The sequence below is a fragment of the Solanum lycopersicum genome, chromosome 7 (genome assembly GCF_036512215.1).
Source record: "Solanum lycopersicum chromosome 7, SLM_r2.1".
Taxonomy (NCBI): Eukaryota; Viridiplantae; Streptophyta; class Magnoliopsida; order Solanales; family Solanaceae; genus Solanum; species Solanum lycopersicum.
This window is the reverse complement of record NC_090806.1, coordinates 11937167-12009255: the sequence shown is the minus strand read 5'-3', so window position 1 is coordinate 12009255 and position 72089 is coordinate 11937167. Positions and strand designations below refer to the sequence as shown.

General features: G+C 33.1%; 4 protein-coding genes and 1 pseudogene across 4 annotated transcripts; 1 reads left to right on the top strand and 4 right to left on the bottom strand.

The window, feature by feature from the left end:
• Positions 1 to 12002: 12002 nt before the first annotated feature.
• On the bottom strand, positions 12003 to 13292 carry LOC101268197 (beta-1,3-galactosyltransferase pvg3). Its single transcript, XM_004242874.5, has one exon. It carries the CDS (start codon positions 13248 to 13250, stop codon positions 12204 to 12206), a length of 1047 nt encoding a protein of 348 aa, XP_004242922.2. The 5' UTR covers positions 13251 to 13292; the 3' UTR covers positions 12003 to 12203.
• An 18950-nt stretch (positions 13293 to 32242) lies between these two features.
• Positions 32243 to 36288, top strand: LOC101261723 (probable LRR receptor-like serine/threonine-protein kinase At3g47570). Its single transcript, XM_026031909.2, has 3 exons — positions 32243 to 32399; positions 32942 to 35128; positions 35567 to 36288. The coding sequence occupies exons 2-3, from the start codon at positions 33373 to 33375 to the stop codon at positions 36061 to 36063; spliced, it is 2253 nt and encodes a 750-aa protein (XP_025887694.1). The 5' UTR covers positions 32243 to 32399; positions 32942 to 33372; the 3' UTR covers positions 36064 to 36288.
• A 4593-nt stretch (positions 36289 to 40881) lies between these two features.
• On the bottom strand, positions 40882 to 43282 carry LOC138337299 (golgin IMH1-like). The gene is made up of 2 exons (XM_069287205.1): positions 41669 to 43282; positions 40882 to 41400 (listed from the first exon to the last, which is right to left on the bottom strand). The coding sequence occupies exons 1-2, from the start codon at positions 43280 to 43282 to the stop codon at positions 40882 to 40884; spliced, it is 2133 nt and encodes a 710-aa protein (XP_069143306.1).
• Positions 43283 to 64882: 21600 nt separating this feature from the next.
• On the bottom strand, positions 64883 to 69438 carry LOC109118730 (putative receptor-like protein kinase At3g47110; annotated as a pseudogene).
• LOC101261427 (putative receptor-like protein kinase At3g47110) lies at positions 65101 to 65694 on the bottom strand. Its single transcript, XM_019214692.1, has 2 exons — positions 65354 to 65694; positions 65101 to 65179 (listed from the first exon to the last, which is right to left on the bottom strand). Exons 1-2 carry the CDS (start codon positions 65692 to 65694, stop codon positions 65101 to 65103), a joined length of 420 nt encoding a protein of 139 aa, XP_019070237.1.
• Positions 69439 to 72089: the final 2651 nt, after the last annotated feature.

Sequence of the window (72089 nt, the reverse complement as noted above, 5' to 3'; positions counted from 1 at the left end):
TGAAATAGTTTTTTTCTTATATTAGATGGATAAACAATGTGACAAGGGGAAAAACCAAACAAATGAGAAGCATAGGACACTAATTTATGAAGAAGATTTTGAGTATCCAGCATCTATTCAAGATTGTGGAGGACTTCCCCTTGACAGCGCTGCAACCTACTCAATATTCTGCAACAAATGAAGATGAAGATTTTTCAGAGTTGAAGTCTAGAATCCAACAAAAACAGAAACAAGCATAACATACTAGATCAAGAACAATCAACTTTGATTGTGATGGTCTGACTTTACCAGAATACTATGCACCGAAAAGGCCTACATGAAAGGCGAATGCATCTGAAACTGGATCAAGAGGAAGATGAAGATTTGGGTCTTGATGATGAGGATGACATGCCATGGAAGCCAGGAGATTTTTCAGGGTTGAGTTATAGAATCCAACAAAGAAAGAAACAGGCACAACCTACATGATCATGAATAATCAACTTCCTTGGAGATAGTTCGAGTGTACCAAATGACTTGTATGAACCAAAGGGACTTACATGGAAGGACAATGCATACATTACTGGAAGAATGATGGACTAATCAGAAGTGAAAAAACATAAGACAAAAAAGGGTAATGGCAAGGCACAACAATAATAAGTTCAGTGTTAAAGACAATATTTTGTTATTTTATTGTATGTTTAAGATACATGTTTATGTGTTTAAAAGTTTTTTGTATTTTCACTAACTTCATTTGGGGTATGTACTAAACTAACTTCTCTATGATCAAATCAGTTTTTTCAATATATGAAGTGTTCATCAATTTTTTTATCAAATTAGTTTTTTTGTCAATACGATATGAGATTAAAGGGATGTGAAATTTTAATTTTCTTGTATCGTTTTCAATTTATTCAATGCATGTTCATTGTGATGCAAAAATTGCATTTTCCATATTTGCAGCTGAGACATTTGCAACTACATGGACTAAAATGTAGCCCTTTTGCAATGTATGAGAAGTTCATATAGTGCAATGGAAATGGGGATGTTGGAGTTCTTTCTCTTGTTAGCTTTTTGCCTAAGTTGATATATTTAGACTTGAGTATGTGACAAGGTTAGTTATGAAGCACTTAGAGCAAATCAAAGTATTTGCATCAGCTAAACCAAAAACTATTTGCCATGTCTTGTTAATGTATCAATCTTGGTACAATTATGTTAACAATATTTGCATAAGATAATTCGAAAACTATGTCAAATCATGATATGACTTGTTAACTGATCATCAATCTCATTTAATTGATCAATATGGCAATTAATGTGATCGAGTTCTAGCATGGAAAGAATTTCTGTCGGAAAAGTAGGGTAAATATTGCATAATGTAGAGACTAACAAATTGTAGATAGAGCAAAATGATAATAGGAAATAGGCATCAAGAGTTGTGCATAATCTAGATATTAACACGGTACCACAATCATTTACTTGCTTACTGCTTCTTCAATAGCAGGGTTCAAACATTATCTCTGATTTCTTTATTGTGCTTCACGTGACTTCCATCACATAGAGAAAAAGTCCCAGACCTCCAACACCTAAACACAAAAATCTCTAACTTACTAAAATTACCAACTAAATTCAGTTCGAAATGTTATTATAGTAAGAGTTTCAGAATCAAGAAGGAATTATACACAATAATAAGTAGGGAGATATCAGTTACTCTGTTCTCCAATTCAACAGTCAGTAAATGTAGATAACATATGGTCCTCTTCCGAACCAATTAAAAAGAGGGGAAGGAAAATCTTCTGTCACGATCGGAATCTAGACCCCAGACGAGACCGGCGTCGTTGACCTATTAGAGGTCGCAAACAAGCCTACTTACGTCGTTCTTACTTCACGTAGGTTAATTTTAGCAGAAAATTTGAAATTTTTTATTCTTTAAATATACTTGCTAAACATTTTCTTTATATTTCATAATCGTTCATCATCAACCATCTAACATTTAAGAGATAAGCAACTGAAAGAGATAATTCATTAAGTATTCATTGTATATCGGTCAAAATAGCACCAATACAACGTCTGAACCAAAACAGGAAAGAAACGCTACGCTAGAATGTAAAACACTAGCATCCTCGAAAGCGTGAGGACCTACCAAACTTCGGATGAATGCTAACGTCCGGATAGCTGCAACAACGAACCTGTAGCTCTACCGTCCACCTATGTCTGCACCTAAAAGTAGATGTTTATATGGAACTAGTACACACTTGTAATAAGTATGGGTATATGCAAGCACACACTAGGGACATGCATGAGAAAGAATAGCTCTTTCCTAACAACATGATTTTTGGAAGTCAAGTCAGTGAACTTGCCAAATTGAGATTAGGAAAGTTATTCCATGAGAGTGACATGTATCATTATAGTTATCGAATGGCACACGACACATAATATCTTCATATAGCACATAACATACAACACATAATTTCTTTCATATTATTCATTCATATGCCATGAGACCTTGTTATCACGGACTTGACCTTAAGACTTTCCAAAATGATGGCTCAACATATGGGACATTAACTAGGGAGCCTTCTTTAGCAAACACAGAGTCTGCTTCATTCATTCATAGTACCTCGTTTTAGTTCATTCATAGGCCGATGTGAACACCAGTTATACCTAGGATGTAGTTTAAGACTTTCATCGGGTTTACTGTGCAATGATCAAGAATAACCTAATGTCATTACCTGATGTAGCTCACCTCTTGATTATTCTAACCTAACACCTTCGGTATCATTCATTTCTTTATATGATTCATTTGAGGTTGGCCTCATTCATTCACTGGGACCTTTAACTTTAACCGACATGATCATGTGAGAATCATGAAATCCAGTGTCTCCCCCACACCGAAAAGAGGTGAAATCACAGGCCAAAGTGACTCAATAACATGCTAGCGTATATGAGAATTTAACCATGCCAGATCCCTATAGTGGCAATATAGGTTCAAAGACTAGGAGATGTATGAAGACTCATACCCGGCAAGCCGGACAGTCTCATCTCATGAGAGTTACGTGAACCTCCGCCCTTCCCGAAAGAAGGCATCACCGCTCATAGCTAGCCTATCGGTGCTCAGTATAAAGTTCCAATGCATTCAACTCATACATCATGGAAGCTGACTTCTAGTATGAGGACATCATAGCTCAATAGATGACTTCTCATCTCATCATTAGTATTAAGTGTTTTAAACTCAATATTTTCATTAGAGTGTTCATAGAGACTGGTCTCTTCATTATCTTACACTCTCATTGGTGAGTACGTATTGGTAACATTTACTTAGGCTCATTTGAGATTGCCCTCATCATATACATTAGCCTCACATCATGATTGTCACCACATTCTTCATTATTAGCACCTTTATTTTTCATAGTTACTCACTTCTTATTTCGTGAAATGTTCATTTCTTCATTTCATTGCGTATATCTTACATTCACTTATTTTTGAACGTATCTTAGACTTATGTGTCTATACATACAAGCAATGGGATTTCATTTATAGTTCGTTAAGTGATTTTTTTACTTTCCTAAGATTATACATTACAAGACTTATGTATCTTGTATATATGCCAAGATCTTGATTTTTTTAATCTAAGTAGATGGCATTATTCTTGAATATTTTACTCACGTATGACTTATGTATCAATACGGAGTTTTGAGCATGGGAACCCAAATCTTGAATCACTTGGATATCATTTATATTTTCATTGATTTTATTTCTAATATTCATAACATTAGAACTCTAAATTAAATCTCAATATTTTCATGAGATAATTAATTTTCTATTTTAATTAGAATTCTAAATTAAATCTCAATATTTACATGAAGGAATTAATTTTCTATTTTTAATTAGAATTCTAAATTAAATCTCAATATTTACGTGAAAGAATTAATTTTTTATTTTAATTAGAATTCTAAATTAAATCTCCATATTTACATGAAAGAATTAATTTTCTATTTTAATTAGAAATCTAAATTAAATCTCCATATTTACATGAAAGAATTAATTTTCTTTTTTAATTAGAATTTTAAATTAAATCTCAACATGAAAGAATTAATTTTTTATTTTAATTAGAACTCTTAGGTTGGTCGAAGGGTTGTGGGTTCGAACCCCCACAACTTCTTCTATTTTATTCTAAAAAAAATTTTGTTCTTTTTTTTGCCTTGAATTTGTCTGGGAGGTCGTGGATTCGACTCCCACGCCTCACAATCATTTTTCTTTCATTTTCCTTTATCCTTTGAGCCTGTTTCAGCTTACTAAGGGGCGTGGGATCGATTCCCCACAACCCCACAGTCTTTTTTTTTCAGGCGCGAGGGGCTGGGGATCAATTCTCCACAACCCCTCCCCTTTTTCTCAACTGCTGCACTCACTAAGGGTCTTCCGCGTCGTGGGATCGAAACCCCCCGCCTGGCACGTTCTTTTTATTTATTTATTTAGGCATACTTTGGTGAGGTCTTGGGTTCGATCCCTGCAGACTTCACCTATTTTTATTTATTTATTTTTTGTTCAAAATTTCCAGAATTCATCGACAACTTTTTTCCAGGTTCTGGAAATTTATTCCATGATTTTTCTGCACCTTTTTTTTTTAATCAATTTTCACATTATTTCTTGGAGAAATTTCATGGTTCATTTATAATGTTTTAGGTACATTTTCATAGATTCGTTTAACCAAGAATTTATCCCTTGATCAAGCCACCTAACATTTCATATGAACTTCACGCCTTACCCCATTTCATTCATGAAAAATAGATAATCATATTACATTAAACTTTTGGAACATTACATAGAGAGCCTCATTCACCGTAACATTCTTACACACACACACTTGCACATAATTTCAAAAAAAAAAATATGATTGCCTTACATATAATTCCAAGTACACCAACATAATAATATTCATCGCGAAAACATATATACACCTAAATCTGTCAGCAATCATACCCAACCTAAAATTCATCGGGAGCTAGTGACAAGGACATACAAAGGAAACAACCCTAGTTATCGAAATGAATATCTTGAACCTTAAGGGGTCTCTTGGGAAAGGGACCAAGAGAGAAGAAACTCATACCTTAATCGATGTTCAAACGTTGATGTTGCTGCTGGAGAAACTCCTCCAAGCCACTCCCAATTTACTTCAACGTACACCTCACTCAACGAACCTCTCTTAGCCTTGACGTTTTGATTACTTTTTCTTTTACTTAAAAAATTCTTGTGAGTTCTTCAAGTGTGATTAACTCTTGATGTATTTTCAGTTCTTGAATTTATTTTTGGAAGAAACCAACGTGAGAGAGATATGGAGAACGTGAGAGATAGATAGAGTGTTAATAGGATTAGGAGACTAAATTCAAGACTAAATTAGATTAATACAAATATGATTTATTTTATTAATACGTAAAAGGACCATTATGCCCTTAAAATTTTAGATTTTTAATTAATAATTAAATCGCCTTTAGTACTTATTATTTAATTTTATTTTATTTTTTTCAAATCGTTACATCTTCGTTCAACATCGAGCCCCTCAAGTCACTCGCTTGAGACTCTTTGACTTACAAGAAGTTTTATATTTGTCTCAAAATGTCTCTTTGATGTAGAAAATGTTATTCATTTTACTTTGGTTAAATGATGTAACTTTTTACAATATCTTATGTCCTTCCATTACAACACCAAAATGAAGAACACAAAGGTTCTTCCATTACAACACCAAATTGAATAAAGAAAAGGTCCTTACATTATAATATCAAAATGAAGAGCGAAGAGGGAACCAACACCACAAAAGACACTAACACTAAAAACTAATGCTAATTCACTAAACACTAATAACTGATGCTGAAAGTAAACACTAACATAGGAAGAAGTCACTTAGTCATTAATGCAACTCAAATTCAACAAAAAAGAAAACATGAAATTACTTTATCTTGTGATATTTGTCTTTAAATGTCCTAACTTTTTGCAATACCAAATCATCAATGTTTTCAACGTAGCAATTGTTTCCGACAAATTATCATCAAATTTTCCACAACAATCTTCAATTTCTCCATTTCAATCTTTAAATTATCCACTTCAATTTTTGAATTATTCATTTTCATCTTGACATCTTTCGACGACGATTCAAAATTACGTAGGTAAGCTACTTCAGGAAAAACTTGGTCTTCCCATTCCTAATATCCACATGAAGAAAATTGTCATAAGAATACTCGAAAACAGTTGATACGAATAAATACGAAATTAGCTCATATGAAGAATACCAAATCAGTTCAACAAAAGGAATATATCAATTTATACACTTACATTCGGACGAGGACATCAAAAAAAATCTTTTTTCCGGTTTAGAGATAATACTTGAAATAAATATTTTGAACACCAAACCACAATAATATTTTCTTTGAGACCAATAACTATTTTGTGACATTTTCTAGAGAAGAAAAATAGAGGTGAACAAAAGAGAGATGTTGAAAGAACAATTGATAGAAAGAAAGGGAGATGCAAAAAGAACGAAAGAGAGATGTTGAGAAAAACAACTTAAAATCCAAAAATCATACCTTTCGTTGGCGAAAAATTGATTTGTTGAGTAAGATAGATGTAGTAAAGGAGATTAGAGAGAATGGTAAAATGAGCATTGGGTTAATGAGATATGAGTTATTCTAGAGGGGTCGGGTCATTAGGTTAAAAAGAGGGAATAAGAATTTTTTTAAAAATTAGAATAATTGGGTTAATTTAGATTGATTTTGGAGATCTCGTATCATGAGGGATAATTTTGGTGAAATTACACGAGAGATAAATTTAACTTCATTTTTTATGGCGAGGATAAAGTCAAACAATAAACCAAATTTGAAAGATATTTTTAATCCTTTTTCCTTTTTTTTTTGTTTTTCTTATGGTTTATTTCTTCTAAAATCGTCCACAAATTAAGATTCAATATATAGAATAGGTTTCCACAAATTAAGATTCAATATATAGAATAGGTTTTTGGATTTCACAGTTACTATTCTATTTTTTCAAAATTAGAAAGATTTAAAGATTTTAATATTTATATTGGTAGCTTAATTTTGAGAGGTCTCTTTAATTTATTTTTTTGTTTTTATTTTCAAATTATTCATATTTGTTAATTTTAATGGTAATTTACAAACTTTGTATTTTTAATTAGACACTGAGTTCAATTTTCAAATTTTAAGTATGAAATGGTTTGATTTGGTTTTTGGCGTATTTAATAATGGCATTTGATGGTTACTAAAATTCTAGTCCTTTCCGGATCTGAGACATATTGATTGCATTTGAGACATTTGGATTCACATTTACTAAAATACTTTTCTAAAACTTTAAAAGTAAACAAAATACTCTAGAAAAATTTTGAATCAAACAAATGTTTATTTTATTTTGAGTTGATCTGTCAGCAAAACTTAATTACGTGTGCTAGCCCACGTATACAAAATCTATACACTAATTATGTTATTATTACTAGTAAACAAATGTTATATTGTTGATACTAATCTTACCTCTTTGACTAGAATATTACAAGTACTATATGAGGAACTTAATTATTTAATAGAGTAGTAATTAGTACATTGTCCTCCTAATGTTTTTTTAAACTAACGGATGATTCTTTTACAGGTAATTTTGGTAAATATATATTTTGATGTGTATTATATATCTTGTAGGACGAATGAATTTTGCAACCAATCGTCAGGAATATAAACAGGTTTATTCTCGAATGTTCGATACATATCTTCCTAAAATTCATCACTTTTAATATCATCAACTTTGTGGCCTCTTCTACTTTCAACGTTGCGTCTCTCCTCTCCATTGTAGTGTTGTTTTGAACATCAGATTTGGAAGTTGTATTCTCAACTGCATCGCAAACCCTAACTTGGTCTTACGTCCGTTGTGGTGTAGTCGTTATCATGATTAGGTTCAAGCAGCATAGGATCAATAATCCCCGCGACATCTCCATCTTGTGCCTCCATAACATGATCCACATTTATCCATCTTCTTCTTGATTCGACATACTATAAAATCTTCTTTTAAGAATATGATGGTTTTTCTTAAAGATATTATCCGCGACATGATACTCTACCATCAATCAAGTTTTATTTTGGTCACACTCGCTTGTTTCAAACTTGAAATTTCTCTTAAACCCTACCATATGCCCCATACAATTCCTCCTTATAAGTTCTTCCCCAGTTTGCCCTTTCCACGTCCCTTTGCTCATGTTCAACAAACCTTTTGTATATAATTTTTTGCTTCTTTAAAGGAGTAATAAAGTAATGAAACATCTCTTTAGAATTAACTCCAAATATCTTTCATGGTGGTTGATCTCCGTATATATCCACAAACTGAATCGGACATTGTTTATTCAAACATAATTCGCCCTTGAAAACCCTCTTAAAATAGTTGATTAGCTAGTATCAGTAGGATGAAAACCTATTCCCATTTGCTTCCACATTGAATTCTAATTAATTATGTGAATTATAAACTCTAAACGAAGATACTTATCTATTTATAAACATCTTATTACCCTAATGGAAAAAACTCAAATTACTTTAACAAACTCAAGTTACTTTGTTTTCGTAATTACTACTATAACTGAATTAATTTTTTAAAAGATCACTCAACTTTAGGAATTGATCTAGCAAAGTCATTAAAGTTTATTTTGTACCAAAAAAATCACTTAACTTAGATTTTTATATTAATAAAATCACTCAACTTTAGGAATTGATCTAACAAAGTCATTAAAGTTTGTTGGATATTAAAAAAATCACTCAACTTAGACTTTTATATCAATAAAATCACTCAACTTAGACATTTGTGTTAGTAATATCATTAAACAAAATTTATCATTATATTTGTTTGTTTCATATAAAATATATTCTACAAATAAATAAAATTAAGAAAACTAATTTAATTTTTTTTATGGGAAACCAAATTATTTGTTAAAATTGACTAGTTAATCAATAAAATTATTCAACTAAATTTATCACTAAAAAACATTTGATATAACCAAAAAAAATTATTTTTTATGTCATATAAATATGAACCCTATAAATGAATAAAAAAAATTAAAATTGTTATTTAACTTTTACGAACAAGCTTAATTAATGAAATACATACTTTTATTAAAGTATGTAAGCATTATGATATTATTATTATTATCATTTCAAAAAAAAAAACTATTTACACAAAATTGACTAGTTAAAGCAAAAAATTAAGTTGAAAAATTAAAGTTATAAAAAAAGATCAAGATTAACAGCACCAAAATAACTTTAACTTTCAATGAAGAAGTACAATAATATATAACATTATTTTTTTATTTTTTTTAAAAAAAATTACAAAGCAAAATAGACAAATTTTATTAGAGCCCTGTTGTTTAATTTTTGCATTGTTAAAAAAAAAGTTGTCAGATATAACAAATAGAAAGTAAATTGAGGTTACAATTTTAAATATTATTTTAGTACTCTTATTCTCTAATGAGTCCTAATTAGATTTGTGAATACAAGTTTCATCGATAATATATTTGTGCTAATTTTCAAAAACATACACTACTGGACCAATAAATAGAACTCCTAATTATTTCTTTTTATTTAGTAATTAATATATTAAGATAAAAGTATTTGTTTCACTATTCCCATAAAAAAAATTAGTTTTCTTAATTTTATTTATTTGTAGGGTCTATATGAAACAAACAATAATAATGATAAATTTTGTTTAATGATTTTACTAACACATGTCTAAGTTGAGTGATTTTATCGATATAAAAATCTAAGTTGAGTGATATTTTGATATCCAACAAAATTTAATGACTTTATGAGATCAATTCCTAAAGTTGAGTGATTTTATTGATATAAAAATCTAAATTGAATAATTTTTTTAATACAAAATAAACTTTAATGAGTTTACTAGATCAATTCGTAAAGTTGAGTGATCTTTTAAGATATTAACTCAACTATAACTCTTAACAAAACAAACTAAAGTTACTTATTACTACTTTCTCAAGTTACTTTATTTTCTTAATTACGTATTTATAATATCTAATTTTTATAGGATGCAAGTGCTTAAATTTGGCTAACACGTGCCCCACTCTAGTATCTACATAAAAGCTATTTTATACAAAAATTTCAGAAGTACAATTACTTAATTTACATTATAAATATATAGTTTAAAATTTACATTACACAACATTTAGTGTCAAGTACAATTCGATATACAATAATATACATTTGATATATAATCATATAAAAAGCTCTTATATATTTTTTTTAAAAAAAACATGAAAAATTGGTACACAATAGTATACACCAGAATATAATATTAAATGAAACTTGGGCTAGTATATATATACACAAAACAAATACATTTGCCGGTTATTTTATTATATATAAGCGAGTTCACTTAAGTCACTGATTGTAATTATCTCACCAATAACTACATTTTAGATTTCTTACCAATAATTTTATAGGTGACAAAATAATTTCAACAAAAATGTTTGCACGTATATGTAATATATCGGTATTATATTAATAGATATGTAATAAATCGTATAATTGGTATGCATAATATATGACTATGTATGAGAGATGTTATACATCCACATACACTAGTTATACATTGCAACCGTTCATATTGATTCCTCAAGGATTGAGATAACTTTTTTATCACAATTAACTCAAATCTCCTCTAAACAGTTACAAATTTTAAATATATTCTCTTTTTGATATTTCAAGTTTTTGAATATATTATCTACTCTAAACTATTCATATTTATGCCATATCAAATTTTTAAATTTGAGCATGACGAATCTTCCATTTTCATTTCTCATGCTATTTGTTTTTTTGCCAATGTTTTTTCTAAAGCAAAACGAAATTGCCCCAAAAAAAAATTGTGCAAACTTTTACTTGAGCAATAACAACTAAATGGACAAGTCAAATTTCAGCAACTTCGAAAGAAAAGAAAACAAAAACACTAACCAATAATAAAATAAACAATTCAGTTGCAAATCCATGAATTTAGTGAAACATGGGAAATATGACAATTTTGCCCTTATATTGTTTCTTCCCTCATTGCACAAGGGGAAGAAGAAGAGAAGTTTTGTGAAAATGGAGTAGGTTAGACGTCTAAAAAATAATGACATTTATATATGAATAATAATTTAATTTTAAAATATTTATTTTATTTTTAGTGAAATAATTTTGAACTGCACAAATATTATTGATTTATTTTTGCCCATAAATTATAAAAATCTTTCTTTCTTTGTTAAACTCAGTTCAAGTCAAACTAACTCATATTCCCCACGTTCCTATTTATATTTATGTCACAAATTTTAGATTTGACGAGCATTAAGAAACTAAGTAAGTTTACTATTCTATCTTTATTTATTTTTGGGAAAATGCGCAACACTCCCTCAACCTATGCCCGAAATCCCAAAGATACACTTCTATTATACTAAGGTTCTATTACCCCTGAACTTATTTTATAAGTAATTTTCTACCACTTTCGCCCCACATGGCACGAGATTGCAAAAAAAAATTCAACCAGCGTTGGACCCACAAGATAGTGTCACGTAGGCCGAAAAGGGATAGAATATTATTAATAAAATAAGTTCAGGGAAATAATAGGACCTTAGTATAGTATAAGTGTGTCTCTGAGATTTCGGGCATAGGTTGAGGGGTTACTTGTGCATTGTCCCTTTATTATTTTAAAGTCAAATTTTCAATCAATGAACATGAATTGATTCATTTTGATTAATTAATTTGAACAATGAAATGAATTATTTACTTAATTTTTTTATGTTAGCCTAATGTATTTTCAAGGCCAATAACTCACAATGATAAAATATGAAGAATAGTCTCATTTATGCATTGATTTTTGTGAAGTCACAAATATTAAAAACCATCTATTTTTAGCAAAGACAATATATAAATAAGAATGTATTAGAGAATATAAATTGAGATGGAGAGAGTAATAAATAATAATTAAATATTTTGAGTAAGAAAGAAACATTGATCCAATGAAAATTTGTCTAATTTTCCCTTTCAAAATTGCAACAAGAGTACTACTCCTTAACTAATTACAAAAACAAACACAATTAGAAAAAAAAAACAATGTTCTTATTCATTTCCCATCTAGCAATAACTCTATAAAAGAAATATTAAATTGATAAACAATAGTAAAAAGGGAAGAAAACATGTCCATCAATTTTCCTAAGGTATATGATACAACTTAGATGGTTGAAGTCCCTTAGTAACATTGAAATAATTTAGTGTATTAATCCACTTCTGTTGATTCTTTAGAAGATGAACCGCAATTGTGTCTGGCCATAGTTCATGCGTGCATCGCGTAGGCGGCTCAGGATAATTGTACATTGACCATTTAGCATTGTACCTATGTCTAGCTCGATGTCCATCTCGTAACCACTCTCCAAATACCTTATCTTCTGGTCCTTCTAAATGAGTTTTTGGAATATCAGATCGTTTAATCCATTCAACAATATCCCAACTCACTAAATAACCCATTCCTGACATGTAATGTACAAAAGGATCCATACTAGGACATGGTATAACATAACCATAATACAAATCTTCTCTAGGTAATGGCCTTAAAGATTGTACGAAATTTTCAAGACGTATATATGTATCATCATCCGCTTTCATAACGTAATGATAAGGTGGATAATAATTAGAGGTTGAAAACATTTCTGGTAAGCTTGAAAAATATGTATATGTCTTACCTTTGTTCATATTTTCTTGACAATTGAGGATGATAATATCATGATAACGCATTATTTCAAGTGCTACTAATACTTTTTGATCTTCTTTGGTTAGGTTGCAAAAAACAAACTTTACGTCAATTTTTGCACCTACTATTATTGGAGATTGTGTACCATAGATTAGACGTAAGAAGTGTCTCTTTTGGTATTGATCGGGAAGGGTTAAGATTCCAATGAGAATTCGGATTTCGTCGTTGCTGGTTGACAACGTAGATGAATTTATATCGAAAAAGTTTTCTGTATGAGTAATATTCGTTTCAGAAAAAGCACATTTACTGAACTTAAAAAAACTATCAAATCGAATTTGGTTGATTGAAGCTATAATACAAAGGAAAGTAATGAAGAAAAATGAGGAAATGACGAAACGTTGACTATTTGGTTTGTATGTTTTCATGATAACATGTAAAGCAAAAATTTGTGAAGAAAAGAAGTTGAAGAGGGAAGATTTGAGAGAATGAGTTGGGAGATTAATGGAAGACATTATTTCAATTAATTAGTTATCATAAAGTGTACAATATTTGCTTGAGTTTTAAGATTTTAGTTGGCTATATCGTGTTACTCAGTCTACCACTTTTGACTTTTCATCACGTGGACAAAATAAATAAATAAAAATTAGGGTGCAATCCATTATATCTCTCTCTTCCCACTACGATACTCAGTGCTTAGAAAATAAAATATTCCATCTGTCTTATTATACGTGCCATTTTATTTTTTATTATATGTTAAAAATTTTTTATGTTATTGTAATAAAAAACATTTTTTTCAGCCTGATGAAATTATATACGATCATTTAACTACATAAATAATTATTGAGGGGTCAGTTGTCACTCTAAGTGTAAAATAAATTTATTTTCATTTTAGTTTATTATAGTTCTGTTTTATTTGCAAGACATTTTGGATTATTTTATATTAGTAATTTGATTAGTAGTTCTTTACACATTTTTTTGATAAAGGGATTAAATTTGTGGTGTTGTTAGAATTTTCGTTAAAGGGTTTATAATATAAAAAAATAAATCTACGGAAAAAGCTCGAGGTGGTCAATTCAATGCCCATTATATATATATATATATATATATATATATATATATATATATATATATATATATATATATATATAAAAATTTAATCAGGTTTAAAATGTATAATTTTCTGTTAAAGTAGGATCAGTGTATTTAGGGATGTCTATTTTATATGCTTTGTGCGTGGGGGTGGGGTTTGCCTTTCCGTGGGTTGTAATTTAGAGGTGGCTGTACTTAGCAGTCACATGCATGCATGTATTCTATATTGGCGGAAGGTGCTATTGAAGTTGGCCTAACTTTAGCCTCACTTCACATTTGGCTTGCTTGCATTTTTAGTCAAATTGTCAAATGTATTTGTACTACTTAGTTTGGTATTTTTGCATGACATGTTACTACTCTTCACCATACTTTAATTAATTTGAAGACGTTTACTATTTCAAAGCAATGCACGTCAAAATAAGAAAAAAAGAGGATTTGTGCAACACTTTTTAATTGTTTATGTTATTTGCAATTTTGATGATTTGACAAACTTAGGGACCTTGAAAGGGTACCAGGTTCTTACTTGAGTGTTGAAGATGAAACAAACCCAGAGACCTTGTAGAGGTATCAGGCTCTCATTATGACGAGCCAGTTGACTGCCAACTGGAGACGGTACAGAAAGTAGGTGCACACTTCCCAATGATGTCACAAAAGTGAGACTTCTCCAACCAATGGCAAAGAGTTTAAGGAAAGTGACTTGTTCATATAAAAGGCACTTTCCTAAACATCTTTGGTAGTTTTTGCAACTTCACATACCACTTTTCAAGAACATTTGCAAAAGCTGCTAGCAAACAAAAGGTAGAATTATTCCAAGAACAGCAACAATCTCTGTAGATTTTAGTGTGGCTGTTTAAGAATATATTCTCGTGTTCTTATATTGTAAACTACTCCTGAAACTATAAAGGAATCAGAGGGTAGTGTTAAAATTCTAGGTTGTCCAAGTGGGATAGCTTCGTGGGTAGATTGGTTTCTACTTAGGCTTGTTAAGCAATAGAGACTATTGCTTGAACGTGAGATTAAAAACTTCTTCTCTCATTTGTTGTAATCGTGTTTTACTTTTGCTTTTGAAGATTAGTGAAAACGATTGAAAATCCTTTGAGACAGGTCGTGGTTTTACTCCCTTAAACAAGGAGGTTTCCACGTAAAATCATTGTGTTGATTTTAATTGCATTTAACTTTCTGTTTATACTCATCAGTTTAGTAAGGGATCTGGTCCATTATTCTGTTAAGTGAAGACATATATTCTATCAAGTGGTATCAGAGCAGGCACTCTCTATATGGTTAACACCAAGGAAGTGATATTTGTTCTAGAATGGCTGCTCCACTTAATCTCGAAGAAGGTTAGTCGTCAACAAGACCTCCTCGTTTCAATGGACATTTCTACAGTTGGTGGAAAGTTAGAATGCATGATTTTCTCATGGCTGAAGATAGTGAGTTATTGGATATCGTGCTGATGAACCATTTATTCCAATGATAGAAGAAAAGGATGGAGAGAAAATCAGTCTTGTTCCAAAGCCTAGACAGAAATACGATGAAACTGACAGAAAAAAATAGAAAAGGGCTACAAGGCAAAAAGTCTTCTGGTCTGTGGGATAGGACCTAATGAGTTCAACAGGGTTTCAGCTTGTGAGTCTGCTAAGGAAATTTGGGACTGTTTAAAGACTGCTCATGAAGGAACTGAACAAGTCAAAGAATCAAAGATTGATATGCTTACCTCACGGTATGAAAACTTTAAAATGAAGGAAGGAGAAACAATTCATGACATGTTCACAAAGTTGTCTTCCATTACAAATGAGTTGTGAAGTCTTGGTGAACCTATAAGCATGAGCAAACAAGTCAGAAAAGTACTTCGAATTCTTCCAAAATCTTGGGAAAGCAAGGTTGATGCCATCACATAAGCCAAAGATTTGAAGGTGCTGACTATGGATGCTTTGATTGAAAATCTGAAGACACATGAGATGAATCGAAATCACGATTCATCAAAGAAGGAAGTTAAAAAGGATAAGTCATTGATGCTGAAATACAAATCAGATGAAGATTTCAATGATGATGATATGACATATCTCATCAACAGATTACAAAAAATTGTGAGAAAAAACAAAGTTTTTAAAAAAAGGAACAAATGGTCCTCGAAATGCTACTCAAGGTGATACATGATACAAGTGTGGAAAAGTTGGGCACTTTATCATAGAGTGTCCTCTGCTCAAGAATGAAAACAAGGAACATCAAAAAACAAGAAGTGACAAAGAGAAGAGAAGGGACCTCGTACTCAGTAAGAGAGATCGAAAAGCTGCTGCAGACTTGGTGGTCAAAAAGGCTCTTGCTGCGTGGGGTGATTCGTCAAGTGATTCAGAAAATCCTGATGAACCAAATGATGTGTCTATGGTGACTGTACATGAGGAGGAAACCATTTTCAATGAAATGTTTGCTCTCATGGCTCATACAGAAAATGAAGAAGAGGACGACAAGATAACTCTTCTTGGTATGAAAAATGACTTGGATAATTATTCTCTTAAAAAATTGAGAACGTTGGCAAAAGTTATGATTGATTCTGTAATTGAGTTTACATCTAAAAGAGACACCATGAATGCTGAACTTGACAGTTTAACTGAAAACAAAGTTAAACTGGAGGAGAAAATGTCAAAAATGGTGTCTCTACAGTCTGATAATTCTGAACGTTAGAACCAGTTGAATCAGATAACTGAAGAAGCTGAAAAGCTAAATGGAATGTCAAATGGTTTACAAGTTGAAATTCAAGAAAAATTGAATAATTCTGAGGAAAAGCTGGGATTGTCGTTGGAGAAGAGCAACAAATTAGAAAAGGATATTGTCAAACTTAAGGAAGAACTTGAAAAATATCTTAAGTGGACAAAATCCTCAAAGTTATTGTCAAATGCAACAAATCAGAGTAATTTCAATAAGAAAGGACTAGGAAGTTTGAACATCACTCCTCTTTATAATCCTCATTGTAAGTATGTGTTTGTGTCTGACAATCTGCTTTGTCTTCATTGTGGTAAGAATGGGCATTTAAAGGGAGAGTGTGTTGGCTGGAGAAACTCCTATGAAAGACTCTCTAATTATGCTAAAAGGCAAAATTTACCAAAAGAGAGACCTGGTCCTTCAAAGCATGTTTCAACTCACAGATTTTCAAAGAAAAAATCTGTCACTGCTCCAATGTCTTTTGTTAGAAAGCTTCAAAATTTACCCTATTGGTTTAAATACAATCTGATTACTCCTTTGTCTGCCTTCTGGGAACTCAAATTGAAATAGGTTCCCAAGCTAAACAAGTGATTCTTGGTACAGGTGAGTGAGACGAGCAACAGTCAATGTTGGTATATGGATAGTGGATGCTCTAAACATATGACTGGTGATGTAAAAAATTTCCTCTCACTCGAGACACTTCAAGGAGGAGGTGTCTCTTTTGGTGATGGAAAGAAGGGGTACATTTTGGGAGTTGGCAAAGTGGGAAGATCTCTTGAAGATTCAATTGACAATGTGTATCATGTGGATGGGTTGAAGTACAGTTTGTTGAGCGTGTATCAAATCTGTGACAAAGGAAATGAAGTCAAATTTACTTCTGAGAAGTGCATTGTGGTGAATCTAACTACAAAGAAGGTAATTCTCACTGCTTACAGAAGTAAAAACATGTATGTGGCCAACTTAGAAACGTCTCATGGAGATGACCTAACATGTCTTAGTGCTCAGAATGAGAATGTTGATCTTTGGAATACTAGGCTAGGGCATGTGAGCTCATCTTTATTGAATAAACTGATTTCTAAGGACCTGGTCCGGGGTCTGCCAAAGTTGAAGTTTTCTGAAAATAAAATTTATGAAGCTTGTGTTAAAGGAAAACAAATCAGATCATCCTTTAAGCCTAAAAAGCAAGTAACATCATCAAGAACACTAGAGCTGCTTCACATGGACTTGTGTGGACCCTTGAAGGTTCAAAGCAGAAATGGCAAGAAATACATTTTGGTAATAGTTGCTGATTACGCGAGATATACATGGACAAGATTCTTGAAATCAAAGGCAGAAATAGCTGAAGAATTAGTGGTGTTTTTCAAAATGATTCAAACCAAATTGAATCAAGTAATTTGCAGCATTCGATCTGATCATGGTACTGAGTTTGAGAACTCAAAACTGGACAAATTCTGCATGGAGAATGGTACGAGTCATAATTTTTTTGCTCCTAGAACTCCTCAACAAAATGGAGTAGTGGAAAGAAAAAACAGAACCTTGGTGAACAAAGCCAGAACTATGATTATTGAATCAAATCTCCCTCAAAATTTTTGGGCTGAAGCTATCAACACAGCATGTCATGTTACCAACAGGTGTCTGATAAGAGCTGTTTTGAATAAGACCCCCTATGAGCTCAACAACAGAAAGCCTATGCTGAGCTATCTTAGAGCATTTGGATGCACGTGTTTTGTGCTGAACAATGGAAAGGATGATCTGGGAAAATTTGATCCTAGGAGTGATGAAAGAGTATTTGTTGGATATTTTTCATCGAGTAAGGCTTACAGAATATTCAACAAACGAACTCAATGCATTGAAGAAAGCATTCATGTTGTATTTGATGAAGATGGAAGCTTGAAAAATAATGGATCAAACGATGAAGATGATGTGATCAAACTGTCCAATTTACAGAAAATTGAAGGAAGTGAAGCTGATGTAGAACAACAACTGAAAAATGACTGTGATGATCAAAATCATAGTTTACCTGAAGAGGGTGATGAGGTTGAAAATTGTGATGAGGTACCTGGTACTACTCAGAATTCCAGCCAGAGTACATCAAACTCCCCAAAAAATGATGTCGCTCTTGATGAAGAAGAACATGTTGATCAGCTCAACCAGTCCGCTCCAAGATCAGGATGGAAGCATAGTTCATGACATCCTCTTGATAATCTTATTTCTCCTTTGAATTCTGGAATTCATACTAGATCAAAAACAAGAAATCTAGTTGCATTTTCAGCATTCATATCGTCTATTGAGCCCAAGAATGTGAAAGAAGCATTAAGTGATGCAGATTGGATCAACTTTTTGCATGAGTAACTTCATCAGTTTGAAAGAAGCAAGGTATGGTACCTGGTTCCTCGACCAGGAGGCAAAACAGTAATAGGAACCAGATGGGTTTTCAGAAACAAGCTTGATGAAAATGGAGTGATTACTAGAAATAAATCCAGGTTGGTGGTTCAAGGATATAATCAAGAAGAGGGAATAGACTATGATGAGACTTTTGCACCTGTTGCCAGAATGGAAGCTATTAGAATATTAATAGCTTTTGCTGCATTCATGGGGTTCAAGCTGTATCAAATGGATGTGAAAAGTGCATTTCTGAATGGAGATCTCAAAGAGGAGGTATTTGTCAAACAACCTCCTGGTTTTGAAGATACGGAGCTACCAAATCATGTGTTCAGATTGAATAAGGCCCTGTATGGTCTGAAGCAGGCTCCAAGAGCATGGTATGAAAGGCTGTCAAAGTTTCTGCTGAAGAATGGTTTCAAAAGAGGCAAGATAGAAAATACTTTGTTCTTATTAAAAAGAGAACAAGAATTGCTTATCATTCAATTTTATGTGGATGACATAATCTTTGGAGCTACTTCAGAACATTTCTATGAAAAATTCTCATCATTAATGGGAAAGAAATTTGAAATGAGCATGATGGGTGAACTGACATTCTTCCTTGGTTTGCAAATCAAGCAATCATCAAATGAGATTTCAATCTGTCAGGAAAAGTACATTAAGGAGCTACTCAAGAAATTCAATATGTTTGACTCTAAACCTATTGATACTCCTATGGGAACAAATTCCATGCTTGTAGTAGAGGAATCTGATCCTCTTGTGAATCAAACTATGTACAGGAAAATCATTGGATCCTTGTTATATCTGACTGCTAGCAGGCCTGATATTTTTTATAGTGTTGGAATGTGTACTAGGTTTCAAGCATGTCCTCGTGACTCACACTTGAAGGCTGCAAAACTTATTCTTAGATACCTGAAGAAAACGGGGGACCTGGCTCTCTTCTATCCAGTAGGTGATACTTTTGATCTAGTTGGTTTTGCAGATGCTATTTTGCTGGTTATCAAGTTGACAGGAAGAGTACTTCTGGAATGGCTCATTTCCTTGGATCATCACTCATCTCTTGGGGAACCAAGAAGAAAAATTATGTGGCTATTTTAACTGCTGAAGCTGAGTATGTAGCTGCTGCAGCCTGGTGTTCACAGTTGTTGTGGATCAGGCAACACTTGGAAGATTTTGGGATACACATCAAAGCAATTCCTCATATGTGTGACAATACTAGTGCTGTTAGTATGGGAAATAATCCAGTCCATCATAAGAGAACAAAGCATATTGATGTTAGACATCACTTTTTGAGAGATAATGTTGAGAAGGGAAATATTGTGCTTACATATTGTCCAGCGGAGGAGCAAATTGCAGACATCTTCACCAAGGCTCTCAGTAAAGATAAATTTGAGAGAAATAGGCTGAACTTGGGCATGTTGATCTCTAAGTGATGTTCTTAGCTTCCAACAGTTGAATTCCTTTGATGGCTAAAATTGTAGTGCATGTATCCTTTGTGTGAATATTTAAATATCTGAATAAAGATCCTTTTTGTACCTTTTGTAGGTATACTTTCAGGAAGGACTGGCCTAGCAAAGAAAATGACTAGAACAACTGGGGAATGAGGATGTAACTGTGTTATGGTACATGGTGCCTGTCCAGGTTAGCATTTATACATTAATTTGAAACTGAAAATTATGACCGTTGATAATGCCACATGTCAGTCATCAGTCATTCTGACCGTTAGTCCCATCGTTTCTCTCTCAAACAACACATCCAATCACGGACCTGGCACCTTTTCACGTCTTTTTAAAAACCCTCATTACTTCTTTTTGAAATCCTCATCCGTCCTTTAACATTCTTTTTGCTTCAAAAAGGGTTTAAGTAAAAGTTAAAAAGGTAAACTTTGTTTCTTCTTCTTCCTTTCTCTGTTCGAAAATCCATTTTTTTCTAGTCAAACATGTCTTCTCCTTCTTCTACCTCCAAATAGATGCTAAATGCTCTTAGCGAAATAGAGCCCATTGCTTTCTACTCTCCGTCTATTGTGAAGTCCAGATCCAATGCCCCTTCTAGTTCTCAGCAAGATCCACCCTACAATCCGTTCTATTCCATAGATTTAAACAGCACATTCTTGCCTACTGGACCTGGTCCTTTGCAAGAAATGTTGCCTGATACTCTTTTTGAAGGAGATCTGCCTAAGCTTAAAGCATCTGAGTCCAATATCTTGGCAGCAAGTGAAGAGTTGGTTATTGAGAGTTTGGCTATGATTCGGGAAGAAGAAAGGGCTGAGCAAACTGAAGTTTTGCAGAGGTAAGAAATACTCAACCCATTTTTGATAAAACTCCTGACATTGGAAGGTATCCTTCTTACTCCTCCTCTGACTCTTAAAGTGGAAGGTTGAGCGAAGAGTGGGTGAGATGTTTAGGAAAGGGAAGGAGAAGGTTGTACGAGAGGCCTCTAGGAGAGGACCTACCACTAGGTCTTCTTCTAAAAAATTGATGGCCGATGCCTTGAAGGCCAGTGCACGTTCTACTGCTGCAATTAGAAGTGCCAGAACCTTCAAGGTATGAAATTTCACAATGCCTGAGACTGGTGTTTTTGAGTTGTCTGATGAGGAAGTTGAAAAGAAGGGTAAGAAGAAAAGGTCAGGGAAGAAAAAGGGAAAGGTTTCGAAGAAGGTTGAAAACACAAAGTCCAAAAAGAAAAGTTCTGTAGGAAAAAGGAAGAGATCACAGGGACCTGGTGCCCAAGACAGGAGGGATGAGAGTGTCAACATGCAGGAAGTTGTTGACAGCCTGAGAAAGCAAGCCGTCTTGGCTGGGAGAGTCTTTGATATGGGAACCATAAATCTTCCCGGCATGGACTCTCTTCATGATATGGTAGAAATTCAATCATGGCTACATTTGTTCAATAGAAAATCCCCCATCCTCTATGAAGAAGAAGTGCGAGAATTCTATTATAATGTTCAATTCAAAGAAGATGAGAGTATCCTCACACGGGTCAATGACATTGCTGTACATCTAGATGAGGATTTGTTGAGCAAAATTTTCAGGGTGCCAAGAGAAGGGACCTGGTCTGTGCTGGGAAGAACTTGCTCTACTGAGTTTGCTTCCTTGATTTCTAAGATACCCACAACCAAGGTTGCTGGGATTTATAAGAAGATCATGAAGAGCGAGTACCAGTTAGTCTTCGAGTTCATCAACAAAGTTCTCCTTCCTCGCACTGAAAAGAGGACCTCAGCAACTGCTGCTGACTTGTTTGTGATGGAGATGTTGTGTAGCTTCGAAGCCCTGAATCTCCCAGGTCTTATGCTTGAGCATATCTACAAAACCGTCATCGAGAGCAAAGGTGTTCATGGAATGGGATACATATACTTTCTCACGAAAGTATTCAAGCATTTTCAAATTCCTCTAAGTGTTGGAAAGGTTGGGGCGGTTAAACAAAAACTATCTCACACAGTACCCTGGTCGAGTGTGAGTTTATTGAAGGAAGAGGCAATCCCAAGAGAAAGATGTCTCAACTCATCGAAGATCAGGATCAACTCAAGCATGAGGTTGAGGAGCTCACTGTGCGTTTGAGTGGTAAAGAGGCCGAAATTGCCATACTCAAAGCAGAACTACTTACTGCACAGAATGAGGGACCTGGTTCTTCCGTGGTACAAGCTCTAGAGAGAGAGAATACAGAGTTGAAGGCTAAGATCACTGCCTTACAGGAGAAGGCAATTAAAGATAATGATGTTGCCAATGCACGTCTCACTCTTATCATCCAGTCCATGTCTCATCCACCTCCCTCTCTCTAACCTGTTAAAAAAACCTCCCTTGTGTCTTTCTTTTTGTGGCTTATCTTTGTGTTATTGGATTATCAGTTTGATTTTAATGTATTAATGTTATTGTGGAATGCTGGTTAACTTATTCCTCTGTTATTCTGATTATAGTCCTTTGTGAATGTTTTTCCCTTCCTGATTGATTGCTTTTTAATCTTTGATCTTATTCAGTATTGTTGTTGACATCACTAGTTTATTGCATATCTCTTTTATGATGCCAAAAGGGGGAAGTAAAATTGGTAAATAGCTAAATAAATATACATGTGGGGGAATAGAGTGAGGGGGAATATACATATGGGGGAACAAAGTGAGGGGGAATATAGTAAGGGGGAACAAAGTTGGATGGGATCTGAGACTATTGTTTGTCATCATCAAAAAGGGGGAAAATGTTATTTGCAGTTTTGATGATTTGACAAACTTAGGGACCTTGAAATGGTACCAGGTTCTTACTTGAGTGTTGAAGATGAAACAAACCCAGGGACCTTGTAGAGGTACCACACTCTCATTGTGACGAGCCAGTTGACTGCCAGTTGGAGACAGTACAGAAAGTAGGTGCACACTTCCCAATGGCATCATAAAGTGAGACTTCTCCAACAAATGGCAAAGAGTTTAAGGAAAGTGACTTGTCCATATAAAAGGCACTTTCCTAAACATCTTTGGTAGTTTTTGCAACTTGATATACAACTTTTTCAAGAACATTTGCAAAAGCTGTTAGCAAACAAAAGGTAGAATTATTCCAAGAACAGCAACAATCTCTGGAGCTTTAGTGTGGCTGTTTAAGAATGTATTCTCGTGTTCTTATATTGTAAACTACTCCTGAAACTATAAAGGAATCAGAGGGTAGTGTTAAAATTCTAGGTTGTCCAAGTGGGATAGCTTAGTGGGTAGATTGGTTTCTACTTAGGCTTGTTAAGCAATAGAGACTATTGCTTGAACATGAGATTAAAAACTTCTTCTCACATTTATTGTAATCGTGTTTTACTTTTGCTTTTGAAGATTAGTGAAAACGATTGAAAATCATGTGAGACAGGTCATGGTTTTACTCCTTTAAGCAAGGAGGTTTCACGTAAAATCATTCTGTTGATTTTAACTGCATTTAACTTTCTGTTTATACTCATCAGTTTAGTAAGGGACCTGGTTCAATATTCTGTTAAGTGAAGGCATATATTCTATCAGTTTATATAAACTGGATCTCATATAAATGGAATCCCTAATAAGACATAAGCAGAGGAAGAATTATTTTGTATAGAGCTAATCTAGTTTGCCCATTATGCTAGACTAGTAAATTTGTGCAAAACTTGTATAATTTTTGTCAGAACCTTAGTTTTTTGCGAAGCAGCTATTGAAACAATGGGTCGAGCTTAAACTCCCTTAGATTTCCAATTTTATTCATAAATTCTCATTTACGCACTGTCAAACCCTGATTGGTCATTCTTGGAAAGTTCGTGGTCTTACTGTTTTGCCCACCCCCCACCCCCGATACGATCACGAGTCTTTTGTGATTGAGTTTTGTAAGTTTGTTTTGAATTTTGAGTTTAAAGTTGATAATTTTGTTAAGTTTGAAAGACTAATTTGATACTCGGAGTCTTTTTGAGGATTTGAAGTTGTAAAAAATGAAAATTTAGCCTTTGGATTGACTTTGGTCAACGTTTGGGGTTTGGATGCTCAAATTTGATTTCGAGAGTTTTGTAGGATTTAGAGGATGATTTTAGGCTTAGGTGAGGCCTTGGTTTATATATTTTTGAAAGGTCCCGAACTTGTTTCAACCTTTTTGGGTGGTGTTAGTTTCTTGTGGTTTTCACGGATGTCGAGTTAAAGAGATCTCAGATTCAAGTTTCGACAGTTTCATTGAGTTCAGAACGTCTACTATGATTGATTTGCATATGTGGTTTATGTGCACGGGATTCCAAGCAATTTTTTAGAGTCCTTTTGGTGCTTTGAGAGTTGATTGGATTTTTTGAAGCTGGTGTGTTTCGCTTTCAGGAAAGGTGCCTCACAATCGTGATGTTCACAAAAGTGAGACCCTATTCGCGAAAGCGAAGGGTCTCAATTAGGCGGGGTTCGCTTAAGCAAACCATGGGTAGCGACCACGATATTTGGAAAAGTGAACCCTGGTTCGTGAAGGCGGGGTCCCCACTTCGTGTTGTTCGCATTTGCGACCCCAAGGTCACTTTAGCGTCATCATAGAAGGTTATTTCTGAAAATTTTGGGGTGTAATCCTTATTCTCATTTTTGAGATTGGCAAAATCTTTTGAGGCAATTTTGAAAGGATTTCTTGTGCTAAATCATTTAGGTAAGCTTTTGTAATCCAAAAACATCATTTCCCTTTGATTATTTATGGATTTCAACATCAAAATTTGAAATTTTGATTGGTAAATGACAAGTTTTTTCAAGAACTCAATTCTAAACTAAAATATAGATTGTGAACTGATTCCGAGTCCTTCAAAATGGTTTTCACCAATAAGTTCCCGAGGCTTTGAGTAACATTTTCAAGTATTGAATTTTGGATTCAAGCATTCTTTTTGAAATCGAGTTTTGAGTTGATTGACACATTTTTCAAGCAAATTGATGTGGATAATGTTGTTTAAAAAATTTACTATTAATACTCGATTGATATAGATTGTACAGTTGTAGACATTGGTCGTAAGGAGAAGATTCAACTCTTATAGTGACTAATTGATCGATAAAAGTCAAGTGATCTCCTAAACCTTGTATTCCAATAGAATTTATGTATTTCCTTCGACGTTTGTGTTTTCGGAGTAATGAAAATGAGGTGCATGGCTAATTGTCCACTTGATAAATCATAATGAATGAAAAGAAATTTGAATAAAAAGGCTATGTGATGATCATAATGTTTGTGAATTGTCTTATTGTAACCCTTAGTGATTGAGTGATGAAATGATTGACTACATCAAAATGGACTTGAATTGCATGAATTATTGTCTCTTATGCATGGTGTGATATTGCATGAATTTTAGTACCAAGATCACTCTTGCATTATGGGCGGCTTACGCCCATGAGAATGAACTCTGAGCGACCTTGATACTTGAGATCCTCTTCGGATTTGACACGCCCCCGGTCACTCTTGCTAGATGGGCTTGGAATGGACTGGCTAAGTAGACGACCTAAATCGATGGTCACTCGTGCTAGCCTGGCTGCGAGTTGATTGGACTTGATGGTTACTTGGGCTAGGAGTCGTACTTTCAGTTCGTGTTACTCTTCTGTAGTAGACTTAGCTATTTTGTGTGCGTATCAGGATTGTGGGGTACCCTTCAAATTTTACTTTAACTCGCGCATGAGTGTACATTCTCAGCTTATGGGTCCACTTAGGTTTAGTTAGTTATACTTTTAGATTTATTTTTTGGTATCCTCGTGTGCTTTCTTTTTATACCTGTTTTGACCTCTTGTGTGTCTAGATTCCATCTTTTCATCAAATTGTTTTTACCTTTTTTTGTTAGTCGTCCTTTGATGCCTATTGAGTACCTTTGTTTTGACACTTACGCTACACTCTATATCTATTTCGTGATGTAGGTCTTAGTACTAGCTTCCAGGGTGATGATCATGCCATCTTTTGCAGGTTGTGGATATCGGAGACGAGGGTGAGTACTTGGCGTCTTGGATCAATTTGTCTTTGTTTGTTTATACGGTAGCTAGTAGTTTGCCTTTGAGACGACTTGTAATGGTCAACTTTTGGGACTTGTATATATTCATATTTGACAACTTTGTACTCGGGACTTCCACATTCGGGGAAGGTTTCTATTTGTATATAGTTTTTGGTTTGCTTTCATTTATGTCTTTTCTTATTGCTAGTGCACTATTAGTTATTCTATCCGTATATTCATTACTTGTTCTTCCGGGTACAAGTTCACTTAATACTGATAAATTATAGTAGATTTATCATGACTAAGGAAGTCAGATCGTGACATTTCTCATGGAAAAGTAAAAAAAATAATTTCTTCCTAATACCTTTAATCCAAACATCTAATCTTATATATTATAAAGTGTTTTCTTTATACATTTTTGTCAAAGTTAAGAAATAATAAATGATTCAGCAACATAATGCTAACAAAAAATGAGAACCAAGAAAAAACTTAGTGCTAACCTACAATGCACAACAACACCCAGATGCCCAGCATGGGGTATGTCAAAATAGCACATCAAAGATATTTTACTTCACCATTGTAGGATCAAATTCCACCTGATATATAAAACTTAATTTTCATGCGAACGAATGTCTCTTGAAAGCCCTCGGGGAAAATGTAGCTCCACCCTTGCTTTCAACTTGCTTAAAGTAAAGACATGAATATTTTGGCAACTATAAAATAGTTATTGAGTAAGAAAGAGTATATCAATCAAATGGACACACTTTTACGATATTGCTTTAGACAAGCTAAGTACCTTTATAAACTATAACCAAAATTTCAGTGACACATCAAAATTTAAATAGACTCCCATTACCCCCTAAATTATTTCTAAATCGAATTAGCACACCCCAAAAGATGACGTGTTAGAGAGAGTGTGTACATTTAGAGCTAAACTCGCCTTAAATGAATGATTTGATGATTCTAAATAGGGGTGTCAAATGAGCGGGTTGGGTTGAAATTGAGGATATTAAAATGGATTGAAATAGAAGTTGAGTTGTTTCTTGTCCCGCCCAAGTTTACTTTGGCCTCAAATGAGCTAAAAAACGGGTTGGGTCTTGACTCGCCCAATTTGACCCGATTAATCTCAATAATTTAACATATTCATATTTAACTTTTGTAATCACAATTTGAATTTGAGCTCAAGATTTTTTTAAAAAAAAATAACAAATGGATAGAAAAACCCTAAACATGTTAAATAGATAATAATTCGTACCTTAAATATAGGAACATATCTTAATAAATAATTTTAAAACAGGTTAAATTGGAGATTAAATTAGGCTCAATTGAGGATTCACTTCAAATGAGTTATGTTTGAATGGGTTGAGATTGAACCATATTCAAACTATCTTGAGTTCAACCCTTAAAATTCTGGACTGATTACCTACGCATTCATTTTTTACACCCCTAATTCTAACATATCTGAAATGCATTTTATGATCAAATTTCCCTCTTGATTTGCATTAGGGAGGTTCCATATGAGTTTCAATGCTTGTTTGAAAATTGATATTTTATTATCATCAAGCTTTAACGGTACCACCTAATTCAAATGATCTCCATCTAGTGTTTGTATCGAAACATTAGATTGTACCGTAATTTCATAATCATAGCAAACATAATCGCCACATTTGAAGTTCGTATGAGAAAGTTATGGTTTTTATAGTGAAGTTAGTTTTTGATGGTGCTGGTGTTTTGCCAAAGATAGTCGTGTAAGATTTTTCATTGTTGCTTAGGATTATTGAAAGAAGTTAGTGACAATTAATTAAAGAGAAATAACTTAATTGTCATTAAATATGTTATTAGAGACAGTTAATACTCTTTGTAAGTGTCTCTAAAGTCTACATGAATATTAGATCCAAAGACACAATTAACTAACAACGATAAAATTTTAGCAATCTTTGTTAATGTACATATTTATTACCAATAAAAATTATTTTTACTATAGTGTATCTTGATCGAAGAAAAAATTACCAAACAGCTAGCATTATCTCTCGCTTGGCACCATTAGGTTTCTATTTGAGAGAAACATTCTATCAAAAATAGAATTAATTACCAAGGAATTTGCAAGTATTTATTGTTTATAATCATAAATTCTGAGATTTATCTAGTTATGCTGAAATACATGCTTGCATGTGGTGGAGTCTTAGTAGCTCAGTTGATGGACATTTTAAACTCCCACCTTGTTGGTGAGAGTTTGATTCCCCACATGGTAGTTCCATCCCTATTTCCCCTTCCCCTTCCCCTACCAAGAAAAAAAAGCAAAACAAATAAATTATTTTAGTGCATTCATATTCAATACGGTTGGAAGGCATATAGGACATGTAGAGTACATTTGGGGTTGACTAATCCAAATTCTCAGCTGGAAATTAAGTACTATATGTTAAAAATGATTTCATACTCAGGCCAGAACATTAGACCATTGATTAAAGATAAATATATAGTTTACCACTCTATGTTTATATCAAAACATTTGATGGTATGAACTATGAAGATTGGATCCATTATTTAAAAAAAAACTTAGTATCTCGAAAATCATTTTCTTAGGGGTTGTTTGGTTACTGTATAAGAAATATTTTATACATGTATTAATAATTGTGTTAACTTTACTATGTTTGGTAGAAATTTCGCGTTAGATACAAAAGTCAACATAACTTATACCATGTTTAGTTGGCAAGAATTTAAATGTTGTATAAAAGTTATTCATGTATTAATTTATACGGTGTTTGGTTGTATTTTTTGTACTCATACATAACTAATACCAACATAACTTATGAGGGAATCTATGTATTGAGTTATGCAGGGTAGAATGAGGAATAAGTTATGTGGATATTAGTTATACATGTATTAAAATGATAAATTACAGATTTACCCTATTAATTTATTTTATTTATTTTTAATTGACAACTTTATTATTTTTGTCTTTTTATATATAGACTATTTTCATTTCTTTTATTTTTTTTAATTGGAAACTTTATTGTTTTCCCATTATTTATAAACTATTTTCATTTCTTTATATATAAAGAAAATGGGTTAAAACCCTTCCAATCTATACCAGAAATTTCAACTACACACTCTAACTTTGCGGGTGTCCTATCATCCTTCTGAACTATTTTAAAATGTTATAAATAACCCCTTAAAACGCAATAATCACTCACGAGTCTTGTGGTGAAAAACACGCACCTGACACGTGTTTTCACCAATCGTTATTTTTTAATTATTTTTTCTCCTTGTTCTTTTTACTTTCTTCCCCAATTATAATCCTAATTTTTTGTGAAAGTTTTGATTTTAAAAAATATTGAGGGATTTGAATATAACTTGGGTTATAGAAGTATTTCGAAGTTACTTCTGCTTTGTAAAAATGTGTGGAAGCTCATTCCAATTACTATGCTCCAATTTTACGGGTAGAGAAAGTTGTAGAAGCAAAGATTATTATTGAATTTGAGAAGAACAGAGAATAAATTGAGCAGAAATACAAATTGTAATTTTGCTTTTTTTTTTTGAGAATTGAAAAGACAAAATGGAGAGTTTTTTTACTAATTTATTTCCAAGAAATAATTGTAATAAAAGTTCTACAGATTATCAGTTCATAGAACTGCAATTTTTTTTATATATAAAAAATCTCCCCTTCCACCTTCACGATCCTAAAATATTTAACTAGGAATAAGCTACCATCAAATGGTTTTATGTTAACTTCCACATTATCTCTTAGTCTAGGAACTTTCTCTTTCGAAAATAGACCATCTTCCATGTCTTTAACATTAACTCTTTCACTTCCTTTACTTGTTTAAAGTTGCATCTATAAAAAAATTATATTTGACTTCGCAACAACACCCACCAAAAAATTGATCAACAAAATATAACCCAAAAAATATTTGTTGTCTTATCGATAATTTGAATACAAAGTTTAGTCTTCTATAACAAAAATTTAATCAGAACCTTCTTTAATTTGAAAAAGAAGCATCTTACTTCAAAAAGTTAAGAACAATTTTATGTGAAGATACAAAATCATATCCAGAAAGAAAAGATTTGATGAATCAATATAAATTGAAGACTAATTTATTTACGAAGATTAAGAATTAATTCGGAGATAGAACTTCAAAAAGGGTTGCCTGAAATCTTCAAGATCATGGTAGAATTTAAAATAGAAAATAGTTAGAAAGTAAGAAAGAGAGAGAAAACAATAAAAGAAGAAAGAAAGAACGATGAAAAAGAAAATAAAAAGGAAAAAATAGTCAGTTCACTCTCCTTAAGAGAGAATGAATGCACTCTCTGTGCCAACTTAGCATTTAAGAGTGTATTTATTTTATATTAAATAAGTTCAAGGGGGTAATGTGACTCCTATAAAATAAAAATATGTAATTGGAAATTCGGTGATAGATTAGGGAGTGATTTGATTATTTTCTCTTATATATACTTGCCGTTTTTATTTATTTATGCAAATATAAACATTTTTCAATATAAAAAATTTGATTGTATATTTTTTGACGGTACATATGCTAATCAAATATTAGCAGTATATATTATTCAATATGTTTCACATTTTATTAGCATGTATTATTATTTTGTTAATAATATATGTTAATAATTTACAGCCAGTTTAATATGTAATTGTTAATAATTCATGTATTGTAATCTCTACATAACAAAATAATACCTACATAACTAATATCCGCATAGCTAATTCTCGTATAATTAAACTCAACATAACTAAACTCTACATCTAATACATGCATAACTAATACCTAAATAAGTAAACCTTGCATAACTAATACCTACATAACTAATATTTGCATAACTAAACACTGCATATTTGATATTTGCATAACTCTAACCAATAACCAAAGGATTCCTTAGTATTTTCTTATGCATGATATATAGAGGCACTTAAGCGTTTTTCAGTTATTATATTACAACCTCTCTCTTATTCTTATGAATTTATTCATTACTAGCCACTTTTTTGGTTTCAAATCAAGATTAATTATTTCTCAATGAAAACTTAATGAATGTGTTATAATTGAAGTTGAAAATGCTTTACTATACTTTATTTTTGTCCACCAGTATATGTAAACTAACTGAGCTTTTATTTAGTTGAACTGGAATGTACACTAATTGACTACGAATATGTTATTTATTAATTCGGGTCACAACCATTTAATGTGGTATTGGGCTGCTCTTCTATAACTGATCTTGGCCCATTAAAGTCCGACTCAACAACAATAGGGACGGGCATCTCCTCAGCCATGACTAGAGGATGCAACCGTGCTCCCAAACATCTGGAGTATGGGACACTTGAGCCCGGTATCACCCTCGTGGACCTGCCTGTCTCCAAAGCAACTTGCGTATTCTTGGGCCACATCTATAAATTTAACTGTATTGTTTTAAGGGTAAACAATTTTTTTTTTTTAACATGGACATAAATACATCCTTAGATATGGATTTAATGGTGAAAACTATGTATCTTATCTTCTGAAAAGGATATGTAAACCACCCATGACTTAATTACTCTGGCAAATAAATGCAAGCCTACCAAATTGGAAAAACATACCAAGTATGCACTCCAGAGGAAAATTTTCATATTTCTTATCAAAGGGTACTGAAAAAATAAATTCACCCACACCCTTATTAGAGGAAAAATAAAAAAAGATTGAGAGAATTTGTTCTCTAGCATAATTGGTTCGAAATTTTTTTCTAAAAAACAGTACAAAAAACAAAATCATGTTTTTTTTTGTTTTCGATCTGTTGAAACGTGTGATCATCTGACCTAAAATCTTAAGCTACTAGACACCTCACACTTTCTATTATTTAATTGTATTCGCAATACGTACCCTCCCTGAATTTTATTTTCATGACCCAAGCACGTGAGAATTCATTTTGATATGGGTGGTGATGAAATCAAATCTTAGGACCTCTGCATGCTCTGGTACCATATAAGAGTTGGAAAAGATATTGTCAACAATGTCCACGATCAATTTCACGGGGTACTTGCTATATACTGCTCAAACAAGAATTCAAACAAAGAGAAGTCTCACTATTCAGAACAAGAACAGGTAAGTGATACACCCAAACAAAATGGAACAAGCTTTTATGAATTTCAAGTGGTTAGTATCATACATCTATTGCTTAATTCTTGTTATGTCTATGAAAGTCTCAACCTTTGATGAACAAGTTTTACTAGACTTCAAAAGTAGAATCACTGATGATCCATTCCAAGTCATGTCTTCATGGAACAATTCTCTCCATTACTGCAATTGGACAGGCATAACATGCAACCCCTCCTTCCAAAGAGTCATCATTCTTCACTTGAGATCACTAAAGCTCGTTGGATCCATACCGCCTTCTATTGGGAACCTCACGTTCCTAACAGCGATAAATCTTAGGAATAATAGCTTCCATGGTGAAGTCCCTATGGAAATAGGCAACCTCTTGCAACTTCAACATCTTAATCTCACTTGGAATTCATTTACTGGAACCATTCCTGCTAATCTGAGCAGCTGTAAAGAACTTAGATCACTTGCTCTAGAATATAACAGTCTGGTTGGTAAAGTATTACCTGATCAGTTCAGTTCACTTACTAAGTTGAATTATTTAGGCCTTGGAAACAACAATCTCACAGGAGGTATCCCATCTTGGATAGGAAATTTTTCGACTCTTCGAGGTCTTTCCCTTGCAGTGAACAATCTACAAGGACCAATACCTCGAGATATTGGACGTTTGTCAAACTTGCAAATATTTCAAGTTTATGGAAATCAGTTGAATGGTACAATTCCTCAATCTCTTTTCAATATATCCTCTGTTTACTATTTCTCTGTTACTCAAAACTTGTTGTATGGAGAGCTTCCATCAGATATAGGCCTTACTCTTCCAAATCTTGAGGTTTTTGCTGGTGCAGTGAACGATTTCACCGGACCAATTCCTGTTTCATTATCAAATGCATCAAAACTTGGTGTACTTGAGTTGTCTCAAAATAAGCTCACGGGAAATGTCCCTACCAGTTTAGGACAATTGCAACGGTTGTATAGGATGAACTTTGAGATCAATAATCTTGGAAGAAACACAAGCGGGGATTTGAGGTTTCTTGATTTTCTAGTTAACTGCACAAGTTTACAAGTTCTTAGCTTTGAGGACAATATTTTGGGAGGTGAATTGCCTAAAACAATCGGTAACCTTTCCACGAGGCTAGAAATATTGGCTCTTGGTGATAATATCATAGTTGGTTCTCTTCCTACAGGACTAGAAAACCTTGTTAATTTGACCCTTCTATCTCTGGATAATAGCTACTTGAGAGGTAGTGTTCCTGAGTCTTTAGGTAAACTTCGACGCCTGCAAGGACTGCTGTTGAATGGTAACAAGTTATCAGGTAGGATTCCATCTTCTATCGGTAACTTAACATCTCTGTCTACTTTACACATTGAGGACAATGAATTAGAAGGAAACATACCTCCAGAACTCGGGCAGTGCATCCGCTTATCAAGGCTAAACCTTACAGGAAATAATCTTGTTGGTTCCATACCAAAGGAGCTTGCAGGTCTTTCTTCTCTTTCGATTTCCTTAGCCTTAGCGAACAATTCGTTGACTGGTTCCTTGCCTGCTGAATTTGGAAAGTTGATAAATCTCAAGGAAATGGATATTTCACATAACAAATTATCAGGTGAAATTCCAAGTACCCTAAGTAGCTGTGTCAGCTTAGAGCGCTTCATAGCGAATAACAACCTGTTTCGAGGAGAAATTCCTGAATCCTTGAAAGGTTTAAGAGGTTTAGAAGAAATTGATTTGTCACACAATAACATCTCAGGAGAAATACCTGAGTTTCTTGGGAAACTTCCATATCTTAGGAGGCTTGATCTTTCATTCAACGAACTTGAAGGCGAAGTACTAACTGAAGGGATCTTTGCAAATGAAACCGCCGTCTCAATTTTAGGGAATGATAAACTATGTGGAGGTCCTCCAAACTACAATTTTCCTACATGCCCTAAACAAAAAGATGCATCATCAAAGAAACACATTAGTTCAAGGATAAAAGTAGCAATTATTATTTCCGTTACATTTCTATTTTTACTTTTGTGTTCCTTTGCAGCTTGCTATATAGTAACTAGGAAGTCGAGAAAGAGAGATCTTACTGGACGGTCCTCAAGACAAAGGCAGTCCGATCATTTTGATGATGAAGAACCAACTTTATTTAATGATCCAATTTTGACAGCAAAGATAACTTACCAAGATATATTCAAGTCAACCAATGGATTTTCTGAGGATAATCTAGTCGGTACAGGAAGTTTTGGTTCTGTTTACAGAGGAAAGTTTCAGGTTTTTGATAAAGTTATGGCAGTGAAAGTATTGAACCTTCAACAAAGAGGTGCTTTGAAAAGCTTTTCGGATGAATGCAGAGCTTTGAAAAGCATAAGGCATCGAAATCTCCTTAAGATAATAGCTGTTTGTTCAAGCATCGATTACCAAGGTAATGATTTCAAATGCATAGTCTTTGAGTTCATGGAAAACGGAAGCTTAGATGACTGGCTGCACTCGAAAGGTGATGAGCAACACCTCAATATTATCCAAAGACTAAACATCGCAATAGATGCTGCTTCAGCACTTGATTATCTCCACAACAATTGCCAAGTACCAATTGTTCACTGTGATTTAAAACCAAGCAACATACTCCTCGATGAAGAGATGACTGTCCGTGTTGGTGACTTTGGACTGGCAAAATTTCTCTTCAAATCATCATGGAACAAACATACATCTATTGCACTAAACGGTTCTATTGGTTACATCCCACCAGGTATGTCACTAAACCATGTTGATTTCTCTTGCATAATGTCTATTTCCCTTATCAGGGGTCCTAACATGCAAGATGTTTGTGTACCTCAATCTCATATGTCCCCTCTGTTTCAATTTGTTTGTGTATGGTTTTGACTTGACACAGAGTTCAAGAAATATAAAAGACTTTGTTGGTTTAAACTAAAAATACATAGAATGTACGAACATGTCCTTTAATCTGTTGAAATTTAAAGAGGTGTCAAAAAGCAAAGAGACATTCTTTTATAAACGGACTATAAAAGAAATTTAGACAAATGAATTGAAACGAAGGGAGCTTATCTTTCTAATGCTTAAGGTGTCGAATGAACAAATCCAAAAGTAAGCATTCATATGAGGCTGTCATTTTCATGTGAGTGAACATATATTGAGTGTCCCAACATGATTCATCATTATCTTGCAGAATATGGTTCAGGTGTAAATGTGTCCACTCTAGGAGATGTTTATAGCTTTGGTATCATGTTGCTAGAGTTGTTTATTGGTAGAAGACCAACCAATGAGATCTTCAAAGATGGCCTGAATATTCACCAATATGTCAAATCCCATCTGCCTAGACATGTTACAGAGATTGCTGATCCATCATTGCTTTTAGCATATGAAGAACACAATATATATGAGGACAATGCAAGTGAATTGGAAGAAAAGGCGATACTTCAAGATGATGAGTATATATCCAAGCTAAACACCAGCACTATTATACAAGAATGCTTGGTCTCAATCATGAAAATAGGACTTTTATGTAGTAGCTCATCGCCAAGAGATCGAATGCCAATAAGCATAGCTTTGAAAGAGATTCACACAATCAAGAACTTATTTCTAGAGTCTAAGAGGATAAATAATAGTATAGATAGATCAGATGGCAATAAGCTAATCAAATTGTCATCTTCAGAATTTTATTGATGAAGGCTAATATATATACATAGAATAACAACTTTGTAATAGATACTATTTACAATTAGTACTATAGATAGCGTCACAAAATGTGAATTGTCACCAAAAAATTAAGGGATATGGTCGAGTTTTTTTTTTTTTTTAAGTAATGGATGGAGTTCCTTTTTCCATCCTATCCCATTAATTCACTGATACTGCTTATTGATACTATGAAAGTAATTGTCTTTTTTTTTTGCTTTTGTGTCCAACTCATAATATAAACAAGTCGCACATATACTTAGTACATGTTCCTCAACAGTGCAGGCACTCTTGAAGAGCGGGAGATTTCGTGATATTTTTAATGGACTGTCTTATGTTTCTAGAAAGTAAAAAATGTGATATATGAATAGAACCATATCTTTAATAGTAAGCAAATTTGTGAAATCGATTGTATATAAATTGAGACAAAGAAAAACTGAAAAATGTAATGATGGATATGCAATGGTAATCATCTTTATATTATATGACTTGTAAACAACTTTAGATTTAAAATCCTTTTTAATACATATGACATTATAAAAGGGGAAATTGAGTATATAAATGTGCAAAAATAGTGGGAGAATCTGTGTTTGTCCATAAATTCTTTGTCAACATGACATATAATATCTCTATTTGTTGACAATTTTTTTAAAAAATATATTTTAATTGGCTTCCTGAAATTCTAAAATCTGCCGCTTCAAGTAGGAGATGTCACGACAGAGACGAGACCATGGCTAAGAAGGTGAAGAAGAAGATAATGGATGTCACAATTGAAACAAATTAATTATACCGTGATAGTTTTAATTTTTAACTTTATACTAATTTATTTAGATTGATCATGATGATATTATTTTTCCACGCGGAGTAGCACGTGTTAAATTTTTTAATTCAAAACATTGCCTTCGTAATTAGATATATTGATTATCTATAATAACTTTATGTAGTTCAAATAAAGAAAATGTAAGAGATGTGCGTCGTTACAATTTACAATATATCATAAGAAAAAGTTAACTTAGAATACTTGTATATTTTATAAATTACAAAACTTAAAACAATTTGACATTAATTACATCTTATCCCCAAAGCTTCTCAAATTACAATAACTTCAAATTTTTCAAAACTCGTGGATACATTGCTCCTTCATCTAATACATGACAAAATACACATAAGATATATATTAGATACATAACTATAAACAAGATTCATACTGATTTAGGTCTGAAATCATTGAGGTTATTTATCAATAATAACATTTGAACTTGATACATTATACACAAATAAAGTTGTAATGTATATCAAACAAAGTTGTAATGTATATATAGAGTTGGAATGATAAATCCGAATGTTAAAAGAGAGAATGAAAAAGAGGATTTTCGTAATTAATTCAAATGGTAGAGATTATTACGGATTATGTTATCATAAGTCGAGATATTTTTTTAATCTAGTCCAATAGTCAACCCATCTTTATTAGCCTTTTTACTTGCTTTCATAAAGAACTCATACTCATAATATCTACATGGTTCTCCTTATTTAGAAAAATAATTATTAGACTTGAATTTATAATTTGTAATTTAAGAACCTATTATCCAAAAATAATGTGCCTTTTTAGGAAAAACTCAAATTCAATTCATCTCATCAAATTGATCAACAAAATTTATGAACTTTCTATTATAGTGTGAACTTCAAATATTATATATTTGGTCAAAGAGATATGAAAACAATCTATTTAAAGGGTTTTCCCTCTTGTGAGAAGCAAATCAAAATAAATCAAGCTCCTTTATTCTTAATTTGCTTTAAACTTTCATTACCAAATGACTTCTGCAAAACGAGATTTTATCAAGTAAGCTTTTCTGCGATGTCCTTTTCAGTTTTTGTCGTTTGTCTCTTTTTTCTTCTTCTTAAGGATTCATGATATTTGTATGATGTTTTTCAATTCTTAATGAGATGATCAAGAAAGTAACAAATGGACTTGACCTCAGAAGGGAAATACTTGACTGGAAATATGAATTGGACAGTCGATTGATCAAGAGATCAGCTTGCTCTACTGCCACTGAAGAAGAAAAAGAGAAACTTCTCATTAAGTATTATGAGGAGGGTGACCAATTGAATGATGAGGTTAATTTTCATACAATTAAATATTTATTCATGATATGCTCTACTTATTGATTACTAACTGTATGTGATAATTTTATTTGCAGTATGATATCTGGTTAAGTTTTTTCAAACTTTTGAAGATAATAGCTTCTGAAAAACTAGTGTTGGATGTGGAATTTTCTAATGAAATTACATTTTACCTACTTATAGCTTTAGTAGCAAGAAAAAATATTGGGTATCATGAAAAATATATTATAGCTTTCTCTTTCAAAATTCTGATTGTACTGCAATACTCTTGATGAAATATTATATATCATAGTTTTCTCATGATTCAGTTTGTATTAAGATATATGAAGTGTAATAGAATAATACAAATGAAAAGAATTATTTAAAGGGGCTGATGTTTAATAACATTGTTTCGCGATACGTTTATTATATTTTTTAAAATAATCATTGAAAGAGACTTAGGTATTTCAACAACTATTATATCTGACCTCATAATTTACAAAACAAATAAAATTTATTCACTGCTAATGTTTAGGCACATCAAGTTGATATTTTGAATCCACCTTCATATAATTTTCAATACAACACATAAAAGAAAAGAAATTTACAAGTCCATCATCGAAATGTATATGTACTTACGCAATTCGATGTTTTCACATATTTAATAGAATAATTTTTTGTCCTCATTTCAATTATCTTATCGTAATTTGCTAAACAAGTAAAATTCATTCACTACTAATGTTTACACTGAAGAAACCTTACCCCAAAACACAAATCAGGTTCGTGTAAGTTGCTTTTAAGTAAAGACAGAGTAAAGACACAAACACTTATTGAATTAAAACCTTCCTCACTCAAGGAAGGAAAAACCTCGTTTTATTAATTCAACTATAAGATTTTGTGATTACAACTCAATAATCAAAAGTCTTATCTCTACTACTCCCTCGATAACTCCAATCGATCTCTCCAAAAGGCCAAACCCACCTTTTGTTACAACTCTTGCTAACAACCAACCCTACAAAGAGCCAAACCCACCCTTTGTACAATAAACTGTAAACTATAATTAAGAACAAAAACAAGACAAATAGTTCTACACGATAAAAACCTTCTCACTCAAGAATGTTTTGACCGTGGCAATCCTATCAATCTTGAAGACCTCAATTTGATGAATAATTCTCTCTTGTTCTCTGCGTGAAGTCGTAAGTTTCTCCCTCTGCCTCGTATCCTTCTTATAGAGTTTTTGCCTTGTACAATCCTTACTAATAAGGTAAGAAAGTTATATTTAAACAAGGATTCTTTTTTAATTTAGAATCCTTATTATACACAACTTCCTTCCTTAATAATATATTTAAGGTTTTCCTTATTTGTATTAACTTGTACCTTTAATATATTATTTTGGCTTTGACAAATAACTCTATTGTACTTGATCTTGGACTCTAGCTTGACTTCTTTGCTGCGTACATTTGCTACTGTTCTTTGCGCTTTTTTTCTATCATCAAAACGAATTAACGATTCTATCACATTCTATCATATTCCCCCTTTTTGATGAAGACAAACATGTAACGTGTGATGTATGCGCAAATAACTCTTCCCCCTTTTGACGAATCAAAAGGACATCAACAGCGGCTAATCAACACTAATCAATATCCATAGCAACAACATACGCCCAGCCAGTTGAGCAATGTAAATTGTTCTGGAAACAAAACAGAGTGAAACAAGGAGCAACAATACTGAGTGAAACCAACTAAGAGAACCAGGTTCAGACAACATGCTTTATCACTGTGGAGGTTGACCAGGCTTAGTTGAAGCAGAAGCCAGCATATCCAAAACTCTGTCAACTCTTGCATTGTTAGCAAGTTGCTGCTGCACCAACTGATCCTTCAACTTGTGTATTTCAGCATTTGAGGAATCGAGCTCAGCACGTAACTTCTGGTTGTCTGATTCAAGAGAAGCGTTCTTTTCTTCAGCTACTTTAAGTTCCCTAAGTAACTGAGCAACAAGACCAGATGTATGTGGAGACGCAGTTGCAACCTGCTCCGACTCCATAGAAATGCCACAATCAGCAAGGATAGTTTGAGTGAACATATCTGCACGAGTTAAAATCCTGCCTTCTCCCAATGGTACTTCAAAGCATCAAACACCCTAGTCAATAGATTTCCAAAAGCTAACTGATAAGAGCCTAACTTAGGATCCACAATTCTAGCAAGATGTTTGATAATCAGTGTAGGCCAATCAATGCGCTCTTTGCACTCAAGTGCGTTCATAAGTCCCATGTCTCTTATGGAGGCAATGTGACGTTGGTGACCTCTAGGCAGTATCACCTTGTGAACTATCTCAAAAAGAAGCTTATGCAACGATCGCATTATTCCCTTTAAAACAGTTTGAGCCCTCGAATTGACTCTACCTTGAGAGAATCGAGCTGGCAGACTAGAATACTCATCAAAACCCCAATTGTACTCATTTATACCCACAGATGGTATATGCAAGATTTCCCCAAGCTTGGTTGCATCAAACACAATGTCAACTCCCTTTACACTAGATGACGCCACATCTCCTTCTAGGATGACCAAGTTCGTATAGAATTCGACCACTTCCTTTTCATAAATCAAACTGGGTTCTAGAAATAACTCCTCCCACCCTTGAAACCTTAGGAGTTCGCAAACCTGCTTCACTAAATCCATTGAAAGTATATCAGGGTGAAAGGTTCTACCCCTAAGCACTGATTTGGTTTGGAAGTACTTTTTCCTTCCCACTTTTAGATATGAGCTTGTTTATAGTTGTCATGCTAATGTGTCCCATTCTTTTGTGCCATAGCATGGAGCAATCTGAGACTGCACTTAGACATTTAAGATTATCTTCCTTGGAGTCAACAGTCTTGACTTTGTACACATTCTTGTGTCTCTTTCTTAGTAGAACCAGGTTTCCAGTCACTGAGTTTGTTACTCTGCATTCTTTTTCTGTAAAGAGAACGTTGTTTCCTTTATAACATATTTGAGATACGCTCAAAAGGTTATGTTGTAGACCATTCACACAATATACATTCTCAATTGCATGAGTATCCATTGATCCAACCTTTCCAATTCCATGAATTTCACCACTTTTACCATTACCAAAGGCAACGTTTCCTCCTTTGATGTTTTTGAGAGAGAGGAAGATTCTTTTATCTCCAGTCATGTGTCTTGAGCATGCACTATCCAAGTACCATTGTTGCTGCTTCCTCTTCACTGATCCCTACAATTTATTGTTGAATTTTAGATTTTGGTACCCAAATCCACTTTGATTTAAGCTTAGGGAATGGGTGGATAAGATTTCTTCTGGCCCAGATAGGAAGAGATTTGTCTGTAGGGATTTGTTTTTGCTCATTGGGTTTATCATGATGAGGTTTTCTCAAGGATTTCAAGTTTTTGTTATGAGCAGTTTGTTTCTTTTGACAATCATGACTTTTATGTCCTACCAGTCCATAGTTCATGCATAAACAGTCTATGTTGGGATTTTTTACTTGAGAGCTGGTTCTATCAAAACCTATCCCATGTTTCTCAATTGTGCGATTCTTGTGAATGCTGTCAAGCAGTATGGAGGACCTGGTCCATCTCATTCCATTTTCTGCTTCAGTTTTAGTCACAAGAAGCTCTTTGGAGAGTGTTTCATTCCTTTTAGTTACCAATTCTAGATTTTTACTTAGTTTGGTATTCTTAGATAAAAGATGAAGATTTTGTTTTTCAAGACTCTTGTTTTCTTCTCTTAGTGATGCATAGTCTTCCATTATCAGTTCCCTTTTTGAGTCTATGGTTTTATATGCATCAATGAGAGTGTAGAGTAAGGATTCTAGCTCTCTTTTTGAGTATGAACCTAGATTGTCTTGTAAGTGATGAAGACTAACCTTTTCATTTGTATCTTCTTCTTCTTTTTCCTCTTCAGAATCTGATCCAGCCATGAGTGCTAGTATGGTTTCTTGTGATCTGCAAGTTTCCCTTTCTTCCTTGGTTTCCACTGCTATAAGGGCAAGAAAGTCATAATCATCTTCTTGTTCTAGTGCAAGAAGAGACTGGTTTTCTGTCTCATCACCCTCAAACTCTTCATCAGATGAATTCCCCATTGCTGCAAAAGCCCTCTTCATTGACATGTCTGCCTCTTGAGTTGTCATTCTTCTGTTTGAGGGAACAAACTTATCCTTTTTGATGTCTTTACCTTTCTCAAAGTTTACCTTTTTCTGCTCTACAGCCCAAAGTGGACAGAATTTTATGAAGTGATCTGGACTCCCACACTTATGACAAACCTGGTCTTTAGTGTTTTCAGATGGTTTTTGAAAAGCTTTCTTTTGAAAGTTCTGCCCTCTCTTTAGCATTCTAGTGAACCTTTTAGTTATGAGGGCGATATTTTCATCTTCAAAATCATCTGATGCAGTAGCCTTTAGAACCAGGTTCCTTTCCTTTCTTTTTCCTCCAATTTCCTTTTCTTGGTTTTTCTTAAGTTCGTATGTGATGAGATTACCAATTAACTCATCCATTTCCAGTGAGTCCAGGTCGCGGGCTTCAGTGATAGCCTCGACTTTGCTTTCCCAAGTTTCAGGAAGGACACTCAAGAGTTTCCTTACTGTTTTTCCGTTAGGCACTATCTCTCCTAAAGAGAACATCTCATTGATGATGGAGGTGAACCTGGTGTGCATGTCTTGAATAGTCTCTTCTTCTGCCATCCTGAACAGCTCATATTGCCTGTTCAAGTTATCAATTTTAGACTTCTTGACTTGCGTTGTTCCCTCATGAGCTGTTTGCAGTGTTTCCCATATGGCTTTGGCATCTTGACATGACGAGATTCGATTATATTCATCTGGTCCTATGCCACATATCAGAATTTTCTTGGCTTTGGCATTTTTTTGAATTGCAAGCTTGTCTTCAACATTCCATTCCTTTCTTTCTTTTGGGATTTTGGTGATTCCATCAGTTGCTGTTTTCATAGGTATGGTTGGGCCATCTAGAATTACTCCCCATAGATCAGGGTTTTCGCCAATAAGATGGTCCATCATACGATTTTTCCACCATCCATAATATTTGCCATTGAACAGTGGTGGTCGTGTTTGTGAAGCTCCCTCTTGTGGGGTAGGTGGTGCTGCCATTGAGTCTTTTCAAGGTGTGAATCTTTTAACGAAAAGACCTGCTCTGATACCAATTGAAGAAACCTTACCCCAGAACACAAACCAGGTTCGTGTAAGTTGCTTTTAAGTAAAGACAGAGTAAAGACACAAACACTTATTGAATTAAAACCTTCCTCACTCAAGGAAGGAAAAACCTCGTTTTATTAATTCAACTATAAGATTTTGTGATTACAACTCAATAATCAAAAGTCTTATCTCTACTAATCCCTCGATTAACTCCAATCAATCTCTCCAAAAGGCCAAACCTACCTTTTGTTACAACTCTTGCTAACAACCAACCCTACAAAGAGCCAAACCCACCCTTTGTACAATAAACTGTAAACTATAATTAAGAACAAAAACAAGACAAATAGTTCTACACGATAAAGACCCTCTCACTCAAGAATGTTTTGACCGTGGCAATCCTATCAATCTTGAAGACCTCAATTTGGTGAATAATTCTCTCTTGTTCTCTGCGTGAAGTCGTAAGTTTCTCCCTCTACCTCGTATCCTTCTTATAGAGTTTTTGGCTTGTACAATCCTTACTAATAAGGTAAGAAAGTTATATTTAAACAAGGATTCTTTTTTAATTTAGAATCCTTATTATACACAACTTCCTTCCTTAATAATATATTTAAGGTTTTCCTTATTTGTATTAACTTGTACCTTTAATATATTATTTTGGCTTTGACAAATAAATCTATTGTACTTGATCTTGGACTCTACCTTGACTTCTTTGCTGCGTACATTTGCTACTGTTCTTTGCGCTTTTTGTCTATCATCAAAACGAATTAACGATTCTATCACATTCTATCATACACACATCAAGTTGATATTCAAATTCTCCTTCATATAACAATCAATACACCATATAAAAGGAAATAAAATCACAAGTCCATCATTGAAATGTTTGTACTCAACCAATTCAATGTTTCTACATATTTAATAGAATAATGTTTTGTCCTCATTTCAATTATACTATCTTATATACACATATAAAAGTTAGAACTCTTCATGAAAGTCATAACTCTTCGTAAAAATCATAACTTTCACAAAAATCACAACTCTTCATTTTCCATTTATATTTTTTGAAAATTCTACACTTAATTCCAAGGCACCAAAAGAAGAAAGATTAAACAAAGAAAATTGATTTCAATATCTCTGCGACATTACTACTTTGCGCTTCTAAGTCCACAACTCATAACACTGATGGAATGGTTTAATTCGTCACATTCGGTTCTTTAGTAAACAAAACTTATATTTCTTCAATCATTATTTGTAGGTTTTCTTCCGCTATAAGAGAGTTGAATTCAAATACATTAATTAAGCTTCTTATGAAGTATGTTCATTCCTCAAAATTTTCTTCCTCCTATTTCATGAAGCTTAATCTTTTACTATCGGTTACAGTGCTTCATGTAACTATTGCGATTTTTCTTTTTTTGCAATTTTGATGACACTTTTAAACTCTGTTGAAAATTCTAGCAAGCATCACTCAAAAACTGATATTCTCTTTCATCCCTTTCTACATATTTTTTCATATACATTTTAAGGAAATTGCTTGTGGGATATGCTACATTTGATATCACACAACAACAAATATGCGATAACTAGTATGGAACCAATGGTGAACTTTGTTAAAAGAACCTAATAGATTGCTCTCTGGCTGGCCACACTTAGTATATTATTTTGATTATTTTATCTTAGGTATAAATTTTTTGTATGCTATTGTACTCTTCCTAGAATAATTGTATAGAGACAATTAGTTCACTTCTTTTATCTCAAGTTGACTAATTTTTCATATTTATTCACTTCTTTTTCAGGCATATGAAATCAAGTTTTCTTGAAACTACATTTGCCCAAAATACACTATAGCAAAATATTTCTTTATCAATAACATATATGCACATTGACGAAGAGTGCTAGAGTCTATACCGACATTAATTAATTGCCATTAGATTCAATGTCTCTATAGACTTTGGAAACATTTATAGAGAGTACTAATTGCCACTGAAAATATATATTTAGCAAAATAAGCTATTAATTTCATTGAAGATCATTTTTGTTGTAGTGATAACTCTTTCTTTTGGCTTCTTTTAATCAAATTTGTGAATTGTAATCCTGATAGACTATAATTTATTAGGGAACATGCATTTTCTTCTTGATTATTAGGAAAGTAATGTCGTCTTCATAATTATTATTTGAGGATATTTGTGAACTAAAATGTTCACAAAATTATGCTGTGAGATTTTAATATATCATGTATTAAAATTTGGATTTAGAATGTCCAGTTGTGAGCAGTTCCATTTAGGTTTCACCGACTGCTTGGGTTATCATTGCATTAATTCGTTGTAACTACATACTATAATCATAACAATTACTATGATTCTATTTTAAATAGGTTGGATCGGTGATATGAAATTTAAGCAATATTTTTAACTTTTCCGAGATAATGAGGAAAAACCTTTATGATATTAACAATTTTAGGGTTATTTTTGACATATACATGATACGACATAATATAATTAAAAAAAAGAGATTGATAGAGGTTCATAAGAAAGGAGGTGAAGGTCCTCCATTTTGATTAAGTTAATTACGTTTTTGTATGGACGTGGTGTTCAACTTTACTTGGGATTGTTGTGGTTCATGACTGTTAAGTCTCTTTTTTAATAGCTGATGGTGTTCTTTATAACTTTCTAGTATTTAGAAAATTTTGTTACTTCTAACCAACTATCTCCATGGAGATTTTTCTTACACTTCTTTCTTATACTTCAAAATTGTTAAAGAAGAAGAAAGCTGAAGATTGAAACATGTCAAAGGAACAAGTCCAACGCAGCTGACTGACGTGTCTACAGTAAGTGTTGATGAAGAAGGAAGCTGATGATTGAAACATGTCAAAGAAACAAGTTCAACGAAGCTGATCGACGAGTTTACATCACTGATGTAGAATTAGAGTCGCATTAGGATTAGACTAATTAAAATTATATTTCATATAGAATTATATTATGACTAAGATTAGATTACTTTATGACTAAGATTAGATTACTATTAGAAATATAGTACAACTAGGATTCAGATTATTTAGAATTGCATTATTATTATTATTATAGTAGTAATATCTATTGTAGTAGGACTCTAAGTATAATTAACTTAGGACTTTACAATTCTCTCCTATATAAGGAGTTTGTAACTAAACATTATTTACATCAATACCATCAATACATAAATATATAAATGCATCAATAGAATCCTTGATTCCTCTAATCTTAAACGTGAGATTTCTACATAGTATCAGAGCTTAAAACTCTTCTCCTATCTGAGTATTGATAAATAAAAAACAAAAAAAACCACATGTTGCAACGACCACTTCTACCAAAACTATGTCAACCTCCTTACTTCACCAAATTATTGTTGCTTGCTCCATTAAACTTAAGCTAACAAACTATCTCATAAAGAGGACAAATATATCCCAATTGATTCATATCACAAAGAATGAACCAAGTAAAAGTAATTGTTCTACTTGGACAGAAGGATGCAAAAGATAGTGACGCCATTGATGATTGGAAGGAGAAAGATGTTTTACTAAGGAGTTGGATCTAAAGAAGCTTATATTTAAGTAACATAAACAATTAATTTTGCTAAACCTTAGGTAAGACACCATATTCCACCTTAATTAATTTGTTAATGATCTCACAGGATTTGATATAAGGGAAGAGGAAGAAAAAGTGTCATAACAAAATCAAAACATGGTGTTATCTATTCAAAAAGGCAAGGGAATTGGAAACAACAACACCAACATACCGAAGCATTGACAAAATAAGTTTTTGCTGAGTATTAAAAAAAAGTAAAAATTTGATGGATATTTGGAAATAAAAACATCAACATACTGAAGCATTGACAAAACAAGTTTTTGTTGGGTATTCAAAAATTTTTTTGCTGGATATTCAAAGCAAGCTAGGAGTAACTGTTCCTATACTCACTAGCTTGAGGGGAAGTATTGAAGAAGAAGGAAGCTGACGATTGTAACATGTTAAAGGAATAGGTCCAACACAGTTGACTATCTGCATCAAGTGTTGATGAAGAAAGAAGCTGATGATTGGAACATGACAAATGAACAGGTCCAACGAAGCTGACCAACGAGTTTACATCATCGATGTAGAAATAGAATCGCATTAGTATTAGACTAATTATATTAAATAGGATTATATTTCGTCTAGAATTATATTAAGACTAGGATTAGATTACTATTAGAATTATAGTACAACTAAAATTTAGATTATTTATAATTGCATTATTATTATTATTATTATAGTAATAATATGTATTGTAGTAGGACTCTAAGTATAATTAACTTAGGACTTTACGATTCTCTCCGGTGTAAGGAGTTTGTAACGCAACATTATTTACATCAACATTATCAATACCATCAATACATCAATATATCAATACATCAATATATCAAATACATCAGTATAATTCATGATTTTTCTAATCGTAGACGTGAGATTTCTACATAAATTTCTACAAAAATCTCTCTATGACTCAAAATTTTTGTGCAACAAAAATAATAATTAAATATATGATACTTTAAGATTTTGAAGGAACACTTTGCCTTAAGATAAGATGTTCTTGACAATATAATATATGTATCGAAAATATTGATATTGCTGAATGATCATACATAAGATTAATAAAATAGTTCAATCCTGTGTTAATCACAAGTAATTTACCTAGTTATAATAATATTTTTTAATGTCCTGTAAAATGTAGTTGAAAATTTTTTTAATAGAAGATTTTAATATATTAATCATGGGTAGATTCAAAGTTTGTCTTTAAATATATTAATAAGCAACATTATGCATTTAATTTTGAATTGAGTACTTTTGCCTTCCTTCAAATATTTAGTGAATTAGATTATGGAACTCCCAAAATAAAATAATTAAAAACTAAAATATAATAAAAGAACTATGTGGACCAGACATATAAACACTTTAACTTTATTTTACTAAATAAAATAAGTACTTCAATGTATGAATTAAAAGTTTAAAGAATTTCTTTGCCTTCAAGCCTGAGTTATGATGATTCCCCTGCTCTCTTTTACTACCTTTTATTTCTTTCTTTGTTTTCCTTTTATAGGTTTGTTTATGGCTAAAAAGTAGGATTTGATGGACAAGAAATTCTTTAGATTGCGTACATCTTCATTGAAATAAAAAAAATAAGACGAATTTGATAGGATTTAGCATCGAAAAATGACTTTGTTCATTACTTAGTTTCACTTACTCTAATTTTATTTTTCTTAGAGTCATGAATGCATGATAATAGAAGTCTTCTAATCAAGTGACAGAAAAAGAGGTAATTTATTAACATTTATTGTCTTCATTTAACTACTTTAGATATTTAAGAAGTACTGAATGTTGGGTTTTATTTGCCCTAAATTTCTTACCATAAATAGGTTTTCCTTGTAGGAAAAGGTTTGGATTGATTAATCCTTTTCTTGTAGGAAAAGGTTTAGGACCCTATAAATAGAGGCATGTTCCTTCAAACTTAATCAGCATTCACAATGTAGTTTTAAGGGCTTTGAGAGTTTTGGTTAGTGGGAGAATTTGTGGTTCACAAGCTTGATACGTTATCACTTGTGTGAACCTCTCATGTATTCCGAGTGAATTGGTTGAGGTTGTTTCCCTCTCTATTTTGTACTCTCATGTTTATAGTGGATTTCTCATCTCCTTTATGGACGTATGTCGATTGACCGAACCACATTAAATCTTTGTGTCTTTTGGTATATTTCTCGTTGTCTTCTTACTCGTGGTCTTTCGAGGTTTGCTTTGCTAGCTTCCGTGTTTAAACCTGCTTATTTTTGGTCCTAACAAGTGGTATCAGAGCCGGATTCAATGACGGAGTCAGGTTCAATGGTGTGATAATCGATGATTGAACCAGGTTAGAAAGATGTGTTCATCTTGGCGGTGTAGTTCTAGCAGTAACCATTTTGACAGTAGTGAAGATTTTGTTGGAGAAATTATTTTAGAGTGATTCTTTGTGTTGAGACATAAATTTTGCAAAGGAGATTATGGAGAGGAGAAGCAAGTTGTTGAAGATTAAGTCAAGAAGGTGGACAAATTTATTTTGTCACAAATTCAGGCCAAATTGGAGATTTGTTGGGTTTTATTTGCCCTAAATTTCTTACCATAAATAGGTTGTCCTTGTAGGAAAAGGTTTTGGATTGATTAATCCTTTTCTTGTAGGAAAAGGTTTAGGACCCTATAAATAGAGGCATGTTCCTTCAAACTTAATCAGCATTCACAATGTAGTTTTAAGGGCTTTGAGAGTTTTGGTTAGAGGGAGAATTTTTGGGTCACAAGCTTGATACGTTATCACTTGTGTGAACCTCTCATGTATTCCGAGTGAATTGGTTGAGGTTGTTTCCCTCTGTATTTTTTACTCTCATGTTTATAGTGGATTTCTCATCTCCTTTGTGGACGTAGGTCGATTGACCGAACCACGTTAAATCTTTGTGTCTCTTAGTATATTTCTCGTTGTCTTCTTACTCGTGGTCTTTCGAGGTTTGCTTTGCTAGCTTCCGCGTTTAAACCTGCTTATTTTTTATCCTAACAAGTGGTATCAAAGCCGAATTCAATGACAGAGTCAGGTTCAGTGGTTTGATAATCGATGTTCAAACCAGGTTAGAAAGATGTGTTCATCTTGGCGGTGTAGTTCTTGCAGTAACCTTTATGACAGTAGTGAAGATTTTGTTGGAGAAATTGTTTCAGAGAGATTCTTTGTGTTGAGACATAAATTTTGCAAAGGAGATTATGGAGAGGAGAAGCAGGTTGTTGAAGATTAAGTCAAGAAGGTGGACAAATTTATTTTGTTAAAAATTCAGACCAAGGGGGAGATTTGTTGGGTTTTATTTGCCCTAAATTTCTTACCATAAATAGGTTTTCCTTGTAGGAAGAGGTTTTGGATTGATTAATCCTTTTCTTGTAGGAAAAGGTTTAGGACCCTATAAATAGAGGCATGTTCCTTCTACCTTAATCAGCATTCACAATGTAGTTTTAAGGTCGTTGAGAGTTTTGGTTAGAGTGAGAATTTGTGGGTCACAAGCTTAATACGTTATCACCTGTGTGAACCTCTCATGTATTCCGAGTAAATTGGTTGAGGTTGTTTCCCTCTGTATTTTCTACTCTCATGTTTATAGTGGATTGCTCATCTTCTTTGTGGACGTAGGTCGATTGACCGAACCACGTTAAATCTTTGTGTCTTTTGGTATATTTCTCGTTCTCTTCTTACTCGTGGTCTTTCGAGGTTTGGTTTGCTAGCTTCCGCGTTTAAACCTGCTTATTTTTGGTCCTAACAAGTGGTATCAGAGCCGTATTCAATGACGGAGTCAGGTTCAGTGGTTTGATAATCGATGATTGAACCAGGTTAGAAAGATGTGTTCATCTTGGCAGTGTAGTTCTAGCAGCAACCTTTTTGACAGTAATGAAGATTTTGTTCGAGAAATTGTTTCAGAGAGATTTTTTGTGTTGAGACATAAATTTTGCAAAGGAGATTATGGAGAGGAGAAGCAAGTTGTTGAAGATTAAGTCAAGAAGGTGGACAAATTTATTTTGTCAGAAATTCAGGCCAAGGGGGAGATTTGTTGGGTTTTATTTTCTCTAAATTTCTTACCATAAATAGGTTTTCCTTGTAGGAAAAGTTTTTGGATTGATTAATCCTTTTCTTGTAGGAAAAGGTTTAGGACCCTATAAATAGAGGCATGTTCCTTCTAACTTAATCAGCATTCACAATGTAGTTTTAAGGGCTTTGAGAGTTTTGGTTAGAGGGAGAATTTGTGGGTCACAAGCTTGATACGTTATCACTTGTGTGAACCTCTCATGTATTCCGAGTGAATTAGTTGAGGTTGTTTCCCTCTGTATTTTGTACTCTCATGTTTATAGTGGATTGCTCATCTCCTTTGTGGACGTAGGTCGATTGACCGAACCACGTTAAATATTTGTATCTTTTGGTATATTTCTCATTGTCTTCTTACTCGTGGTCTTTCGAGGTTTGCTTTGCTAGCATCCGCGTTTAAACCTGCTTATTTTCGGTCCTAACAAGTGGTATCAGTGCCGGATTCAATGACGGAGTCAGGTTCAGTGGTTTGATAATCGATGATTGAACCAGGTTAGAAAAATGTGTTCATCTTGGCGGTGTAGTTCTAGTAGTAACCTTTTTGACAGTAATGAAGATTTTGTTGGAGAAATTGTTTCAGAGAGATTCTTTGTGTTGAGACATAAATTTTGCAAAGGAGATTATGGAGAGGAGAAGCAAGTTGTTGAAGATTAAGTCAAGAAGGTGGAAAAATTTATTTTGTCAGAAATTCAGGCCAAGGGGGAGATTTGTTGGGTTTTATTTGCCCTAAATTTCTTACCATAAATAGGTTTTCCTTGTAGGAAATGGTTTTGGATTGATTAATCATTTTCTTGTAGGAAAAGGTTTAGGACCCTATAAATAGAGGCATGTTCCTTCAAACTTAATCAGCATTCACAATGTAGTTTTAAGGGTTTTGAGAGTTTTGGTTAGAGGGAGAATTTGTGGGTCACAAGCTTGATACATTATCACTTGTGTGAACCTCTCATGTATTCCGAGTGAATTGGTTGAGGTTGTTTCCCTCTGTATTTTGTACTCTCATGTTTATAGTGGATTGCTCATCTCCTTTGTGGACGTAGGTTGATTGACCGAACCACGTTAAATCTTTATGTCTTTTGGTATATTTCTCGTTGTCTTCTTACTCGTTGCCTTTCGAGGTTTGCTTTGCTAGCTTCCGTGTTTACACCTGCTTATTTTCGATCCTAACACTGAATAGTTTGTTGATAAAATAAATTGATTTCTCTCTTTACGATAATTTTGATTTCCTGTTAATGGTGTGCATCCTAGGTTTTGAGATATATGTGATCTTCATCTCCTTACAACACTTTTTTGGTTTTTAATTTATAAAAATACTCCAATTTATTTGAGATATGATTTCAAACTAATCATGGATGAATATATTTTTCTTGTGATATATTTTATTTGTTTATATTTAGTTCCACATGATAATATTTTCATCTTTTTTTCTAGTCTTTCAAGCGATACTCATCGACTTAACAAATTTACATATATCACATTATTAGTTTTAAGAAAATAAAAGAGAAAGCTCGGTACAATTAAGTAAATCATTAATAATAATAATAATAATAATAATAATAATAATAATAATAATAATAATTTCTTTCCTAGCTATAGATTCTAATCTATGCACCACTCTAAACACTAATTCATATCTTTTACCTCTTTTCTTTTTTTTAAACATTAGTTGCATTCTCCCTCTGGCATGATCCAATTGCTTATCTTGATTAAGCGTTCCTTCTTGTAAGACTAAGCTAGATGTCACGCCCTGAGCTTACACCCTGGGCGGGAATGACACTCGAATACCATTGCTGCTCCCAAGCGAACCCTTGACTTGACTTACTTACTTAGCAGAAGACTTAAAACACAAGAATAATCAATATAAAGAACTTGTAAAATAAATTGAGAATGTTTGAAAAGAAATATTCAACTAGCCAAAATGGCTACTCAAATCTCATAGCAAAACATCTGAAATACAAAGCTAAAAGACTCATAACCGACTGTCTAATAATCTATGAAGACTCTAAAACAACTGAGATGGATGTTGGGACAAATCCCACAACATCCCGATGAACTGAAAATAAACTAAAAGCAAAAAGAGGAGTCCTCCGGAATGTAAAAAGGCTCACCAACAGAGTCTGAACTGCCCAATGGATCGATGTGCTGGATGTCGATCCTAGTTAAATGCGTCTTCATCATAATACGATGCAAAACAACTGACATTAGTACATTCAATACATTGAATGTACGAGTATGTGAGTTGAAATGAGAAAACACAAACATAGGCTTGAAAGGAAATCGGAAGAACTTACCTGGCTTAACTCAAATCTGTGTGACTAAGCTCATTTTAACATAAAACAATTTAAAACTAGAGCAATATAAAAAAAAGTTGGTTAGAACATGATGTCAACTCTGTATGTATCCAAGGATACAATATAACTTTGAGATGTATATAAAACTACAAATAAACTCCGTATATTAAATACAATTGACTTTTGTGGGAGTTTTACTAACCGACAACCATTACGTAAGAGCTATTGTGATGATACAAAGTTTTGCCTCACGCTGCCAGAGTTGTCCAATACCTTTCCATAAGTATAAAACCTGAACTACTTAGTGGATCCACTAGTTTATGCTAAAAAGCACTAAAGGAATCATCAAAAAAGTATGACCCTTTTCTATCGATGGTTGATACATGGTTTATGGGGCCTATGAGTTGTCTGAAATCTCTCCCATATCGGTGCTCAATACTAATCCAAAAAATATTATTATATTATCTCTGATGTTTTAAAAACATACTTCCTTCTATGATTTGAGATTAGTGCTCAAAAACTTAGCTCAAATGCTATCTTAGAAATCAAAGTTTTCCCTTTTGCTTTATTATGAAAGCATATATTTTTTTCCTGAAAACTAGCTCAAAGGCTCTTTGGAAATCTCAATTTCTGTTCTTATTTAAATGTGAAAGGGTTAATGCACAAGTACCCCCTCAACCGATGCCCGAAATCTCAAAGACACACTTATACTATACTAAGGTCCTATTACCCCCCTGAACTTATTTTATTAATAATTTTCTACCCTTTTTGGCCTACGTGGCACTATCTTGTGGGCCTAATGCTCATTGACTTATTTTTCAAGATAGTGTCACATAGGCTAAATAGGGGTAGAAAATTACTTATAAAATAAGTTCATGGGGGTAATAGGACCTTAGTATAGTATAAGTGTGTCTCTGAGATTTCTGGCATAGTTTGAGGGGGTACTTATGCATTTTCTCAATGTGAAAATATTTTAAACTCTTTGGGAATACTTAGTCCCCATATACTTATTTTAACAAAGGAACTTGAAACTTTAATCTTTTACTCTTTATTCATCTTGAACTTCATGTTTTAAAACAAAGTTAAAAGCATTTGCAAAAGACTTCTTGAAAAGACTCTAAAAACTTCCTTGACTTGGCTCTCAAGTTTTCTCGAATTTAGGTGTATGGATTCAAGGTTGTATGATTTCTAGATATTTAGAAGTCACTTAAAATAGCTAAAGTCAATAAAAAGTGTTAATACCCTTTAGAAAGGCTTAAACAGACTGAATGACGAAAACTAGGTGAATAACGCCGATCTGGGCGAGTCTGAGGCGCATTGCGCCAGGTTCAAAATTTTGAATCTCCTTTATGGCACACTGCAGGTGCACCACTCCAGACCCTCGGGCGTAGATGGGTCGCGCCACGCTTTGCCCTCCACAGATATGCTTGTCGAATTTTTCAACTCGTTTTCTAATCCTGAATCGTTTTAAATCAATTTATTTTCTCAATACTTTCTTAGATTTAGATACCCAAATCATGTACACTAAAATATAACTCGAAATAACTCTTAACATCGCTAAAACGCCTCAAGAGAACCTATCAATCATACAAGAATGAAAGACAATTCAAGAACGTCAATGTCTAACTCGTTCAGGATGAAAATTAATGAATTAAACATGATTGACGTGTGGATGAATGGACCTAAAACTATGTGATCTCACATACCTTTGTAGGGATCACCCCCGATAAAATTCACAAGCTAATATCGACGAATCTCAAATGTTCTTCTCCTTTCTCCAAGCTCTAGCATGAAATTCACTTTTCTAAAACTAACTAAAATCTAAATTTACCCCAATTAAACTCCTAAAACTGAGTTAGGATAATTAGCTAAAGAAAATACTAAATTACCCTTTAAAAATCCGAATTTAGACTTTCTTAAATCTAATAATCGAATTTCTAAAGAGTATAACTTACTCATAAATACTGGAAATTGTGCAAACTCGACAGAGTAGAAAAGATCATTTCAATAGATTTCCAACCATATGTGGAAGTACTCCTAACTCCTCTCGAGCTAGAAGTTATGGACGTTTGAAGTTGACCAAAACCTCACTTTTCTAACTTAAGTAATTTCTCAGATTTTTAAATATTTTTTAAAAATGACTATTTCCAGTTCTTAGCTTTTTCCTACCTATTTCAAATTACGAGATGTTATATTATATCCCCCTTGGTAACATTCATCCTCGAAGGAGATTACTCTTACTAGTCTAAGGGTGTAATATGCAACCATTTATTTCAAACACCCAACAAGCAAAGCAAATTCAACTTGCCAACTCACAATTAAAGGGTGCTAAGAAGAAAATTAGTACCTTGATCTAGAATTTCTCCGAATTGGAAGATATGTGGGTATCTCTTCTTTATATCCTTTGTAGCTTCCTAAGTGACTTCCTCAACAAACTAATTTCTCCATGGAACTTTGATTTATGCTACTTTCGTGGTCCCCAACTGGCGAACTAGAATCTGGATCAGAATCTCTTCATAAGATAAGCTATCCTTGATACCAATTTTTTTTCATTGGTATGATAAGTGAAGTATATCCCATGCACTTCTCCAACATGGAAAAATGAAATACTAGATGAACCGTTACTAACTCTTAGGGTAAGTCCCACATAAGCTACTTTGCCAATCCTTTTGGATATTTGGTAAGGACCAATATACTTGGGACTAAGTTTCCCCTTCTTAATAAAACTCAACAGCACCCTTCATGGGTGAAACTTTAAAATATACTCAATCATCTACTTCAAACCCTAACTCCCTTCTGCTAATATCATTGTAGGATTTCTAATGAATTTGTGTCGTTCTAATGTCTCTTGAATGACTTTAAAACTCATGTGCATCAAATTGTGCACATACGAAAAATGGAGACTGGAACCCCATGAAGTCTTACCACCTCCTGAATATATTTTTTGGATCCTCTGTTGAATGGGAAATCATTACCAACATAAAATGGGCTGACTTTGTCATTTATCGACAAGCACCTAAATAGAATCATGTTTCTTGTGAAACTTGGCAAGGATGTGATGAAATCCATATTTATCATCTCCTACATCCATTCCAGAAGTTCTATTTTATGAGCCAAGCCACCTGTCCTTTGGTGCTCTACTTTCACTTGTTGGCAAATTGGGCACTTAGAGACAAATTCTACAATCCCCTTCTTCACACCACTGCACCAATAGACTTCTCTCAAATCGTGGTCTTTGTTTACCCGAATGAGTGGAATATCTGGAACTATGAGATTCCTGCACGATTCTCTCTTGGAGTCCATCCACCATTGTTACACACAATCTACCTTTATATCTCAAGACACCATATCCCCCTTGTTCAAAAGTTAATACCTTTTTCTTATGAAAATTTGCCTTCAATTCAAGCAAAATGGGATCTTGGTCTTGCTTGCCTTTTACTTATGACACTAATGATGACTCAGCCCCATTCATTACCACTATTTCTCCTTTTATGAAATCCATAAGTCAGACTCCCAAAGGTGAAAGGCTATGCACATCTTTTACTAATTCTCTCTTTTCTTCCTCAACATGGGTGGTACTACCCACAGATAACATGCTTAAAGCATCAACAACCACTTAGCCTAACCTGGGTGATAAAGAATACTCATGTTACAATCCCTGAGTAATTCTAACCATCTCTTTTGTCTTAGATTAAACTCTTTCTGGGTAAACACATATTGTAGGCTCTTGTGATTAGTGAATACATAAATATGGACTACATACAAGTAAGACGCCATATCTTTAAAGTGAAAACTACAGTAGCCAACTCTAAGTCATGGGTTGGATAATTCTTATTATGTACTTTCAACTGTGTGGAGGCATAGTCAGTAACTTTTTCATTCTGCATTATACACCATCCAAGCTAACTCTTGATGCATTACAATACACCACAACAGCTTGAGTACCTTCCGATAAGGTCAATACTGGGGGTAGTAGTCAACCTCTTCAATTATGAAGGCTTCTCACAAGCTTCAGACAATTGAAACTTAACTGTCTTCTGATTTAACTTTGTCAAAGAAGACAAAATAGACCCCTCTACAAACCTTCTATAATATCCAGCCAAACCTAAGAAACCCCTGATATCAGTTGGAGATGTGGGTCCAAGCCAATTTTGTGTTGCCTCAACTTTCAAAGTATCAACTTTAGTTCCCTCTCCAGACACTATGTGGCCTAAGAATACCATAGACTCAAGCCAAAACTCACACTTAGAGAACTGACATACAATTCTCTATCTTTCAAGGCTTGGAGAACTATTCTAAGATAACTAGCTTGATCTTCTTCATTCCTTGAATAGATTAGTATGTCATTAATGAAGACGATACCAAACATATCTAAACTTTTCATAAGGTCCTTGAACGCTGCTGGTGCATTTGTCAAACCAAAGGACATGACCAAAAAATCATAATGACCATATCGGTTTCTGAAAGTTTTCTTTGGACACATTCCTTCACTCTTAACTGATGGTAGCCTAACCTGGGGTGTATTTCTGAAAAACAGGTGGCACCCTGATGCTGATCATCAATTTTTGGAAGAAAATATTAGTTCTTGATGGAAACATTGTTCAACTGACGATAATCTAAACACATCCTAAGGGAACCATCTTTCTTTCTCACAAATAAGACCGAAGGTCCCCAATGTGAGATATTTAATCGAATAAAATCCTTATTTAAGATATCTTTCAACTGCTCGTTCAAATCTGTTGGTGCCATTCTATATGGCTGAATAGATTTAGGACGAGTATACGAGAGAACATCTATACCGAAATCTATCTCTCTATGAGGAAAAACTCTAGGTAGATCATTTGGAAAGATTTTTGAAAACTCTTTTACTACTGAAACTGACTAAAAAATGAGGTATCTCAACACTAGAGTCATTAACTGGACTAAGTGATGGACACATCTATTAGAAACTAATTTCCTATCCTTAAGGTACGAAATAAGAAAACCCTTAGGCACTGTTGAACTGCTCTTGAACTCTATAAATCATTTATTGGAAAGGTTCTTGACTACTTGAGTTCTACAGTCAACTGAGGCATAACAGAATGAAGACAGTCCATACTAAAAATGACATAAAAATCTATCATGTCTAACAAAACTAAGTCAGCCATGGTACTCTTGTGATTCACGGACAAGGTACAGTCACGATAGACTTTCTATGCTGAAATAGGCTCACCAACAAGTCTAGGAAAATTGAAGGTCTCAAGATGTTGCTCTAGTGAATTCTCTTGCTCTCCCGACTAGCGATAGCATAAAGACACTTTCCTCATCCGCCTGCCTCTAAAGTAGCTCATCTAGATGCAACTCTATGTGGTGAAACACCCGAGGACTGGACTTTATTGCACTTTTTAGAATTACTATGCTTGTTCTTAGGACACTCTCCTATAACATGATCGTTCTGTTCTATTCACACTTGAAGAAACTAGTGGAATCATCACGACACATCCCTGAGTGGATCCTATGACACTTGGCACATGTAGAAGTCTTGGTACCTCTTTCTACTGTATTACCTTGTAAATGCGCAGGACTAACTCTTAAAGTTATAAGAATTCTAACTATTGTACTCACATTTATTTCTGGGTACAGGTGCACTAGAAGATGATGGAGTAGGTCCTTTCTACCTCAGTTAGAAAGAAAACAAGTTCATACTACTCTTTTGTTGTCCGGACTTATTCTTTATGCATCAACCCTCTTATTGTTACACTCTTCTCTATACCTTAGCTTTTCCTGCTCAACTTGTTGCACATGCATCATCAGTCTCGCTATGTCCGTGAAAAATACTAGCACGATTGCCTTACTTAACAAATGAGTTAACCCAACAACAAATAACTCATCCTGCTTCTCATGTGACTAACCATCTCTTTTATCTCTTAGCTCATGGGGAAGAAACGCCTCATGAAGGCACTCTAAAAAACAACTCAACTCACAAACGATTATGCGTAAGCACGAGTTAGAAATAAGCTTTTTAAAGATAAACTCTAATGCACAAAATGAATATGAAAGTAGTGAAGGAATTTCCTAAATGTTGCGACCTCCTAGTCATAGCTGTGGCACGTTTCACACTCATAACTAGGACTTTACATACACGACTTTATAGATTCCTTAGAACTTTTGAACTCTATGCTTGTGATCTGATACAAAGTTTGTCCTCCCCAAGTCTACACCCTAGGTGGGACTGGCACTCGGAGACCATTGTTAGGCCCAAGCGTTTCCTTGGCCTGACTTACTTACTCAACGAAAGACTTAAAACACAAGAATAATTAAAATAAAGGAAGAAACTTAGTGTTTTTAAAAGAAACATTCAACTGGACAAAATGGCCACTTAAATCTCGTATCAAAACATCTGAAATACAAATCTAATAGACTCATAACTAACTGTTTGACTATTTATGAAGCCTCTAAAACGACTGAGATGGATGTTGAGACAGACCCCATAAAATCCTAATTAACTAAAAATAAATTGAAAGCAATAAAAGGAGTCCTCCGGAATGTAAAGAGACTCACCAACAGACTTTGAACTGCCCACTTGGAGCAACAATGCATTGGATGGCGATCCTAGTTACCTGCGTCTGCATCATAATATGATGCAGGCCAACTGATATCAATACACTAAATGTAAGAGTATACTAAAACACAAATATAGGCTTGAAAGAAAATTTGAAGAACTTACTTGGCTCAACTTAACTCTACATGATTGAACTCATTTCAAAATAAAGCAATTTAAAATAAGTGAAATATAAAGAAAAACTGCTTAAAAACATAATGTCAATCATGTATGTATGAAAAGATACAATATAACTCTGAGATGTATGCAAAAATATAAATGAACTGTGTATATAAAATACAGTTAACTTTTGTGGGAGTTTCTCTAACCGGCAACTATCACGTAAGAGCTATTGTGATGATGCAATATTTTGCCTCACGCTGCCGGGGCCGTCATATACCTTGCCATAACTATGGAACCTGAACTGCTAAGTGGATCCATCAGTTTATGCTAAAAAGCACTAAAGGAATTATCTAAAAAGTATGACCATTTTCTACCCATGGTGGCTACATGGTTTGGGGGGGGGGGCTGTGATTTGTCTGAACTCTCCCCCATATCGGTGCTCAACACTACTCCCAAAACTTTGATTATATTAGCTCTTATGTTTTAAAAACATACTTCCTTCTATGATTGAGATTAGTTCTAAAAAAACATAGCTCAAAGTCTATCTTGGAAATTAGAGTTTCTCCTCTTGCTTTATTATGAAAGCATATACTCTTTTTCTAAAAACTAGATCAAAGAATTCTTGAAAATCTTAGTTTCGTTCTTTTTTAAATGTGATTTTATGTATAACTCTTTGGGAATACTTAGTCCCCATATACGTTTTTGAAGAAATGAACTTTAAACAAAGTTAAAAGCATTTGCAAAACACTTTTTGAAAAGATTCTATGAAAATACTAGACTTGACTCTGAACCTTCCTTGAATTTATGAATTCAAGGTTGTAATTCATGTTTCTGGATAATTTATAGATGTTTAGAAGTCATTTAGGGCAGTTAAAATCTATAAGAATTGTTGATACACTTTAGAAAGGCTTAAATGGCCTGAATGACGAAAATTAGGTGAAAAACTCCAATTTGAGCGTGTCCGCAGCGCGCCACGCCAGACCCCAACTTCTGAATCTCCATTTGGGTACACTACTGGCGCCTCCCCAGACCCTCTGGTGCAAATAGGGTGCGCCCCGTCTAGCTCCCCAGGTATGCCTGGCGAATTTTTAACTCGTTTTCTGATCCTAAATCATTTTAAATCAATTTCTTTTCTCAATATTTTCTTACATTCACATACTCATAGTATGTACACTAGAATCTAACTCGAAATAACTCTTAACATTGCTAAAACGCCTCAAGAAAACCCATTAGTCATATGTAAGTTCAAGAATGAAAGACAATTCAAGAACATTAATGTTTAACTCTTTTAGGACGAAAATTGATGAATTAAACATGATTGATGCGTGGGTGATTGAATAAAAAACTATGTGATCTCACATACCTTTGTAGGGATCACCCTCGACGAAATCCACAAGCTAATCTCGACAAATCTTTAACGTTCTTCTATTTTCTCCTTTCTCCAAGTCATAGCGTGAAATTCATTTTTCTAAACTTCACTAAAATCTGAATTTATCCCAATTAAACTCCTAAAATCGAATTAGGATAATTAGGTAAGCTAAAAACTGAATTACCCTTCAAAAATTCGGATTTAGACTTTCCTTAGTCTAACAATCCAACTTCTAAAGGGAATAACTTACTCATACGGACTCGAAATTGCGCAAACTTAGCGGCGTTGGAACGAACATTCCAAGAGTTCTCCAACCATATGTGGAAGTGCTCCTAACTCTTCCTGAGCTAGAAGTTATGGCGTTTGAAGTTGATCAAAAACTCACTTTTTCTAATTTAAGTAATTTCCCAGATTTTTAATTATTTCAAAAAATGACTATTTTCAATTCTTAGCTTCTTTCTAACTATTTCAAATTGCAAGATGATACACTAGACTTCAGAAGTGGAAGGTCAAACACATATATAGCCCCTTAAGTTTGTCCCTAAGTTTTATGTTGGCACTCCAACTTAACCTTGTTTCATTTTAACCTCTCAAATCTATTTAGTATTTCCAATACCATTTAAACACAGAATATTGATTGAAAATATTAATGAAATTATTCACCTTTTTAAAATGCATGCGAGATCCTTTTTAACGTTAATATTCAATATTTTCATTGTTAACAACCTTCGCCTCTATTTATTTTATCTTCAACCCCATTTTCCCCTTCATCTCGTTACTCATCCATTTATTTTGGCATAATACATAAATATGTTTTTAACTTGACTTTAGTTGACATCTATGCTCTCCAACTTTGGATGTGTACAAGTAGGGACTTAAGCTTGTATAAAATTAAACAAATAGACACATTCGTCTTACTTGACGTCCTACATGGAAATTTTGTGTCCCACACACATTTTACCATATAGGAAGCATGTGCATGACTGCCTACTTCTTCAATCTTATACAAGTTTAAGTATCTACTTGTGCATACTTTCTTATATATATATATATATATATATATATATATATATATATATATATATATATATATATATATATATATATAACTCTCTATATACTAAATATAATATTCTTATTAGTTTGATTTATTTAATTCATTTTCTATATATAAATTCAGAATATCAATAATATTCTACGTTATAAAGGACTAATTAAAATATGGGATAATGCTCAAGTACCCCCTCAACCTATGCCCGAAATCTCAGAGACACACTTATACTATACTAAGGTCCTAATACCCCCTGAACTTATTTTATTAATAATTTTTTACCCCATTTTAGCCTACGTGGCACTATCTTGTGGACCCAACGATGGTTGACTTTTTTTTCAAACTAGTGCCACATAGGCTAAAAAGGGGTAGAAAATTATTTATAAATTAAGTTCAGGGGGTTAATAGGACCTTAGTATAGTATAAGTGTGTCTCTGGGATTTCGGGCATAGGTTGAGGGGGTACTTGTGCATTTTCCCTTAAAATATTAATATAATAAGTAAAGAGTTATATTGAAGAGAAATGTATGATATCAAGATGTAAAATTATAATTACTCGAATGTTGTCTGAAATTTTGTTGAGGCTACATAAATTTAAAACATGATATAATCATAGTAACATAAACTCGATACTATTTTATTAACATCTATCACTAATCTATGTCAATAATAAATTTTGTAATCTATTGAATACACCTAATTAATACATATTTTTATATTGCTTAAAGATGATAAATTGATATAATTAATGTAAATTCCAAGTAAAATTTGATGAATAGGAGAAAACAAGACATGTGGCGTTATTTAATTAAATTATTATTTTTTTATCTTTTAAATGTTTGTGTAACACGCACCGATCACATACTAGGTAAAACCTTTTTTATTTAAAAGGTATATGGAAACTAGAGTTGGAGGATTAAAATAGAACAGAATTAAAGTGTCAAAATGAGATTTCGAGATGAGCTAAAGGGGTTGTGTATGTGCTTGGCCAAGTCTTCACATCATACATAGGCAATTCCAATACCATTTGCTTAAGCCCAACTAAACTAACCAGCATTTAGGCCAAATGAACAATGATTGAGCTGATGATTCACATCTTCAATCAACTGCTAAAGTAAAAATATATTATTATAAATGAAAAGCTCATGTCCTCAAAGCTGAATTATCATTTTGTTCTTGTTATATTTCTAAAATAAATTAATATTAATATCTATAATTCAATTAATTAAATATTAAATAATAGTTATATTAAAATTCATGCATCAAACAAGATCTTAATGCATCATATATTCATGTATTAATTAAATGTGAGTAATGAAGAGTCTAATAATCTTTAAATTTTAATTTGTAAGATAAATGGAGTAATGAAGAGACTATCAATACACTCACAACACATTATTTGTACTCCTTCATTTATTCAAATATGTGATCATATTGCATTCTATAGTAGGTTATCAGTTGTAAAATTTCCATTACCAGTTTGTAATTATAAGAATTCGTACTATTTTATTTATTCATATTCTTTAAAATTTCATGCATATCCATCTTCTTTTTCTCGAGAAATATGTAAATTATGATAGTTACAAGATGAATATACTCTAATAAGAAATTGTAAGTGAATTTTTATTTTTCATATATCCATCTTTTTGAGTTATTAAATATAACTTCGTAATTGATTATTATATTTTTGTGTTCATCCTTTATTCTATCTTTAGGATATATATGTAAAGCTAATCATATGTTGTATTTATTATTAATTATTTTGAGGGTAAACATGTTAAATCCCATAGAATAATAATTGTCTTCTTCATTGTTTGATAACCATTTATCTTTTTAAAACAACATATTTGTACTTTTTCCTTTTTATGCGTAATTTCAAATGTTTAAAAAATTCATGTACTTATTATTAAATAGAGGTACAAAATAAGTGCAAAAGTAAAAAATAAAATAAAATTATGTATAGTATAAAAATGACGAAATGATACATTGAATAATATTGTTTTAGAATTCATATATATATATATATATATATATATATATATATATATATATATAAAATTCAACAAATATAGTGTATCTTTATTCCTAACATATTCATACTTTCTTTTATGTTTATTTTCTTTATTATTATTATTATTATTATTTTTTATACATATGATATGTTTTGTCTACAGTAAGTCGACTTCTAGCAAAATGTAATTCAATTAGTATGAAAATATTTTTGTCTATATATTTTAGTGTGATGTCTTTTATTATGGATGCCATGTCTTTATTTACTTCTTCTTTCCTTTTTTTTCGATTGAAATTGTAATTTTTTCTATAAATTTGATGGTGTATTGGCCAAACATTTTGTAATATTTTTCTTTATACGTATTTTTTTAGACAATTTTTTATCACTAAAACTTATGTTTAGTAATTAAAATATATTAATTCCTCTAATATAATAAAAAGTTTATTTTTCATGAAGTATTTAAAATATCAAACCTCCAACATCTAATACAAGATTTTCATGTTATATTTTGTACAAAATTATATTCTTATGTTAAATTTAAATATGAAAGGACTTAGATTTGAACTTAGTTATATACATTAACTTTTCTAATATCAATTAGGGGACAAACCTGTTCGAGAATTAGTTTGTCATATAAGAGCCAAAAAAATACAAAACTCAGGTAATCATATACAAGTATGCATCGACATCTCGAGTTCTTCACCAAAAACATCAAGGCAAACGAAAAGATGTGAAATTTTGCCAGTTACTAGTAACAGAACGACTGGAAGACCCTTCGAACCTCAAGCTCCTGAATCCAACGAAAGAAAGACAACGATTAACAAGAGGAAGAAAATTTACATGGGAAACATATCGTTCTAATGGATCTACAAGAATTAACATGGAACACACGTGCTACACGTATGCCTAGAAACTAGTTTTTTCAATATCACGATTGAAAACAAAGCTAATAGAGTGAATTTACCCGCTGGTTGAGCTGTGAATTGTATGAGAAGCAAGGAGAATGTCTCTAATTAGTTGAAGTTCCTTGACAACATCCCCAATATCCATCCTTTCTCTCGGGGATTCAGCTGAACATGCAACTCCAATCTGTATTATCGAGACCAAGCATTCCTGTGCTTGTTTTATACTAGTATCATCTTGATTGATAAGTACTCCTTCTTCGTCGGCCTCTCGTCTTTCTCTGCTGTTGCTAGGTAGAAGCATGGGTTCTATTATTTCATCAAGTAAAGCTGTCTTAGCAAAACTGTGAAGAGTCTGTCCATTTTCGAACATCCTGTCAGTAGGTCTCTTTCCAGTAAACATCTCTAGAAGAAGTATCCCATAGCTGTAAACATCACCAAATTCAGAAGCCTTACCTCCCATGCTGTACTCTGCCCACAGAGGAAAGACCGGAGAAGACATGTAGAATCAATATGAAAACTTTCTCAAGAAGACACAAGAAAAGACCCAAAATAGTCCCTTATCTTTGGGCTAAGACTTAAAATTCATCCTTGTTTTTTCACATGGAGTACTTGTAGTCCCTATGTTTGCAATATTGGTGCATGTACTTTTGGTGCTCCCTCAAATATCCGTGTATTTAATACATTGGTTTTGTCCATAATCTAGTGTATAAAATGTTCATTGCAGCTAAACCAAGAATTTACCTTTGTTTTTTTCGAACTATATCAATTTATTGTAAACAAATAACGTTGCAAGGAAAGAAAATTTTGTACTGTTGCATGTGAAATCTAACGCAATGAACCTCTCAATCTCAATTAAAAAAAGAAGAACAAGTTTGAGGGCGGACTAAAACTGCAGCAATACTATAAACACAGAGGGCTGTTAGGGCTCCGAACAAAGATACCTTTGAGTCTAAATTCAATGATACGGGACTATCAACTATGTTACCTGGTGCAGCATATCCAATGAACTACATATGCTCATGGCATCTGAGAAAAACATTGTTAATCCAAAATCAGCTACATGGGCAGTCATGTTATTGTCGAGAAGAATGTTGTCCGGCTTCAGATCACAGTACACAATTGGATTGTGGCAATGATGATGAAGATATTCCAGTGCACAAGCCACATCCATAGAAATGGTTAGTCTTTCAACTAGACCTAGTATCCTCACCTCATTAGTTGAGGTATCAGCTCCCGGAATAGGATGCAACCAATTTTCTAAGCTCCCATTAGGCATGTATTCGTAAACTAAAGCTATAAACGGATTACCCTCAAAATCACTAGTCGAACAGGCAGCATAGATCTTCACAAGATTTTGATGCCTTATGTTTCTCAAGGCTTCACACTGAGCCATGAAGTTCTTAGAAGTAGCCCCTTGTTGTTCAATGTTTATCACCTTCACCGCAACCATACATTCACCTGGATCAAGTACCCCTTTGTAAACAGAAATAAAGCTACCATTTCCAATCAAATTGGCAGAAGAGAATCCATTTGTCGCTCTATATAGGCTCTCATAAGTAACCGGTGAAGATGTTAAAGAAGGATCTCCCCTTGCCTTCCTTAACCGAATGATTATGACTAAAGACATGATGAAAACCAGTGCAACAAGTCCAGAAAGAAGAGGGATCATTAGCTTAATGCTTCTGGACTTATCTCTTCCGTCAGGCTCAGCGTTCGGACATATTGGCAACTCGAGTTCTGGTATACCCCCACAAAGTTTCCTATTCCCCGATACGGATATTGCAGTTGCATTCCTGAAAACACCTTCAGTAGGCAACTGACCTTCAAGCTGGTTGAAAGACAAGTTCACTTTTTTTAAGGAAATGAGCTGAAGAGATGTTGGAATCTTCCCAGATAAATTGTTGCGCGAAACATCCAATTCTTCGAGACCTTTCAAAGAACTAATGGATGAAGGAATTATACCTTCAAAGAAGTTTCCAGATAAAACAAGGCTTGCCAAAGCTACACACCTCCCTATACTACTAGGAATTTTCCCAGACAACATGTTATTAGAAATATCCAATCTTTCAAGATTATTGAGACCTCCAATTTCAACTGATAGCGGACCGGACAATTGATTGTCAGCAAGATTAAGAGAAGTTTTTAAGGAAGACAAACTCATAAATCCATCTGGTATGGTACCACTAAGATGATTCTGAGAAAGGTCTAAATCTTGCAAGTACCGGAAATCGCCAAAACTAAGGGGAATGTTACCAGTTAACTCATTATTTTCCAGATGAAGTGAATATAATCGAGTCATGTTAGATATAGAAGATGGAATACTTCCTGAAAACTTGTTTTCGGACAAATCCACTAACTGAAGCCTACGAAGATTGCCAACGACTTCAGGAATGCTACCAGAAAAATGATTCTTTTGCAGTTGCAATGACTTCAAGTTAACAAGATTCCCTATTCCTGAATGAATACTACCAAATAGTTGATTACCTCCCAATCTTAGTGACAGAAGATCCGTCGATAAATTTGCAATAGAATCAGGTAGCTCACCTCCAAATTTGCAATCACTCAAATCCAGAACTTTCAGGTTTCTGCATCTACTCAAAGAATTGAAAAAACTCATGTCATCAACTTCTCCTGTTCCAATGGAATTTGATGCAAGAATCAGTCACCAAAGATCCGATAACCCCCCAAAGTCAATTGACACTTTGCCAGTGAAATTGCTACCATATGCATCAAGTTCAACTAGATTTGAAGCATTAGATAATGACTTTGGAAGGGGTCCAGTAAACCAGTTATGACCAATCTTAAGAACTTTCAACTTAAGAAGACTTAAACCAAAGTCTGATGGCAAAGTTCCATACAACTGATTATAACAAACTGTGAATATCTCAAGAGATGAAAGATCAAAAATTTCAGCAGGTACAATACCAGATAACTTATTTATACCCAAACTAAGAACATTCAATGTCTTCAATTGACTAAGAGAACTAGGAATAGTTCCTTCCAAATTGTTAACCGATAAGGAAAGTGATTTGATTGCGGAAAGATTACCTAAGGTTTCCGGGATTGATCCAGTGAGGTTGTTGTTATGAACTTCCAATCTCTCAAGCTTTTGCAATGAACCAAACTCAAATGGAATCTTTCCAGACAACTGATTCCAACCAACACCAAGTTTAACAAGATTCAAACAACGAGAAAGATTTATCGGTATCTCTCCAGAAAATGAGTTATTAGTCAAACTAAGATGCTGAAGCCTAAAAAAACCACCAATCTGTGGTGGGATTTTTCCATGGAAATTGTTGAGCTCAAGTTTGATACTAGTAAGAAAAGTAAGATTTCCTATGAAAGGTGACAAAGTACCTGCTAAGTCAAGTGATGTTAAGTGCAGTTGAGTGACTCTTTGAGGAGGATGGCCACAAATGACACCTTCCCAGCTGCAGAAATGGACTGAATTATTCCATGAAGTAAAAATACCATGAGGATCTTGAGTTATCTTTTCTTTGATGGCAAGTAAGGCTTGCATATCAGTTTCATTACCATTATGTAACTTCAAGGCATGTGAGATATTGAACATGAATGAAAGAAGGGTAATTAGATAGAAAACATAAGAACAGAATGACATTGAAATCTTCAAGTCTAGAGAAAAAACCATACTTCTTACAAACAATGTTTGTTCTGTGCTTTTTGGTGTGAAAAATCCTTTCTTTTCTTCTTTTTATGCTTTGTACTCTATTTATTCACTTGGCATTTATTAAAAATACCTCTACTTTTTCCATTCTTGGACTAAGAACAGAGAAATGTGATCCTTTCTGCAGCCAATGAAGCAAATAGAGCCCTTATATACTTAAGGCAGAGGGAGATTTTAAGGAAAAATGTGCCTAGACAAACATTTGGTCAAGTCAACGTTTAGCCATGTTTTGCTAACCATTAGATGATAATTCAGGTATGAAAAACTCAGACTCTTAATATACATACAAAGGTGATCCTTAGTGCAGCCAATGAAGCATTGGAAATTTACATGCTCCACTTTTTCTATTTAGAGTGCAACAAATTATGACCATTTCAACAAATTTACATGCTCCACTTTTTCTATTTCAGGAATATGTAGTGATATTAAGGAAGATTAGATGATAATAATAGTTACATTGTAATTAGTGAAAAGCTAGTTGAAGTTATGGTTATATCAACAATCCATGTCATATTGAGACCTGTCTAATCAAGAATCTGATTCTTTTTCTACCTTTTGCCCTTTGATTCTCTCTTAAATGGAGTATAAATATATACTGTCTCAATTATATAAAAACAAAATTTAAGTGGAAAGAAAAAACTTGGGATACTTCTAATTTAAATAAACTATATTTTTTTCCTTTGTAAACATTTTTAAACTTGACATAAATTATTAGTTTCGACTCCGTACTATTTACAATTTTAAAAATACTCATCTACTTAAACACCTAAACTTAGATACACTCCCGATATGCCAAATGATATAGCATGTGATCTTAAATTCTTTAGGAGCAAGAGACTATTAATAAATATGCGAGAAAAGTGTTAAAAATTCTATAAACTTGACGAAAATTTAGCTATCTATTTAATTAGTATTGCAAGATCGAGGTATAAAATCTTGCAACTAATATGACGTACCTAGTGTATAACTGAGAGGAGTAATTATGTAAAGACAGTAAATAAGACAATGTTCATTTATTATGTCAGTTCTGGTACAAAGGAAGGGTAAAGTGATAAAAGAGATGTACAACATTTACTAATATTTTTTGTAACAACCTTTTTAACTTGGAAAACACAAATTGGAGTTTCAGAATTGTGACAACGGACAAGAATCTATTATCTGTAAATTTGGTTTTTTGAATCTCTCAAACAAATTATTTGAAGGTCAAATTTTCACCACCAAATTATGACACATGTGGTAAGGTAAATATTTACCCGTATAAGATATTTACATTGAACCTATAAATATAAGATGTGTTTTATCATGTACATTTGTTACTTAAAAGTACTCAAATTAGTGGTGGACTCAATATTTTTGCTTAGGGGTTTAAAGTATTAAATAAAAAGTTCGTGTGGTAATGCAAGTGCGTGGTGAACGAAGTAGTCTCTCGGGATTCTCTTTGTACAAGAACCATAGATATTTCATTGGTTCATAAAAGTAAAGACTAAACTAATCAAAGATATCAAGGAACAACATACAATAATAAGAATTTTAGTAGATAGATTGTATTACATACGTTAATTCCTAAAACAAGTGAAAATTAAATAATGAAAAAAGAGTGCGAGACGGTTAAGAAAGATATTTAACTAATCAAGTTAAATTTAACTTACTTTATCATACCGCATTAAGCATTTCTTTCCACATTTATCATACCGCATTAAGCATTCTCAATTTTTTTTGTGCTTTTTGTACTTTTATTTTGTAATGTTTTACTTTGTTTTTCACTTTTTAAAAATTTTAAATTAATAACCATTCAATGAGATATCATATATTATTATAAGTAGGAAGCTCCTAACTTCAAAGTTAAATTACCATTTTACCTCTAAAATAAATTAATATTAATATCTATTTAATTAATTAAATATTAAATAAAAGTAATATTTAAATTCATGCATCAAATAAGATCTTAATGCATCATATATTCATGTACTAATTAAATGTAGATAATGAAGAGTCTAATAACCTTTCAATTTTAATTTGTAAGATAAGTGAAAGTAATGAAGAGTCTATCAAACACACTCACACCACATTATTTATATTCCTTGTGTTATTCAAATTTGTAATCATCTTGCATTCTACAGTAGGTTAGTCTACATATTTTGTAAAATTTTCATTACCAGTTTGTAATTATAAGAATTCTTAGTATTTTATTTATTTGTATTCTTTAAAATTTCATGCATATCATCTTTTTTTTGTTGAGAAATATGTAAAATATGATAGTTACAAGATGAATATATTCTAATATGAAGTTGTAAGTAAATATTTATTTTTCATATCTAGCTCGTTTTGAGTTTTTAAATATAACTTCGTAGTTGATTACTGCATTTTTATATTTAACCTTTCTTCTATTTTTAGGATATATATAGTAAAGCTAATCACATTTTGTATTTATCATTAATTATTTTGAGGGTAAACATGTTAAATCCCATAGAATAATAATTATGTCTTTTTCAATTAGGGGACAAACGTGCGATGCACGTTCTGAGAACTAGTTACTATCAAAAATCATCAAGATCTTCTGAAAGTGTGTAAGAATAAACTTACTAATATTATAATGCATATTCAGAAGATTAAAAAATAGCATCGTCAATTTCTTTAGTTCATATAGTTCACTTTACTAGGTTATTCATAATTTCTAAAACAACAAACAACGAATAAATCAAATAAGTTAGTTTGTATCTATCTAAAATAAAACTAAAATACAAAAAAATTTCATGAATTCTATAAATCAATATTTTTTTAAGGATGTTGATGATATTTAAGTTTCTTCATTCAATCACATCTAATTTGTCTTTTTTTTTTAAAAAAAATAAATTATATTTCTATCTCAATTTAAGTTAAATGTAATTCATCAATTTTTAGAAGAGTTATTCAAGTTAATACATTAAAAAATTACGTTGAAACAAAATGAATAACACATATAAAAGAATAAAAAAAGAAAGAAAAAGAAAAGGAACGTGTGTAATAAATTTAAACAAAAAAAAAACAAATTTAAAAGAAGAAATGGAATAAAAGGAAAAAACATAATGAAAAAGAAGAAGGTGTAAGCCAAAAGTTCCATTTCCCAAAGC

Bases quoted from the DNA above. Each gene is read 5' to 3' on its own strand.
- LOC101268197 (XM_004242874.5), bottom strand. From the start codon at position 13,250: ATGTCTTCCATTAATCTCCCAACTCATTCTCTCAAATCTTCCCTCTTC.
- LOC101261723 (XM_026031909.2), top strand. From the start codon at position 33,373: ATGAACTTTGAGATCAATAATCTTGGAAGAAACACAAGCGGGGATTTG. The intron at 35,129-35,566 runs GTATGTCACTAA...ATTATCTTGCAG, and splicing joins TATTGGTTACATCCCACCAG to AATATGGTTCAGGTGTAAAT.
- LOC138337299 (XM_069287205.1), bottom strand. From the start codon at position 43,282: ATGGCAGCACCACCTACCCCACAAGAGGGAGCTTCACAAACACGACCA. The intron at 41,401-41,668 runs GTAAAAAATCCC...AATAAATTGTAG, and splicing joins TTGATAGAACCAGCTCTCAA to GGATCAGTGAAGAGGAAGCA.
- LOC101261427 (XM_019214692.1), bottom strand. From the start codon at position 65,694: ATGTTTACTGGAAAGAGACCTACTGACAGGATGTTCGAAAATGGACAG. The intron at 65,180-65,353 runs GTAAATTCACTC...CGTTGGATTCAG, and splicing joins ATTCACAGCTCAACCAGCGG to GAGCTTGAGGTTCGAAGGGT.